The sequence below is a fragment of the Vigna unguiculata genome, chromosome 4 (assembly GCF_037176805.1).
Source record: "Vigna unguiculata cultivar grain cowpea cultivar isolate G323 ecotype 2 chromosome 4, ASM3717680v1, whole genome shotgun sequence".
NCBI lineage: Eukaryota > Viridiplantae > Streptophyta > Magnoliopsida > Fabales > Fabaceae > Vigna > Vigna unguiculata.
The window spans coordinates 18,445,472-18,517,560 of NC_140795.1; the positions used below are offsets into that span (position 1 = coordinate 18,445,472).

The 72,089-nt window shown below is 37.0% G+C and overlaps 4 protein-coding genes and 1 pseudogene across 4 annotated transcripts; 1 reads left to right on the plus strand and 4 right to left on the minus strand.

Annotated features, from left to right (window-relative positions):
* Positions 1 to 24,795: 24,795 nt before the first annotated feature.
* Positions 24,796 to 29,014, minus strand: LOC114172390 (GTP 3',8-cyclase-like; annotated as a pseudogene).
* A 5,377-nt stretch (positions 29,015 to 34,391) lies between these two features.
* LOC146886884 (uncharacterized) lies at positions 34,392 to 35,047 on the plus strand. Its single transcript, XM_085671915.1, has 2 exons — positions 34,392 to 34,549; positions 34,729 to 35,047. Exons 1-2 carry the CDS (start codon positions 34,392 to 34,394, stop codon positions 35,045 to 35,047), a joined length of 477 nt encoding a protein of 158 aa, XP_085528041.1.
* Positions 35,048 to 54,184: 19,137 nt separating this feature from the next.
* On the minus strand, positions 54,185 to 56,788 carry LOC146886885 (uncharacterized). The gene is made up of 5 exons (XM_085671916.1): positions 56,514 to 56,788; positions 55,669 to 55,812; positions 54,948 to 55,407; positions 54,506 to 54,761; positions 54,185 to 54,261 (listed from the first exon to the last, which is right to left on the minus strand). Exons 1-5 carry the CDS (start codon positions 56,786 to 56,788, stop codon positions 54,185 to 54,187), a joined length of 1,212 nt encoding a protein of 403 aa, XP_085528042.1.
* Positions 56,789 to 57,148: 360 nt separating this feature from the next.
* On the minus strand, positions 57,149 to 57,943 carry LOC146886886 (uncharacterized). Its single transcript, XM_085671917.1, has 2 exons — positions 57,488 to 57,943; positions 57,149 to 57,379 (listed from the first exon to the last, which is right to left on the minus strand). The coding sequence occupies exons 1-2, from the start codon at positions 57,941 to 57,943 to the stop codon at positions 57,149 to 57,151; spliced, it is 687 nt and encodes a 228-aa protein (XP_085528043.1).
* Positions 57,944 to 58,141: 198 nt separating this feature from the next.
* Positions 58,142 to 58,749, minus strand: LOC146886887 (uncharacterized). Its single transcript, XM_085671918.1, has 2 exons — positions 58,413 to 58,749; positions 58,142 to 58,347 (listed from the first exon to the last, which is right to left on the minus strand). The coding sequence occupies exons 1-2, from the start codon at positions 58,747 to 58,749 to the stop codon at positions 58,142 to 58,144; spliced, it is 543 nt and encodes a 180-aa protein (XP_085528044.1).
* Positions 58,750 to 72,089: the final 13,340 nt, after the last annotated feature.

A 72,089-nucleotide genomic window follows, 5' to 3' on the forward strand; every position in this document is an offset into this window, starting at 1 on the left:
TAACTAATAAAATGTGGAATGGCGTGATGTAGGTTCTTTTACGACAAATGTTTCTTATTTTGTTTGACATTTTTCAAGAATATTGGACTTGCCCAAAAGGAGGATATTAGAAAATGTATTTGACAAAAAATAGGAAACCAAACAATCACTTGCATGACATGCGAGTTTGTATGATCCTATAACTCGAAGTTGCAATTTTATGAGTTTTGGAATATCTCAAGTTATGGGGTTGTTGAGTCTTGCTGGAATTGTTGACAGGAAGGAAACTAATGGATATGTCACAATCAAGTGGACAAGAGAACCTTGTTACTTGGGTTAGATTCACATGAGCTTTGCTTCATTGCTTAAACTTTAAAAATTGAACTCGTGTGCTCTGAATCCTATCTTCAATTAATAATACTTTGTGTACAAGAAAATTATTGCATAATTAAGATATTGGATGCTTTTTTAATAAAAATTCTATATTAGTTTCATTTAATTATTAAATCTTTCAATGTATTTTAATTTAATGCTTCATAAATTCTTTATGCAGGTAAGATAAAAATATATTTAAAAGGTTTTCTTTTGATGAATAAAAAAAGTCAAAGCTTTTACTTTTTATTTGGTATTTAGTAAAAAAAGTACTTTTTTATAGTTTAAAATTATTTATATTTAAATTTATAATGTTGATTATTATAAAGGCAACTGTTGATAACTCTGTAATTTAGTGAATGAAAAATAATTGGCGTAGGTTCAACTATATGGCAATGTCAGATGAAAGGCAAAGAAACATGTCAAGAAAGAGAGATAGAGAACCATGTCAAGTCTTAGCATATCCTGAAGCAATTCTATTAACATTAGTAGTCAACCAAGAATTCATAGGAGAGTCGCTAAACATTTAAGATTAGGATAACATCTTTAGGTGTATAACTGCCTTATATATGTAAATATTATTAATTTGTCCTTATGAATATGGTAAAATAAGGGCTACCATATTTCCGAAATTAACATGTCAATGGGATTTTCTTTGTACAAAAAGTCTGAAAGATGAAGGTCGTTAATGCTGAAGGGAAGTCCAATTACTATTTTTATAATTTTATGGTTAGTTAACGTGCACTCAAATTAAAACTAAGTCAACTGAAAAACTCAATGACATTTTATGTTGGCAGAAAAGCATTATTGGTGTTGCAAAGAAGAATCTCACTTGTAAAGAAGAATCTCTGGATTTTATATTGTATGAAAAGTCTAAAACAAGAAGGCAATTAGTGTTAAAGGTAATTCCATATACGTTTTTACCATTATAGGCTTGTCTAATGTGCATGAAATTTAGAACATGGTTGCAGAAAAACATTAATTTTGCCCCAAACAAGTATGTCACACTGCAATTTATTTTGTACAAAAAGTCTGAAATACGAAAACACTTACTACTAAAGGTAAATTCAGTTAAGGCCACTAACATTCCATGTTGGCAGAAAACCATTATTGTTTCCTAAACAAGTATTTCACTGTGGACTTTATATTTGGTCCAAAAAGTCTGAAAAAGAAAGCTAATTTCTGCTGAACATAAATCCAATGATTTTTGTTATCTTATTGTTTGTTAATAAAGAATTTATTATATTCTACCGAACTTAAAATAACCATATTTCCAATACACTATTAATTTTCATTATTTGGTTGACCAACTCAATGTTGAATCATACCACGAAAGAACATTTCAAATGTCATCTCAATACCATAGTATCAATGTGTTTTTTTGTATACAACTATGTGTCTTTTTCTTTGTAAGATTTTGAACACAAGGACATCCTCATTCAATTAAGTAGTTTCCTTAACACTAAATAATTATTCACATGACACTATTAATTTTCATTATTTGGTTTACCAACTCAACATTGAATCGTAGCACAAATTGTTAGTTTTGAAATGGTTGAAAAGCCAAGAAGGGGGGGTTGAATTGGCTAGTTAAAAAAATTTAGGCCATCTTTGCAAGCTAAAAACCACCTTTAATTGAATCAAATAGATTACTAAGTTAAGATGCAAACAATACTTAACTGTACACTTTCAATTGATCAAAAATAGAGTTAATTGATTGATTTTACTAAACAGATTCTGTTCTAGTATAATCGATCGATTGAAACAAGAAAACAGTCGACTGAAATACTGGGAAAAATGCAAAAATGCGAATTTGAATTTTAAACCAAGAACAATGCACAAGAATGATCAAGATAGGTTCCAAATGATTATGTAAACATGCTCAATGCTGCAAATGCTATGAAAACATGCAAGAACATGAAAAAGATTATTAAAGCACAAGTTCTTTAAACTTTAAAATGAAAATGCAAGGAGAAAGGTTAGAGAAGAGAGGACACCACAAAATTTTATACTGGTTCACTCAAACCTGAGCTACATCCAGTTTGTCAAAGCAACCTGAGCTTGACTTTGAACTATTTCAAAAGATTTACAAAGTATCCACCCTTACACTTCCAAAATATGCAAAAACACCACAAAAGACTATTGAATCACACAAGAATCACACCAGCACAGCAAGAACCCTGTTGCAGACCTGGAAAACCACCAGGCACACACAAAAAGCTTGAGAAAGATCAAACCTCAGTGGTAGCACAACCTATCCTACCACAAACCACTTTCTTAAAGCTTTAAACCAAGCTAAAAGCTCCAAGAATTGATCCAAGATCAATCTTCAACAACTGCAACACATATGATCACGAAGGAGAGAGTTTCCACAAGTTTCCAGAACAAATTCGTGCTTTAAAATGATCAACAAACCTCTCTTCCGAAAATGGCAGGTTTTATAGTCAAATCAATCGGTTGATTTCACTTGACTTAAGTGAAATCAGTCGATTAAAAACTAAATCAACTGATTGAATTTGTTGCAGTTTAAAACTACTACAGCCAACCTTTTAACCTATTGAAAAACCATTCAACAGACTAAAAGAGACATTTTAACCTGTTGAAAAACCATTCAACAGATTGAAAGACACACCTAAGACCAAAAACATCTAAAGATCTATTTTTCCTTTCTACAACTCCATTTTTTTGAGGAGTTCTAGGTGCAGAAAAATTATGCATAATTATGTTTTCTTCACAAAAGTTTTCAAATAATTCATTTTAAAATTCTCCACCATCATCACTTCTCAAAACTTTAATTTTCAAATCTTTTTCATTTTGAATTACTTTTGCAAATTTCTTAAAAGCTTTAAAGGCCTCACTTTTTAATGTGAGAAAGAAGGTCCATGTATATCTTGAGTAATCATCAACAATAACAAGAGCATAATAATTTCCCCCAACACTTTTTGTCCTTGAAGGACTAAACAAATCCATATGCAAAAGTTCTAAAGGCTTTGATGTAGAAATCACATTTTTTGAATGAAATGAAGATTTTACTTGTTTTCCTTTTTTACATGCATCACATAGTTTATCTTTTTCAAACTTTATTTTTGACAATCCGATTACTAATTCTTTAGAAATTAGTTTGTTTAATTGTTGCATGTGAATATGAGCAGCTCGTTTATGCCACAACCAAGGATTTTCTTCTTTAACAACCAAACAAGTTATATCACTAGATGATGCAGTATCAAGATCAATCAAGTAAATGTTATTGTGTCTCATACCTTTTAAGGTTACTTATTTGGAGTCCTTTTGATGAATAGTGCAGTAGCCACTCTCAAATATTACTTTGAGTCCTTTATCACATAATTGGCTTATACTGATAAGGTTGTGCTTTAGTCCTTCCACATACAGTACATCCTTGATCTCAAAAGTATTTCTTCCACCTACATCACATGTTCCAAGTATTTTTCCCTTGTTGTTATCCCCATAAGTGACAAATCCTTGTTCCTTTCTTTTAAAGTTCTTAAACTTCTTTTTGTCTCCAGTCATGTATCTTGAACAACCACTGTCAAGATACCACATTGATCTTCTGGATTTAGAAGTCATCTGCAAAATAAGGAAACAATTCATTTAGGTCCCCAACAACTTGTTTGGGTCCTTAGGGTTAGAAGAAAAATATCTACTTATGAACAGGCACCCAATCATACTTCCTATTTGGAACACCAAAATGTTTAATATTGCATTTGTTTGAAGTATGGCCCTTTTTCATGCAATAAAAACATGTAGCAGTACATGCATATGTATTCATAGAATGAGATGTTCCTTTTTCTACCCAAACTCTACGAGTTCTTTTAGTATTATTTTTTAAATCATGATTATGAGCATGCTTGGACTTATTTGGATTTTTCTTGAGATCAAACTTTTCACAATTTTTATTTTCTAAGGCATCTTCAAGATGTTTCTCCAAAATACATATATCAAACATGTAACTTTTACATGAAGCACATTCAACCGTTTCTTTTTCTTTATTTTCTAGTATTGAAATTTTATTTTTTAGAAATTCTTCTTCTTCAAGAGATTTTTCAAATTTACTTTGCAAATCTTTAAAATCAGATTTTAACTTTTTATGAGCATTATCCAATTTACTAGATTTAAGAAGTAATTGTTGAAAAGCATCATACAAATCATCATACTCATTTTCATTACAAGTAGAATTTACCTCACTGTCAGAATCATCGTGATTAGCCATCAAACATAGATTTGCTTCTCCATTATCAGAATCGCTAGAATTTGATGAGCTTGAGGCATTGTCTTCCCATGCTTTGTATGCCTTCTTTTTAAAGAATTTTCTGCCCTTCTTCTCTTCACTTTTCTTTGAATTTGGGCAATCAGCCTTGACATGTCCAGATTCTCCACATCCGTAGCATTTAAAATTTGAGGATGATCCTTGATTATCCTTCTTGTTGTTCTTGAATTGATTTTTACCTTTGGCCTTCATGAATTTTGTAAACTTCTTAATCATAAGACTAAGAGTTTCATCGTCATCTGAATCATCTTCTTCCTTTTGCTTTTTGCCTTTAACCACTTCAGTTTTGAAGGCAATGTTCTTCTTTCTTCCAATATCTTCTTCTTCATTTAGTCTGCCCAGTTCAAGCTCATGCTCTCTCAACTTTCCAAATAGGGCCGCCATCGTCATTGTCGCAAGATTTTGTGACTCTGTGATGGTTGTCACCTTCGGCTGCCAAGTTCTGTTCAAAGATTTAAGAATTTTTATATTTAATTCATCAGTATCAAGAGTTTTACCTAGACCTGTGAGATGATTGACAATGTGTGTGAATCGTTTCTGCACATCGTAGATAGTTTCTCCGTGTTGCATCCGAAACATTTCGTATTCTTGAATCAAGGAGTTCTTGCGTGTCCTTTTCACATTGTTTGTTCCTTCATGAGTTACACGCAATATTTCCCACATATCTTGTGCACTGGTGCAGACTGAGATCTTGTAAAACTCATCTAGGGTTAAGGCTGATGAAATTATATTTCTAGCTTTTACATCATACTGAGCGCGTCTATTTTCGTTTATTGTCCATTGCGAGAATGGCTTTGGTTCCTGCACATCATTTACAATATTAACAGGAACAAATGGACCATTTAACACAGCATCCCAAATACCTCTATCAACAGATTCCAAAAAAATTTGCATCCTAACTTTCCAGAAAGGATAATTTTCACCAGTAAATAGAGGAGGTTTGTTGATAGACGCACCCTCAACAAAAGTTTGATTTTGTCCAACCATTTTCGAAAAATTTGAACAACTATCAAAGCAAGCTCTGATACCAATTGTTGGTATCGCGCAGCGAAATGTTTAAGCGTTTGAACAAAAACCAAGAGGGGGGTGAATTGGTTTTAAGTGGTAAAATTAATACTTTAAAATTTTTCCAAAATTTTATCAATTAAATCAAATATTAATTCCTTTAAAAATAATAGTAGATGAAACAAAGAGATAGAGAAGAAGATTGAACACAAGTATTTATACTGGTTCGGATCAAAAGACCCTACGTCCAGTTGTTAATCTCTCAAAAACAAGATTAACTAAATCACTAACAAATATCAGATTTACAATCAGATAATAAAAAGAGTAAGGAAAGAAAACACCTCTCTTGAACACACAAGCAATGAACACCTTTCTCTGAATCACACAGAGAACCTTGACCTTAGCTTTCCTAGCAACAGCAGCAGCACTCAATCTCCTAGAAAACCTCTCAGGAAAAGTTATCGCTCTACCCACACTAGGTTTTTCAAAGCTTCTTTTAAGAACACTAAGAGAACTCTCTTGCAGTCACAGCATTAGCACTCTACCTTCTCAAAAAGGTAAGTTAGAAGTAACTCTAATGTTCCTTAAATAAAGGTTCTGAAAATTAGGTCAAAAGCTGAATAGTCGCGCCCAACTGACCAAGATAATCGATTATCACAATTGATAATCGATTATTCTAGTGTGTTTTTTGAAAACAAATTTTTGAACAAATAATCATTTATCAGAGGTGATAATCGATTATTCCAGTGCTTTTCGTGAAAAAATTAACTCAGCTCAGGATAATCGATTATCCTAAGTGATAACCGATTATCACTTTGATTTTTCGAGAAATACCAGAATTTTCTTTTTGCGTATTGATTATAACTATTCTAATTACACTTTACAAGATAGCTTTATACATAACAACACATGTTCTTCATATTGACTTCCAGATGGCTTTTAGGCTTCTTTTATCATCATCAAAATCTTGCTTCAGCATTTAGACTTGTATTTGCTTTTGCCAACATATAGTAATTTTACTTAATTTTTTTTTGGCAGTTTGAACACGTCCAGTGTAGTGGATTTGTTTCCCTCTTGACTTCAATTCAAAATACTACACATCAAACACAAAATGTGTCACAAGGAACAAATTTTTAGGTATAGTAAAATAACTTATGCATGGCGTTCTTATTTGTGGTATTAAGAGAAAATTTAGTATCCAGATTCACCCAACACTCATTAAATAATTTTTTTGCAGGAATGACGATGGTTTGGTCTTTTATTTTGATGACATGGGCACTTGAAAATGAAATGGCATCAACAAACATCGTTACATGAAACATGTGTCTATAAATGACATCTCTGAGTTGTCCACAAATTTATTATTTTGTACGGAGTATTTAGAACATGTGGCCATGGGTTGGTCCTCTTTTGGATTAAACATGATTGTAATTTTTGTTGTGCCATAGGTATGGTGAATGAGTCTTTCGTATTAAACATTTAACACTTGAATGGATGATTTCTTCATTGTACATTGACCAACTGATTTTATAATCAATGCATGATCCACTTCGAGGATATTTTTTATTCAATACATTTCAATAAAAACTTATCATCATTGATTTCATTGAAAGGGAGCCACACCAACATGTGTATGAACTTAAGTGGATTTTGGAAGACGTTTCATATAATCATTTTTACCATTCCATTATTTCTTGAATTAACATTCATATGTATACTAACCTGGATCAGTCTCAAGACTACATTGTAATTCGAAGCGAATTAAGTTGTAACCCACGTACGAGTTAATGCACGAGATAAAAAGTAACATATTTGACAAGTGATGGACCAACTTTTCAGCCCTCGATAAAAGGGAAAACGCCACCTATGCACAATAGGGACAGTCCACATTCCACTTATTTTAAACCTTATCTTAGGGCATTCCTGGGAAAACAACCCTGCTACATTTTTTAAGTGAAGTTGCATGTACAGAACAATTAATATGAAACCCACATATTTTTTTCGTAAAATTAATTTGCAAAAAAGAAAAGGAACTTTATTCCAATTACCATTTTATTCTTACAAAATTAATTGTAATTGAATTTGGGATACAATTTTCCTTTAACGTTTTCCAAAGTAAGATGAAAGTTTACAAACATTAATTAGTAACCACCACTGAATTTTGGAACCAAATTAATGTGGACGGCTATGGAAAGCACAGGAGGATAAATATTTCCCTCCCTAATACATATATAATCAAAAGTGAAATGTTTGAATGACAATTGTCATATTCGAATCATATTTTACAATTGTTTTCAACAAAAACTATTTAGGTTTATATACATCTAAAACTTGGAGCAAGTAATTCCGATGAATATTTTCGGGATCCATAAACCAATCACATATGTAATGTTGCCTGAGTGCTTGAAGTTGTTCCTGCGGTATGGAATAAAGTAAATGAAATTATAACGAGTGAATACCATGAGAGCAAAACGAAATTCAATAAAAGGCACTTATAGAAGTGTATGCGGGGAAGTTTTTTTCATCAAAGATTGTTTCACCATCCCACAACTCAATATATCTCAACACTATCATGCCACAATCATATCTCTAAATATGTGAACATAAATTAAATCACAGTATCATATGAAGATAGTAATATTGGATAAAATGTAAGACAAAAATTGGTGCTTACAAATTGGGTTGAAGGGGAAGGTCTTGGGTAAGGACTTCAAATTTAGGTTTATCAGCATCAGAATCATTTCAAAGCAAACCAAATAAAATCTCCATGTTACAGGCCTTAAAAAAAGCCAGTACAAAATATCAATGTAAGACCCGAGAAAATTAAATAGTTATTTAAATAATTATTTAATTATGGCGGGTAATAGAAACATTTAAAGCAGTTAATGTGAGGAACTATGACATGGAAAAGTACTAGCTCAAGTGGTTGAGAGTATTTTATTGTGTGTGAGGACTTGGGTTCGAGTCCTATGTGTGCCACTTGGGTGTTATTTAAATTATGCGTTTTTGTGTGTTTATATATTGAATGCATGGGGTGATGATAAATTCCTAGAATTGTAAGAGTTATCATGAAATCTGGATTGGTTGAATGGTTTGGCCTTGGTTTGGTATGTGCATGGGTGTGGGTTCAAACCTTGTTGAGAACTAAATAATTTCTTTTTGCCAATTTTTCCTTTGGCATGAATGTGAAAAGGTTTGGAAAACCTAGTAGCCAAGAAGGCAGCCATGAGTGCTGGAAAAATACATTGTGAGGGATATTGAGTAGACATTAACACACACTTTTATTGTAATTTTCGTTTTAAAAGGTTAAGTGAAATTAAGGGTGGAATGAATTAGAGTGAGAGAGGATAATTAAGGGATTAAGAGTTTGAGACAGGGGAGTGCATACGAAATCACAAACTTCTGGGCGATTGGCACGAATTGTAGAGGAGAATTGGAGTGGGAAACCATTGTGGAAGAGTGAGGCAAGAGCAAGGGTGAGTTTGAATTAAAAGTCACGTGCAATCCGTGTTTGGAGCGAGGATCAGAGGTTAGGGGAGCTGGAATTGTACCTTTAATTGTGTACTGCTTAATTTCATGAACTGTATGATTAAATTGATGCATGTACAATACCCTGCTGTGTATAATTCGTGTTTCTGGAATTTTCCAGAAACCGCCTGGCGGATGATGAACTACCGCCAGGCGACTCATCCAATTTTTACTTGTTTCCTGGGTTCCAGAGAGGAACCGCCTGGCGGTGAGCGTTGTGTCGCCAGGCGACGTGTGACGACCAACCCAGATTCTGGGTTTTGCTTGAACTACCTAGCGGTGATGAACACCCGCCAGGCGACGTGGACCAATTTTGGTTCGGTTTTGGTGTTTTGAGTGTTCTGATTGGATTCTAAATGGAAGGAAAGGGATCCTTAACTTTTAATTGAATACTTGACTAAAGAAATTGGGGAATTTCACTATCAATTAGAGTTAATTTGAGAGAACTGTTAAGAACACCCTTTTTAGGTTGATGAATTGGGGATTTCGAAAACGACACACATCTAAATGGAAAAATATGAATGGATTCGCGTATGGAAAGTGTTAGAGATGAATTGTAATCCTAAAAGATATAATCGGATCTTATAGAGTCAGAAATTGATGGAAATTAGAGTTGTTGTGAAGGAGGTAAGGTTCGCAGGTGCAGGAACTGCCTGACGGCACCCATTTGGTCGCCAGGCGCCATACCAGTGAGACATGGTGCTCTGATTCACAAAAAACGCTATTTTTCGTACTTTTCGTGGAACAGGAATCGCCCGGCGGTAGTTTCATGCCGCCAGGCGCCACCGATTTTTCTGGTCTGCGCAGTTTTCGTGAAACTGCATTTCCCGCTTCGTTAACCGTCCGATTTAGGTTAAATTTTTTAAGGTGTTTCACAACATGTTGTTCTTCACTTTGAACGGTGGAGATTCATTTTGGATGCCTGAAGAGGGAGATATACGTCACTCATGATTGGTTGTTGAATTCCCTAATAGTATTATTACTAATGGATGATTGAGTGTGATCAAGTGCTGGTATGGCCTTGATTGGTGAATGTATATATATAAATATATTGATGCATGATTGATGAGTATGTTTTTGGTAGTGCTTGTGATAACGCTGTCGTTGACGCGATCAAATTAATACTACTTATTTATAACAACTTCAGTATTGTTAAGAAAGTAGTCAACAAGATAGTAAGGGTAAAGTAACCCAAAGTCGTCTCCCAACGAACACGGAATTGATTTTTAACAAGTTAGTTCTTATAAAATCTATACAAATGAGTTAGTCAAACAAAATAAAAAATATAGGGGATTCAGATAAACAAAGATAGAAATAAAATTTAAAAGATAAAAAGAAATAAAAACAATAGAAAAGAAAATAGATTGATTCCATTGCTTTTTCAAAATAGATTCATCATCGGTTATCTAAAGATTATTGCTCAATTAATTATTGTTATAGATTTACAAATTAATCAATGTAAAGTCTCAATTAATTTGTTGGCATTCTCACTTTTAACCAAAGTACAGTCTCAATCAAAAGTGAGAACTTTTAGATTATCCACAGTAAATTCAACCAAAGTATAGTCTCAATCAAATTTTACTATGCCTAATCATGTCTATTCTTTTATCTCCTCACCAAATAAAAAGCTTAATTAATCAAAGTAAAGTCTCAATTAATTTTCGTTAGAGTAAATACCTTTAATCAAAGTAAAGTCTCAATTATTGGTAAAAACTCATTTAATCATATGAAAGTTTCTAAATAAAATCAAAGTAAAGTCTCAATTAAATTTAAAAACCCTTGACTCATATGATCAATATGCATATAGATCTAAAATCATTACTTTTTATGTGATTCAAAGATAAAAAACATAGATAAATTAAAACCTCAACAATAATAAAAAGAACAAAGAAATTAATTCATTCTAACCTCAGAATCCATAATGAAATTACAATGGAATCACCCCAAGAAGTTTAGCAATCCATGGAATACAAAATAAAAATAGAAGAATGGAGAGAAGAAAGAAATTAGGTCCCCCTAAGGGTTCCTAAATTCCGACGTGCCGAGCTTGTTTTCTACTTCTCCCTTGGTCTCTTTATATAGGAATTGGACTGAGCTTTTCTGTTGCTAAAATCTCTCAAATATCTTTTGAAATAAAGATAAATATAAATATTTAAAAATACTTGGAGAGATATAGACTATTTGACAAATATAATTGGTTGATAATATCAATATCTAATATAATTAAATTAATTAATTACTTAAAGATATATGATAAATTATCACCAATTAATATTTGTATTAATATTCCAAATCAACCCTTTGCAATCTCCTTAAATTATCTTCTAAATAATCCAATATCTTCAAGATATATTTGTTTGTTGTGGAACTAAAAAGATTCAAGAAGATCTTGTCATATTTAAAAATATTTGGTAGTTATTATCTTTTAATATTTTATGATATAATTAAATAAGATAATTATTTAAAAATATCAAATAAAATATCTAAAGATATATTTTCCCAAATTATCTTCTATCACAAAAATAAAGAAAACCGCAAGGTCCAATTTTTCTTTCCTCTCTTCTTGGTTTAGCCAAACTTCTTCACTTTTTCAAGCTTTTCTTGCCGTCTTCATGTAATGCTTGGCCTGAATTTTTGTGCTTTTGATAATTTCTTATTCTTTGATTTATCTTTAAGGTGTCATGAAGCTTTAATCAATTTATTTCCACACCTCTAAATGAGCTTAAAACTTAACTTCAGCTGCATCAACAAACGTTAAAATATCCAAAAATAATTTATGCAACTAAAAATCACTTTTTAAGACATTTTTATCACACAAGCTCAAACAACCTAATTATCAAAATTATCAATTAAATCACTCTTTAGGCACATAAATTCAATTAAATACCCAGAATTAAACATTAAATGAGGGCAAAAGTACGTACTCATCAGCTTGCTGAGACATGTTGAATATATGAACCTATATATGTTAGCTCGAATGTAAGATGTTATAAGCGTGGGAATAAGGCCACTATTGATGATATCACTATGACCGAGTGTTGCATGATCATGACGGGTTTTGGAAAAGTATGGGAACATGATAATCATACTTTAAATGTAATGGAATTGTAAGCATGCAAAGGGTTGGAAAAATGAGAAGGGGAAAATAAAGTGTGTGTTGGAATTGATTTAAGAGGTAAGTATATATGAATTATAAAAGAGAGGAATGTGTGCTTATACTTGAAAGATGCATATGTGTTGTGATGTTGTAATTTGGAATATATGAATGTGTATGTTGATTTCTGGATGTTTGAGAATTAAATGGTTGAATTCTAGGAAATTAATTAGAGTACCTAAAACCCAGTAGTGTCACATTACTGGTGTAGCGCCTAGCGGTGTAGACTGAACTGCCAAGCGATAGTATGAAACAAGAATGTCTTATAAGTTGTGGCGCCCGACGGTGATGTGGAACCGCTAGGCGGTCTGTACTGCCATTTCGCCTAGCGGCGCTTAGGCTACGCTAGGTGATGGTGTAGTGGTAGGGTGCATTGTGATATGTTTTGCATGGTTTGTGGTGTGGGTCCTGGTCTGGGATATGCTTGATGTTGTCATGAGCGGGTAGGTTCATGACTGGTGATGAACACGTGATGATATGAGCAGGGAGGTTCATATTCTATTACTCTCGTGTGGGGATACGAGCGAGGTAGGTTCGTATGTTCCGTGCTCACACTTGAGAGATGCTGCGTGCGGGGAGGTACGTAGCTGGTGGATCACGTGTGTTGGACTACGAGCGGGGAGGTTCGTAGAGTTGGACCACGAGCGGGCAGGTTTGTGGAAGCATTGGAATCCCTAAGACCAGCTTGAGTATGTACCTTGTGTATGGTGGTGTGCTTTGGTTGTTTTCGTTATCATGTTGTGTTGTGAAACTTGGATACGCGTGAATGTTATGGACCTTCGCTGCAACTGAAGGAATTGGGCTGGAAGAAGGTTGGGCGAACAAGAACCCTAACGGCGCTCCAACACAAAACAAAGGTGGAAAAGTTTTGGCTGGTTGGAGGCTGAACGAATTAATTCACGTGAAAGGGCTGCCTTAAACATCACTGAATGCGGGTCAGCAGAGACACCTCCTTGCTGCTAGACAATGAATTGGGCTGACTGAAGACGAAGCCCAATTGCCGGCTTCTCACTCCAACATTATGCAGATGCTCTTCTTTCCACAACCCCATCATGCATAATGTGCTGCACGAGATACCATTGTGGTTGAAGGAAAACGTGCTGACGAGGTATGGTGAAATGCGTGGGCTGCAGAAGCTCTGAAAGTAATTGGGCGCAGGCCCAATAAAAGGAAATTATGCAACATGCTTCCAATAATTGGCTTGGCTGCAATTAACAAAACAAGCCCAATTAGAACATCCTTTATTTAATTAAAAATAAAAGAAAATAAAAGAAATTAAAAAGATTGGGCCCAGGCGTTGGCCCATTGCTATAAGCCTTATTAGGGTCACATCAGGTGTGCTTTGGTTGTTTTCGTTATCATGTTGTGTTGTGAAACTTGGATCAGGGGATGCTGTGCCATGAGCGGGTAGGTTCATGGATGGTGGTGAACACGTGATGATATGAGCGGGGAGGTTCATATCATGTTACTCTCGTGTGAGGATACGAGCGAGGTAGGTTCGTATGTTCCGTGCTCACACTTGAGAGATGCTGCGTGCGGGAAGGTACGTAGCTGGTGGATCACGTGTGTTGGACTACGGGCGGGTAGGTCCGTAGAGCAGGACTACGAGCGGGGAGGTTCGTAGAGGCAGGACCACGAGCGGGCAGGTTCGTGTGAGCATCATAAACTCTGAATCCGAGGCTAATTATTTATGTGTTGTGAAGGTTGAAAAGCCTTGGGGATTAAGGTTTGGGCCAAGAATTAACTAGAATAAAATAGATGGGTGTATCTTAAATTTTTTTTATTAACTTATATGTTAATTGTTTATGAGCTCACCCTATCTGCTTGTGTTTGGCGATGATCGTGTAATGCGTTACACGGGAGCAGATGATGTTGCAGGTGGTGCTGATGAAGCATAGCATCGGAGAGAGGGTTAACTGGGAAAATCTTTTACTGGAGTTTTATCATTATTGTTTTTATGAAATTTGTAAATAGTGTTTTACTGATTTGTGAATTTGGATACTGTATTGGAGTTTCATAAATTATGGATTTTTGGATAACATCCGATTAATAAATGTTATAAAATTTTCCACGTTTTTGGGAAGCGAAGTATAATAAATGAGGTTTTCATCATATTTCTTAATTTTTATTACTTAAATTAGTAATATCCGACCGGGATGTTACAATCAACATACATTTTAGTCATGAATAATTGAATTTGCCAACTACAGTAATTATATTAAGAAGTAAACTTACAATTGCATTGTCTATTATTTTTCTTCCATGTCGTGTCCTCCCAAGAGAGTCAAGGACAAAAAATTGGTGTGTGCGACAGTTGATTGCATATAACCACCAATGCTGCTCATGGATTATAGAAGCAAATACCTTCCAAAAAAAACAATCACTAAACATCCACAATTACTATTTAATAAATAAAATTACAAATCTTCATTCTTACAAAATCTGCTGTCAATATATCGTGTACTGAAACCAGCCCACGCGTCCCCTAAGATCCATTGGCGTCTCTTTGCCTTTACCTTTCTACTATCTTCTACAACTGCGGTCTACATTCAACATTTCACAATTAAATTTTGATAAATCATCATCAACAACATCCATCAAATATAAAAACTTAAAAAACAATAAGAATTATAATACCTTATACAGAGGACCAAACACAACTCTCTTGATCAACCCATTCAATTTTCTTTGTCTATACATGAAGGTATTGCAAGCAAACAAAATGGCCTGACAAAATTTGAAAGCAACAATGTAATTTGAGTAGACAAAATAACAAATTTATAAATATACATGACTTAAGGACATTACCATGTTGCAAAGCTTTCCACGAGGATGAAATCCCCAACACTCAATTGTGGTTAGTATTTGTTGATTTATGTCAACCACAACTTTCCTGAAAAGTGTAAATTTAGAATTAACACTATATAACCGTGAAAATACAATCATGAAATTTATATCCACAACAGTAACTTACTTGTCATTTTCTGAGACAAGAATCCGATACAATTGAGTTAAGTCTACATCTAATGAACATTTTTCTAGTTCAATAATGGGAATAATTTCCATTCCATGATGATTGTATTCAGAAGTACATTGCTCTAATTGATCAAAATTACATGATTGAGGTTCTTCAACATCAAAGGCATCACCTTTATGAAATGAAAAGGCTAGAGGTTGATGAAAGAAAGATGCATCAAGTTCCTCACCTCCACGGGCATACTCTTCTTCCATACTGCTCAGTTGGTCCTAATTGACGAATGACCCAATAATTTCTTTTCAACTTCCTTTTGCACCATTGCTTGAATTCAGTAAAGGACATGTCATCTATTCCTTTCTTTGGATGTCATATTCACCAATATTTAAGGCATCATGAACAACATCAATGTTTTTTTCCTCTTTAGTTAATTCCAACCAAGAATAACCTGCATAATGATGTCCAAACTTTATACCTTATTGGTACACGGAATAGAACTTAATCAACTAAAGTAAAACGAATGCAATACAATACCTTGTTATATTCAAATGCGGATTTGATTCCATGAGTCCTAATCATCAAGGACGACCAACTCAAAATTCTCGGGAAAATAACATCACCTTCATAAGACCTTAACGAAAGTAGTCGACAAACCAAAAGCTAAAAAAATTAAGGAACTAATTAATCATCAACTTCACAAACACAAGGCTAACAAAATACAACTTGGCTAAAATAATAAATACCTGCAAAACAGCCACTGACCCAGCTACAATTATGGTAGACGTGTTTTGATCTTGCCTTAAAGTGTGGTAACCACGATTGAAACCTTCAACCAAAAACCTATGGACAGACCTTGACCAGTTGTATTGATTCAAGTTGTCAAGGTTATCCAACAATCTAAATGGCATGTTTGTCACAGTCCTAGAAGTCCTGGAAAAATACAAAAGAGCAAAACATAGCAACAAATATAAATGACAAACATTGTCTACATTGTCATTGTCATCGTCATCGTCACTCTGTAAATAAAAGTATATCCTATTAACAATGTCATCTATTGTTATTGGTTGATATTCTAATAATGACTCGATCACCCCGCACACAACACTATTGAATTCTACATCAACCCCAATAGCATTCAAACCCAAACAAACACAAACATCTAAAACAAACAACTGTACCAAATGTTGCCTGATACATATACTTTCATGTTCAAGGACATACCGACTAAGAGTATGTTTTAACAACACTCCATTGATATCCAATGGTTTCACCATCTCAACACACCACCTAAATGGAGTGACTCTAATTCGAGAGCGATGTCTTGATCTCAATAAACCATTAACTTGAACAATGTAGTCTGTTTTACAACGGTTACAAACCACAAGCTAAAATACCAATCAAATAGTTAAAAAACATGTTAAAAAACATCAAGATATGAACTTAATTAACTATAATAAATAAATGGATCATAATCACAAACATTTACCTTCCTTGACTCACCCTCTTCTTCTGCCATAGGTATCTAAAATCTCCTACTCGGGTAAACACTTTATATAGGTAAGGTATTCTAATAAATAAACAACAAACACGACACCCAAATAATAGTTCGCGATTAACCAAAAATACTAAAATTTTAAATCTATTATAAAAGTTATATAAATGTTAATAATTACACCATACAATAATTTATTAGAATTGTGAATAACAATCTTATCATTTTTATAATAAAATCTTGGCTTCATGGTAACTTTTTGTAAACCAATCCTGATTTTAACTTTTTACAAAAAAGGTTGATGAATTTAAAAAATATATAAAATACCAAGTATGGATACATGTTTTTAACAACAAGCCACTATAATAAGCACAGATAACTAGGTTGAATTACTCATCATTAATTAAAGAGACACACTATGATCAATTAGCATTGTACAAACTATCCAAAATATTACCAAGGTCACTAAATAATAAAGAAACACCATATATTTAGGGAAGAACATCTTTCCAAAAATTTTCAATCCATCTTTTTGTCCTGGTTTGGGACTTCAATTTTTGAAACGAATATGCTCATGCACTATTGTGTACTGAACATTGAACGAAATCGACAAAATAAATGGTAGGGACACAATGTATTCATCAATTTTGTAAACATCTTTTCAATTCACACAGTTAACACAAAAATCAAATTCAAAAACTTCTTAAATCCACAAAATCAACAACTTCTTTGCAATCATCACTAAATGGTGGGGTCAAATTGGAATGTCATTTATAAAAATCAATAAACAACTACACAAAATAATGAAAAACCAACAGAAACTAAGTGTGCACAAAAACTAGTTAAAAAGGCAGAAACATTCAACCTTCTCACCAACGACAGCAAAATCAGGGTAACCCATTTCGTAGTAGGTTCCAAAATCGTCCTTCTTGCAGCTCAGATTCGCCCTGAGGTTCGACAATTTCGCAATTCCTGTATGGTGAAAGGAGATAACGGTGTGGAGGGGATGGGAAAGGAGATAACGGGTTTTGTTTCGTGTCTGTGTGCATAGCAAATGTGGGTGGGGGTTCGTAATTGTAGATTCAGGGTTTGGGAGATTTTGAAAATTAAAAGGAGAAAGGGGTTTGGGGAAAGGGTTTTTCTAATGAAGTGAAAGGGGTTTGGGGTTTGAACATTAAAAGGAGAAAGGGTTTTTCCGTTGAAGTGAAAGGGGTTTGGGTTTGAACATTAAAAGGAGAAAGGGGGTTTTGATTTTTCACGATGGAGGAGAGCAGAGCGGGTTTTGTTTCGTGTGTGTGCGGGTTGGGTTTTGTGAAACGTGGTTGGGGAGGTAATGAAGGTTCAGAGTAAAGAGATTTTTGAAAACTAAAAATGAAAAGAGGGGTTTGGGGAAAGCGTTGTGTGATGAAGGGTGAGTTTCAAACACGCACGCATCAAAACATTCAGCTTCAGTATTGTGATTTCAAATTTTAATTAAATTATAAAAAATTTGAAAATTAAATATGTCAGACCACATCAAGTTGGTAAGAGAAGTGGTAAAAAAATGAGTCATTTGATCATTACTCATCTAGTTATATCTATTTATACTTTATTTATTTTTTATTATTATTTTATATTACTTTATTTTATTTTAGTTATTTTATTTATTTTATATGATTTTGTTTCATTTTCGTTTAAGTTTATGTTATTTTATTTTATCTTATTTTATTTCATTTCAGTCTATAGTAATTTTTTATATTTTATTTTATTTTATATTATTCTATTTTTAATTTTACTTTTATTTGATTTTTAAAAGAAAATTGAAGGAAAAAAAAAACAAAGTGGAACGGATGATTGAAACGAGATGCATAGAAAGATTCATGTTCCTGCACACTACCTATTCTCTTTTGGTGACAATCTCCACCTTTTCCTCATTGGTGACTCCCTCCCATGCACCAGTTACTGAGTTAGGCAGTGGTGTACAAAATAGAAAAAACTGGCATTTTGGGTGATTGAAAAGAAATAGATTTTTTTCCAAAAATGGGTGCCTTTGATCCGTTTATTACAAAAATCAGTTAATTTACTAATTAATTATATGGTAGAGTTAGTTTCTTAATGATTTGACTAGTTTTTTTACAAAATTAGATTATTTTGATTTATTTATTATAAAGATGGATCAGTTTACTATCACAGATTTGATTTGATTAATGATATGATCTTTTTCTATCTTTTTTTAAACTTTTATAATAATTTCTAAAGTTATATATATATATATATATATAAATAAATAAATAATTTTTTAATAATTTGATTAAAAATATTTTAAATAAAATTTTATGATTGTAAATTTTATAATAAAATAAAATAATAAAATTTAAAATATAAGTTTTAAAATATCAAAATTTTTATAAAATTTTATTTAAAATAATTTTAATCAAATTTTATTATTGTAAATTTTATAATAAAATGTAATAATAAAATCTAAAATATTAAGTTTTAAAATATCAAAATTTTAATAATTTTTTTACAATATTTTTAATCAAATTTTATAATAAAATGTAATAATAAAATTTAAAATACAAAGTATTAAAATATCAAAATTTTAATAAAATTTTATTTAAAATATTTTTAATCAAATTATTAAAAATTTATTTTTTTAAAAATATATAAAATTTTAGAAATTATATAAAAGTTAAAAATAAATAGAAAAAAGTCAAATTATCGTTAAACTGATTTTGTTATGTAATTTATTAATAAACTGACCTATTTTTATAATAAAAAAAGAAAAATGACCTTTTTTGTAAAAAAAAAAAAGCAAAGAAATAAGGTGGCAGAAAACAATGGGAGGAACTAACCACCCCTTCCCATTTACGTAACCTAATGTTGAGGTATCAAGGACCTTCAGTTTTGAATCCTGAGGGATCCCTTGGTTAATATTCATGAGCTTTCTCAAAGGCCCCCGTAATTCTGTCACTCAGTGTTTGATCACATAAATCTTGTATGAAATGGTTGATGCCGCATGGTTGTTCGCCTACTGTTACTACTTCCCATTCTTCCATCATCATGCCTTCATGATTAACCACGTTGAGACCGACGCACACTACCCATACCCGAACCACATTTTTCTTCCTCCCGCTAAACCGGTAGACGCTAACTTTCCTCATAATCCTACAACTCAGACCCACATTTTTCATCTATCATCATTCTCCATAACCAACAAATACCATCACATAAAAACAACAACTCCCTCTAGATTCTCTCCCCATTCACGCGCACACAAGCACTCATCCTTTCGCATTTCCAACTACACATTGTCGCCACCCATTCCCTCACCATCTTCCTCACCTCCCTTTTTCATCCATCTTTCATCTTCTTTCATTTTCTTCACCAAATAGAGGACTCGCTCACGCTTATCGCCTTATCACTCACATCTTCCACTTGCACAATAGAAAACAGAATACCAAAACAATTTCCATCACTCCCAAGACTATTCCATCATCCAAGTAACAGAGAACAACCATCACCCAATCGAACAGATAAAGGGAAGAAAAATTCGTCGGCCGCATTGCCGGAGGCGTGTCAAAGTTCGATTGGAGAAGAGCGATTCCGGTTGAGGGTGCGACAGTAGGGCTCAGCGGCGTGGCTCCCAGACCTGGTGTGACCGGCGCAAGAAGAAGAATGAGGGAGTTGGAGCGCCGTGGATGACGACGACGCTTCTGGTATCAATGAGTGGAAGGAGTGTCTCGTGTTTGTGAGTAAAAATGAGATCAAAGGAGCACTCGGACGCGAAAGGGAATGAAAGAGAAACAGTGACGTTAACGCTGGCAGCTCCTTCGGCGGTGATCGGCGTCGGCAACATTGGCCCTGGCCAGCCATGAGTGGGTGAGGATTGGTGTTGCTCACGCAGAGGAAGAAGAAACCCTTAAGGGATTTTTATGTTTTGATAGTTATTTTGGGGTTGGGCTTAAATTGGGTTATTTTGCTTTCCGTACCCCACTTTTAATATTCTCAACCTCTTGTCTATTGGGTCTTGGGTCTTGGGTCTAGCCTTGTTTTGTTTCCTACGCGCATCCCCATTTTAATATTTACACCTTCATCATTTGTATGTTTGTGTTTTCTTTTCCTATTCCTATTTACTCGTTACACCCGTATTATTTAAGTCCTGCACCCCTTTTTCCATTGGTTCTCGTCTACTTACTGTACCCTGCTTTTCACAATTCGCAGCCTCAATCTATTTTAATTTTATTTTCAGCCTTTACTCCTTGCATGCACCCTTCCATGCATCTTATCCCATTTTTCACCTTTGTTTTTTTATTAAACCCCATCTTTTTTACACACATGTTATTTTTTTAAAAAAGTTAAAAATATTTGACAATTAGAAAAAATTACCAAAATAGAAAAATTTTACAAAAATGAAAATTGTTTTCTTTTAGTGTTTATTCAGCCTTTACGTCGTGTGATACTAATTTTCAAATAATTTAAAAATATCAAAAAAGATATAAAATTTCAAAAATTAAAAACATCAACACTTTCTAACAAACAATTTCTCTAAGAACTACGTGAATCTTGATTTTCACTACGCGTAACGGACTTCCGGACCTAAAATCTAGTTCTTGTATAGCATGTCTTATTTTACTGTTTTCCATACTTTTTCTATAATAAACTATGGTGACAACTTCAAAATCTCTTTTTAAGCTCGTCTCTTTTTTGTTCGTCGTCTAGTCGAGATTTTGGTTGTAATAGATGGCAACTCCACTAGAGATTCAAGCCATCCTTTTTTCATGAGTTGCTCTACTTGCTTTTGTATTTCTTTAGTCTCTTGTGGATTGCTCCTATAGGTTGGCATGTTATGAAGGATGTCCTTGGAATGAGATCCATATTATGTTCAATACATCTTTTAGGAGGTAAACCTTGAGGAATGTCTTTGGGAAATACATCTGCATTTTCCTTGAGAATGTGCTCCACACCTAAAGATAAAGAAACTTTTACAGAAGACAAATAAATATTGTTAGGCATAAGCATATATAGGGGGTGTTTTTGTCATTAACACTCTTTTTACCTCTTTTTCTCTCAAAAAAGGACTTTTACCACTATTTGATTTTTCAACTTTACTCCCCTTTTCTTGCCTTTTTTGGTTTTTCTCTCCCACTCTTATTTTCTCTCTTTCTTCTTCTCTCTCTTTCTTTTTCTCTCTCTTTCTTCTTTTCCCTCTCGCTCTCTCTTTACCCTCATTTTTATTTGGTCCTCACAAACCTCTATAGTTGATAAAGGTGTTACGGGCACCTTTTGCCCTTTAAGCAAGAAAAAATACTTGTTGGATAGACCATAATGTCACCTTTCTATCATATTGTCAAGGCCTTCCTAATAACAATTGACTTGTTTCCATAGGAACCACATCACATACCACTTAATCTACATACTTACCTATAGAAAAAGTAATATCCACCTGCTTATCTAGCACCAACTCTCCATCCTCACTTAGCCATTGCAAAAGCATAAAGACTAGGGTGTATAGATGTCTCCCAAACCAAGCTTTTCCACCAGCCTTTTACTTGCTACATTGGTACAACTCTTTCCATCAATGATGATTGAGCTCACCTTTTCCATAATTTAACATCTAAAATAGATAATATTTCTTCTTTGTGTCTCATCCTCCTCCTTGTTTATATTACCCAACAACCTCCTAACCATTTAAAGATCTCCCTCCAAAAGTGGTACTTCGCATTAGGGGTGGCAATGTCGGTTGGCCCGGCCCGTTTAGGCATGCCCCGCACTTAGCCACACATGGATAGACTCAACATAACGTTGGAAACTTATAATCTAAATCTCATATTGAGTCTAAGTCTTACAAGTAGAAATGAAAAAGTTGGACAACTTAGGTCTATAAACTCATTATCTTAAAATTTTATATTGAAGGTGGTGTTAATCAACTCTTATATGGATTGAACTCAGATCTGCTTGATGTTACCCCTGAATATAGTCGTTGTATTGAAAGTCTTCTTAACAAAGAGTTTAAGTAATTGTGGGGTACTCAATTTCAAGTGAGTAAATAAAATTTCGTATTAAATATTATAGATACATATAAAATTTTGTGGAAAGTCGGAATGGCGAAACTTGGACAAAAACTTTAAGAGTGTCAAATTAGATTTTTTATATATAAATTATTTTTTCTAATTAAATAAAAAAATTCATTTTCTTTGTTTCAATCATTTTCATAAAGTGATTCTTGTATGCATTTTTCAATTTATAATCTTTCTAATTCATTAAATTAACATTATAAGGATATTCTAATTTTTAATCCAATTCAAAGTTATTCAACTAATTCATTATGTGCAACGAAATTCGTAGTTCAACCCAAGATACATCCATAAAATCTTACAAAATTTACCATATGTAATGGAAAACACAAAATTTCTAAATTTCATAATCTATGATATACTAATTTCAGGACAAATATAATTAGGGTTAGTGCCAATTTTAGAAAAGAATCCTTACCATCATAATTAGGCAAACTAATTCAGAAAAAAAAAACTTAATTTAAGAAAATCATCGTAATATGAGAATCATAAACACATCAAATTGATTTTTATTTTACTTTTTATACAATAAATATATATAAATTTTAATATATAAATAAGATAGATGATAAAATAAAATATTTTATTAAATTTAATATAAATAAAATAATAATCTATAAATATAATTTTAAAATATATATAACATATATAAAAAATAGAATTAAAATTTTTTTGGGGAGCCATGGCTCCCCTTGTCACAACAATGGTCCGCCATTGAAAAGTCGTATGTGTGGCTATGAATGAGATTTTTTCTATCTTTCAAGATCCACCCAACAATATAGTGCCAGAGCCAAAATAAGTGATTTTAGTTCTTATACAAGTTCTAAAAAGACATATTCCACCTTTTATACTCATGTCATGATGATCCAATCTATGTAATCAACTTAACATGTTGGTTAATTGTATTATCAATGTGGAAAGGATTCATTCTTGAAAAATATATTTTTGAAAATCCAAGTGAGTTTAAATTACTTTAAGGTTGTGCGTTGAAGATGGTGATAATCCATGTGAATTGAGCTTAGATTTCATTGTTGTTATACCTCCCTAATGAATCTTCCCCTAAAAAAACCTATCACAAAACTCTTATTGTTGGTTTTTAGGTTTTTAATGTTTAGAAAATATATTTTAAATGGGTAAAAAATGTATAATATTCCACATTATTTCATACATAAAGCAAATGTAACAAACGTTTAGTAATATCTCAATCTAACTCTCTAAGTCTAAACAATAGCCTAATTTTTTTTTCTTCATCCACTAAATAATATCTAATAATTAAAACATAAAACACTCCTAAAATCTAATTCAAATTATATATATCTAGACATATATTTAACTCTAATTAACACCTTTGGTCTCTTAAATTTCCATACATTTTGCGTTCCTAGAAAGTTGAGATATTAGAAAGGGTCTAAATGACAAAAGCAATGGTAGGGAGCATGAAGTGATCCCAAGAGTAGAACTTGGTAACATCTAGATTAGAGTTGTTCCTTCAATTTCCGGGTAAGAGTATAAACTAAGGAAAGAAAATTGGGAATGCCGTATGAAGTCTGAGAAGCAGCACTATGAAGACCTGGTCAACAACCTCACTGCATACATAGTACAAATTCAATGATGTAACAGGGCATAACCAACCTTTTCAAAATTTCATTGTCATGTCTACAACAAAACAAATAAATACAGTGCCATGCTGAAACTAAAGTTGACTGGTAAACAAACAACCAATGAAGAAAGATTAACACACGACCCAAAAGTCATAAACCAATGAAGAAAGAGTCACACATGATCAGAAAATTTAAGCCCAAATTTGCATTATTACTCGATACAACAACAATGGGTTCTATCCAAAGGAACAACATTTAACAGTATATGTGGCTAGGTATAGTTGAAAAATCTATCACCCTTCATGTAGTGAGATTGTATCAATGAAGATCTCAGATAATACTCAATTCAGGGGTACTTCTCACTAGGACTACTCTGGTTGCCTGCTATGTAAGTAACTTTATCACTGTGTGATACCTGAAATAGAGAAAAATCATGATGTGCCTCAGTAAATTGTAAAATAAATATTTTAGAGATTGAATGGATAACCTTTATAGGAAAAATGAAAGAAAGGAAGAAGAAGAGACCTTATCCACCAATATGTATCATGGGCCTATTTGCAGTCTTTGCTATATCAAACATGCCAGCATGTGAAGCTTTCTTCTTCTTCACCTAGAACAAAGGAAAGATAACATTAAGAAATAGGATAGTACAAGACCACTCATAATATTGCTTAGCTAAAGTTGGACACACAATTTCAAGTAGTCTATGATCCACTATTGACTATGTTGTTCAAAAGCAATCAAAGAGCTTACTAGGACAAGAGCAAACAGATGGAAAATCATAGGAAAGAAGTGAGTCAGTAACATATTATTCAATGGAAATGCTCACGTTAGTCTAGAGGTTGAAGGTGATAAGTTATGATGCACTGATACCTCAATCTGTGTCATGTATTCATGTTTGACACGTATCAATATCTGATACTTTACCGATATTTATCAATAAAGTATCTAATCTATAAACTTGTAATACTTTTTGTGATAAAAATAATTTATAACTTTTTATTTTGACAGTTTTTAAGATATTTGATTTTAATTTGAATTCACACAATAACAATATATATTTATCATGTTTTAAGGTTTTTGTAAAATTTTTCAATATGCATATATAACGTATCATACCTTATTGTTTTCAAAATAAGTGTATTGATATATCCGATACGTACCATATCCGATACACGCATCATATCCATGCATCATTATAAGAATAGTTACATTATAAGGGTCTACCGATTGCCAAATGAGGCTAAACTTCACCTAACTCTATCACCCCCACCCACTTTTTTCTCCATATATACATAATCTCTAACTAACTCCTTTTCAGTTAGGTTGTGGGGTGTGTTGTCCCTTCTTGCTATGCTCCTCTTATTCCTAAAGTATATCTTTTTTAATAAAGGTTCACTACCATGTTAAATTAAAATAGCAGTGAGTGAAATTCTATTGCAGCAGCATCATTATATTAAAAGGATGATAAATCCTGGTAAAGAAATAAAAACATTATAAATCATTACAACACAATTGAGATTTAGCAATAATAATCAGAAGAAGTGCATACCGCTGCTCCTATTATCTCCCTAAGTTCATGATCCTCTGCACCACATCTCAAAGGATCTCTTAAACTAACCTGAAACACGATCCATATAAGAAAATCACAAAAATCTTTTAATGAAGCTCTCATTAAAGATGCTATATGTATGCCATGACACGTTTTATTGTCCCGACTGATGTCAACATCCATACATACATCAAGCACCTTTAACTTGAACATAAATGGTAGAGATAACATCCATAATGACCGGCATGTCTTGAATAGGGAAAATATTTATCAGTTTCATTGATAAGAAAATTTTCAGAAATGATTAAGAATTCAAAATAATGATGAAAGTATATTAGTGCGCCTAAAAAATCAATTACAAGTAATCAAATAAATAGAATATCAAATGAAATAGCATGTGCAATGGAAAGAAGGGGCAAGACAGTGCATGTTCAATCCAAAATATTGTATGAGGTAGAGCCATATTTTAATATTCGCAAAGACTATGTCCTAATGTGTATCAAATCTTCCATTTACAGACAAATATCAAGATTTACTACAGGAATCCACTTTCTGCAGGGAACTTCAATCTTTGTAAACAAATATTTGAAGTTATGTTTTTCTATTATGAGTTGGCAGATAGTTTCCCTTTTCCCCATTATCGAGTATGTACCATATCAAGAATTCAGAACTGACAGTAGACATCACAGTTTCAAAGTACTAATCCAAAAGTAAACAACTCCCAGAACCATACTCAGCCATTGAAACAACTAACTGCAAGAAATCAGTCACACTCCTTAAAAAACAAGACTGTTAAAAGTTTGCATAGAAAGTCTTGATTTTACTTGCCAAAAAATTTATAGGCCTTAAATACCAATTTCTTAATCCCGAGTCCTTCACCCTCATCACCAAACTATCCAATTCATTTACCGGTACATTTAGAAGGCCTGCAATTAATATGATCTACGATGCCCTGATACTCAAAATGGAAACATCAAGGTGTTTGTTCCCATGTCAAATACTGATACTTCTCCATTCATATCAATTCTTTAAATTAAATTGCGATCATCATAATCATGAATTAATGAGAAATTACCCCCACTCTCTCTTTCTTCACCGATATTATGCATCTATAATGTTTTGCTAAGAATCCAAAACATAGCATATCCTAAATTTCAAAAAGATCATCGTATTCCTGTAGTTGTACGTACTCATGTCGTACTAAGCATCCAGACTTCATATACTATCATCAAGTTTAGCGTTACAGATTCACCAAAAACATTAAGTATTCAAATAGAAGTGACATCACAGATTTTAGCCTAATTACCATCACCAGGTTTAGGGGACAAGCATAGTACACTGAGCTTTAATGATTTGAATATAACTTACCTCCGAAGGACCAATAAACAGACTTTGAAGTTTCCATCAACAAGTAGCCGCAATCTATTGCAACCAGCACAGAAATGCTCAGTCATTGATGTGATAAACGAAACTCTACCTTCATGCCCATCTATTGTGAAATTTTTGGCCGTATCTGTAGGGTGATCCTGATCTCTTTTTAAGCTTGGAAACTGTTTCATCTGTTTGGTAATGATGGTTATAAAGGGTCTCTATCTGCTATAAGAGAACAACAAAATGTAGTATAAAAGTTAGGCCTCCAGTCTGAATTCTACCTTACCACTGTATCCAACATTTCTGAGTAGGGTACAAGTTTCTTGACATTCCAAACATTCCCATCAAAAGGCATGAACTCTATAAAGCGAATATCAATTGGCTTGTCCCGGGTCAGCTCAACAAAATCACAGATCTCATCATCATTGAATCCTCGCATTACAACACAATTGACCTGAAATGCAGAGAAACATCAAAGATACCTTAAAATTCATCCATCAGTGACATGAAATTTACCTGAGGTTATGCACCCTTGTTGAAAAATTCATTTGATTAACTTAATGAATTTGAGCAAAAGGGTAGCTGCTCATGGGAAGGTGATCAATAAGAAACACTAGCAAAAAGTAATGATATGTAACCAAGAAATACCTTAACTGGATTAAATCCAAGGTCTATGGCAGCATTAATTGAATTCATAACTTTTTCATGCCCTCTGCGTCTGGTCATAAACTCAAACTTTGCAGGTACCAAAGTGTCTACACTAATGTTGAGGGAAGTAAGCCCACAATCTTTCAGCCTTGGAAGTTTTCTCGTTAAAGCAATACCATTGGTAGTCATGGACAATGTTCTCAGTCCCTTCAAGTTTGATAATTCCAAACATATGTCTTCAATATCCTTTCTAACAGTTGGTTCCCCACCCGTCAAACGTATTTTAGTTACCCCGGAGCTTACAAACAGATTTGCCAATCGTAGAATCTTAGTTTTTGTCAAAATTTGAGGGCTAGGAGTGAGTTCCACACCTTCTGCTGGCATACAATACTGACACCTTAAATTGCACCTCTCTGTTACAGATATTCTGAAGTATGTGTGAAGCCTTCCAAATGAATCTACCAACATATCAGAGACGGAATTATCCTTTGGCAGATCTTCAGACACCGAAGCACAAGATGTAGTGGCCAAAGCTCTTGTGGCACATTCATTCAAGTGTCCACCGAACAAACCTTGACGAATACTATTGGCAGCACAGAACGAACTCACATCACATTTCAACTGCTTCAAGAAAATTAGTGTCACATGCCAGCCACATTTTCATAAACAAAATTTGAACACATATAAACTCCACCAAAACCCCAGATTAATAAATTCTTAAACAACAAAAAATAATCATCTGGGTATCAATATTTAATCCTTCAAGTACGCATACGGTAAAAACTTAATTTATATTAAAATGGAACAACTAAGTGATTGATTTTTGCATTTTCTAGGTTGGTAGAACCAGAGGAGGAGTACAAGTTTATTACTGAATTTGCACATATATTAGTACCACCACACCCCAGATTAACACACAAAGCATGAATCTAGCACAGGCTAACCAGTACTCTTAGGACAAGAAATAAAATAACAGTTCTCATCTGCATGTAAATGGGTATCACTATAACTTATCATTGAAGTGAGCATTCGATAAAAAAAGAAACTGAATTGAAGTACAATGAGGGGGTTTTCCATGATCCTGGTAGAACAGGGAAATTATAAGTTTATACCCGAAATTTGACATGGCATGAACGATTCAGTTAACTTCATAGATGTGTTCCAAAACGTCAATTTTCAATCCATTACAACCAACTTGATTGACCAGTTACATCACCAAAAGAATAAGCTAAACAAACTGAGAGAGAGAGAGAGAGGGGTCTCACCAGAAAGGAATTTGATAGGTTAAACCCAATTGGGTAGTGAAAGAATTTTGATAAGTGTCGCCTCATGGTTGACGCTGAAACAATGAATTTGGACAAAATATTGAGTTGGGGTTGGAAAAGTTTTTCTCTTTTTTAATAATTTTTGTCTGGGACACCAGAGACTCATAACATATGTATCTATATATACAAGGTAAGAGGAAGTTCTGAGATGTTGTCGTGTTTGTTCTGAAGGGTAAGGTGACAGACACTGTGGCAAAGAGACCCGAAAGTGCAAAGTGCCGACTCCATTGTAATATATTATATTCTATCCACACTATTAAAAAATTATTTTTCTTAAGGGCCATATGACCCCAAACATTTTTTTTTCCTAAGGGATTAGTTGGTTCCAGTTTTAGATATCCACCACAGATTATCTTTTCGAGATTTTTTAAGATGTAGAAGTATATGGTAGTTTTCAACTAAGGATGTAATTGTTGATTTAATTGGATTTTGAAACTTAATTATTTGAATTAGTTTTTCAATTAACTATTATCATAGAAAATTAATTATGAATTGATTTTCATTTAACTATTGTCATAAAATATTAATTGTGTAATTATGTAAATTTATTGAAAGGTTGTTGTAAATAGAGGTTAGAATGTATTCACAATCCTAAATCAATCCAACTTATCGCAAATTCGAATCGAACTCACCAACTATAGAGAAATTTTAATTTTACATTTAAATTTAGAATTATAAATATATTTAATCTAAAAAATTAAATTTATTTTAATTATAATATAATAAATATATAAAATAAATTAAAAAATATTTTTTAAGTAAGTCAATCCATTTAATTGTTGGGTTAAATCAAGTTACAAAATTTTTAATTTATCAAAAAATAAGAATTGAGTTAACTTATTTCTGACTCAACTTGTTGTGACTTATCCCATTCACTCTTTACAAGTGCTTAAATTGAATTGTGAATTGAAAAATTATTTATAAAAAGGTATTTGAATTTAGTGAACTTGTAGGGGAGAAAAAAAAATCTGAAATAACGATTGCAAATTAAGGAAAATATATGAATTATAATGGTGATCGAAGCTTTAATCATATCTCCCCACGATGGGAAAGTTAATCGCATCCACTGGCTTTGATAAAGGTAAACTTAACGGATGAGAATTTTTGTTATTTTATTTTGTTTGGTATATTATAAAAAAATCCGTAATTTTGGTTATTAAATATTTTTGTCATAATTTTAATAGTTTAATTTTTCATTATATATAACCTTAGTTCCAAATCTTTGTTTTAATTTTATATTATAATTTTGTTTAATTTTTAACTTTAAAAATTACTAAATCACTATCAATGCACATTTATTTAACAAGTCTTTGTGCTACTATTTCAATTTTTCAAATACAATATGTTTTTTTTTAATTTTATTATCTTATATTTTACAAATTTCGTATATAGATCTTGTTAGACCGATGAAAATAATATGTCTTGGTCTTGAGAAGTCTCACATCGCCTAATATAAATTAGGGAGTGGGTGTTAGTGGTTATACAATGGGCTTTAAGTCCATGATGTTCTTTGTCTTAGTTAAAGACATTTTAAGTTTGTATTTGACTTTTCTTATACTCTTGTAGTAAAATGTTGTGAGGTTTTGTTAAATTCTTGTTTTGGAGAGTGTGTGTGTGTACTTGGAATCAAAAGGCATAAGAGAGTAGTCTATGTGTTGTACAAATTTTCACATAGTGTTATTCTCTAGTTGTCATTAGACAATGGTTGTGTTTTTTCTCCGATTTTAGGTTTCCATGTTATATTTGTGTATAATATTTTTTTTATCTTATTTCTCTATTAGTAAAGTGATTCTCATGGATAAATACAGTAATATTCTTAATTGATAATGCATTTTTCCCAACAAGTGGTATCATGGCTATGGTTTGGTAGAATTTTTTCTTAGTATGCTTTGTGGTTGCAGCTTAGATCCATATTCCACATCAGAAAAAAATTAATTCCTTATTGTTGGAGAATCATTCTTATTTGTTGAAGTTGTTGTAAGGCCCAATTTTTCCTGCCCTAGCATTTTAAGGGTTGCCTTGCGTCTGTTGGGCCTGAGGGTTGGCCCAAAGGTTAAAAACCATTCCTAGTTGCCCTAATCTGCACTTTTCACTCTTGCAGAAGAATCAGTCATCACCTTTGTGCCTCTCATACAGAACGCTCCGCTAGGGTTTACTCTGAACCTTCTTCGAGCCAACTCAAACCCAGCTCCTGCTTCACCTCTTTAGCCATCCTTAGGACCGCCGTGTTCACTGTGTTCGTATCGGAGTGTCCCGCTAGCTTGTTTTCCAGGTAAGGGAAGCTAGGACCTTCTGTTATTTGTGTTTTTCCGCTGTTTTGGACATCTTTTCGTGTCTGTATGGATTGGTTGGTGTTGTGTCCGTTTTGGATCGAGTTAAAGCATGATTTGGTTCGTGGTCTTGGCTGCTGTATGAGAAAACAGTGGCGAGTACTGGTTTTTTCGCCCAAGCGAGGTAGTCTCGCCTAGGCGAGATTATCAGAGGCTCGCCCAGGTTTATGTTACGTGATTTGTCGCCTAGGCGACGCGCGTTCTTTTTGAGCGAGGAGTGCTCTCGCCTAGGTAAGAAGGGACTCGCCTGAGCGAGACCTCGCAGGGTTCCCTGTTCCCTCGTTGTGCCCTCGCCTAGGCGAGATGGGACTCGCTTGAGCGAGAGGGTCCCTCTCGCTTGAGCGAGCCCTGTTGGCTTGAGCGAGACAGCGGGCAGGTTTTGATGTTGTTATTGAGTGGTTCACCGATATGTGGCTTGTTTATCTGACTCAAATGCCTTACTGGAAGGGTTGTGTGATGATAGCATGATTAATATGTACATTTGAAATGGAAATGGCATGTTATTTGATTGGGTATGAATTGGAAAGCATGAATTGTATGAATTGTTAATTGTACATGATATTTGTGTTATGGGAAATTCTTGATTGGTGGGTGGAACATGTTTAAAGTATGGGTAGGGCATAATTCCATGACTCTTGTAGTGAGAGATCTTAGTGGCGTCTCATCGATTGGACGTAATTCCATGGACCCTCTTAAGGGGAGTCCCTGGTGGTGCCTCGACAAAAGGACGTAATTCCACGGGGGGTCGTGGTGTTGCCTAAGGGCCAGGGCGTAATTCCACGAAGGTCACGTGGTGGTGCCTCCTGTAAGGGTATAATTTCGTGAAGGCCTCGCGGTGACGCCTCATTGCTAGGTCATAATTTCATTACCATGTGGTGGTGCCTCAGTTACGTATCCGGATAGCTAAATCTTAGGGTTTTATATGAATGGGTACTGCATATGTGGGTGTCTGCTATGTGTGTTTGAATGTGGAATGGTATGTTGAGTGCCTGATATAATGACTTCTTCGCTAGCTTACCCTTTCATTTGCTTGTGTGTTATGCGTGGTCTCTTCCTTTGCAATGATCATCAACCTTGTTGATGTGAGCAGATGTGAGAACCCCTGGCAGTAGTGATGGTAATAAGAATGCTGCAGCTTAATGGATTGGACAGGTGTTGGGCCCACTGTGGGGCCCATTACTGGAGGATTTTATTATTTATGTTTTCTTGTCCGAACAAGACCTAGTATCTTTAATTGTGTTCTTTTAAGTACATTTCTGGTTGGGCCATGGGGCCCTTTCTTGTAATCCGGGTATATTTGACGTATTGTATACTTTCTACCCTAAACCTCGTACCCTCTGAATATTCATGTATGTGATGTTTTATCAATTGAGGTTATTCAGTTTTTGGGATGTTACATTTATGGTAACAGAGCGGTCAACCCTTAGGTCTGTGGACTTGGGTGTCCACTTAGTTTTCTCTGTGTCGTTCTGGGTATTTTTCGCTAATTCCTGTCTTATCAAGTCTAATCAAGTGTTTTCCTGTGTGCCAGTGAACTATGACACCATCCCGTAGAACTCCGCAATCTTCCTAGGGCGATGTGCCAGATATCGCCAGAGCGATTGAAGCAATGGTAGCTACTATGATGCAGCAAAGTACGGCAATGATGCAACAACATGAAGCATCAATGCAACGACAAGCGGCAGCGCTTGAACAGCAGCAGCTGATGATGCAACAAATGGAGGCTGTCAGGGCGGCTGCTGAAGATGCTCACAGGCAACATATGGAGGCCTTCCGCCAGTTGGAGGAGAACAGGGTAGTTGCCCCTACTTTTGGCCCGGAGCCACGACCTACGGCCAGGGAGTGGAGTCTGGAGGACTTTCTGAAACACCACTCAGTGAAGTTTGGAGGCAAGACCAGTCCAGACGCAGCAGACCAGTGGCTGAAAGACCTGGAGAGGATATTTGATGCCAAGATGTGCCCAAAGGAGAGTAGACTGGCGTTCGCAGTGTACATGCTCAAGGGTGAGGCTGAGCACTGGTGGGTCAGCATGAAGTCTATTATGGAGGAGAGACAGGAGCCAGTTACTTGGGACGTCTTCAGGAGGAAGTTCCTCTCCGAGTACTTCCCTGACAACGTCAAATACGCTAAAGAGGTAGAATTTTTACAATTGACCCAGGGAAGCAAGTCGGTGACTGAGTATGCAGAAAAGTTCAAGTACCTCAGCCGTTTCTACACCATGCCACTAGATGAAGAGTGGCGATGCCCGAAGTTCGAGAACGGCCTCCGTGGAGACCTTCGTTTGATGGTGACCCCGCTATCCATCAAGGATTTTGCCGCCTTGGTGGAGAAGGCAAGGGTCATGTAGAAGATGAAGGTAGAGGTGGAAACTCAACACTCATCCCAGCAGAGAGTGGGAGGACCATCTGGGTCCAGGCACAGGCACGAGTAGAGGAGGAAGCCCTACACTAGGCCCTATTTCCAGTCTCAGGGGTCTAGGGAGTCTTTTTCCCAGTAGAACAGGATTCAGTGCTACCAGTGTGGGGGACCGCACAAGAGGAATGTCTGCCCCCAGCTTGCAGGCTTCAAGAAGTGCAACAATTGTGGCAAGGAGGGCCACTTTGGGAGGGACTGCCCCACCCTTGCTAGAACAGTGATGCGACCTCCAGTACAGGCTCCTACACAGAACCAGCAAAGGCACAGAGGCAACAAACCTCAAGCTACCGACAGAGTGTACGCCATGACCGGAGCGGAGGCTGCAGGCTCAGGTAACCTTGTTATAGGCCATTGTTTGATAGTTGGGAAAGCTTGTTGTGTGCTATATGATTCTGGAGTGACACACTATTTTGTGTCAAATGCATGTGTGGAACGGTTGGGTCTGCCGGTGTGCGAGCTACAGTGTGAGCTTGCGGTGTCTACCCCGGCGTCGGGTTTGGTCAGGACGTCATCCTTGTGTGCGAGGTGTCCAGTGGAGGTAGAGGGACGCAGGTACAAAGTGAACCTAATCTGCCTACCTCTACAGGAGTTGGAGGTAATCCTAGGGATGGATTGGCTCTCTGCCAATCGCATTCTTATAGATTGCCGAGAGAAGAGATTGTTATTCCCAAACTGCGAGGTGGTGCACAATGCTTTGTGATCTTCACGCATCTAGAGGTGGAAAGAGGAAAGATGGAGTCTGCCAAACCAGTAGTGCAGGAGTTCGGGGATGTATTCCCAGAGGAAGTGTCGGGGCTACCTCCTCACAGAGAGGTGGAGTTCTCTATTGATCTAGTATCGGGGACGGGTCCGGTGTCGATGACTCCATACCGCATGGCTCCAGCAGAGTTGGTTGAACTTAAGAAACAGATAGAGGAACTGATGGTGAAGCAGTTTATCCGACCCAGCACTTCGCCTTAGGGAGCACCAGTATTGTTGGTGAAGAAGAAAGACGGAAGTTCACGTATGTGTGTGGACTACTGGCAGTTGAACAAAATGACGATCAAGAATAAGTACTCCCTTCCGAGGATAGATGACTTGATGGATCAACTACATGGGTCATCAGTGTTCTCGAAGATTGATCTGCGGTCGGGATACCATCAGATTTTGGTAAAGGCCGATGATGTACAGAAGACGGCCTTCAGGTCCAGGTATGGCCACTACGAGTATGTGGTTATGCCTTTTGGGGTGACCAACGCTCTGGCGGTGTTCATCGACTACATGAACATGATCTTCTGGCATTTCCTAGATAAGTTTGTTGTAGTCTTCATAGACGACATCCTTATCTATTCCAGAACTCAGGAGGAACATGCAGAACACCTGAGGTTGGTGCTTGGTGTTTTGAGAGAGAAGCAATTGTACGCCAAGTTGTCCAAGTGTGAATTCTGGATGGGTGAAGTTCAGTTTTTGGCATGTGATATCCGCCCAGGGGATTGCAGTGGACCTAGCGAAGGTCGAAGCAGTGGTAAAGTAGGAAAGCCCTAAGTCTGCCATAGAGATCAGGAGTTTTGTGGGGTTGGCGGGCTACTATAAGAGATTCATAGAGGGATTCTCCAAGATAGTGGCACCCCTGACACTTCTTACTCGGAAGGACCAACCCTTCACTTGGACGGACAAGTGTGAGGAGAGTTTCCAGGAGCTTAAGAGAAGGTTGACCAGCGCACCGATACTAGTAATCCCAGACGTGGGGAAACCTTTTGAGGTCTATTGTGATGCCTCTCACCTTGGGCTCGGCTGTGTGTTAATGCAAGAGAATAAGGCAGTAGCGTATGCTTCGAGACAACTTAAGGTGCATGAGCGTAACTATCCCACTTATGACTTGGAGTTGGTCGCTATAGTTTTTGCCTTAAAGATTTGGAGGCATTATCTTTATGGTGCACAGTTCCAGGTGTTCAGCGATCATAAGAGCCTCAAGTACCTATTCGATCAGAAATAGCTGAATATGAGGCAAAGGAGGTGGATGGAGTTCCTTAAAGACTATGACTTCGAACTATTGTATCATCTGGGGAAGGAAAACGTGGTAGCAAATGCCCTGAGTAGGAAGACTGCACATCTCATGATTAAGGAGGTGGAACTACTGGAGAAATTCAGAGACATGAGGCTACAGGTAGAGTTGGGGTCCGAGGCCATTAGGTGTAGTACCTTTACTATATGTAGTGACTTCTTGGACTCAGTCAGGGAGAGGCAGTTATTGGATGCCAATTTGAACAAGGTTAGAGAACAACTTGGATCAGATGAAACCAAAGACTTTGCTTTGGGTGATGATGGCATACTGAGGTTCCAGGGCAGAGTATGTATACCTGATGATACGGGGGTAAAACGGTTAATTCTTAAGGAAGGACATAAGAGTCATCTTAGTCTGCATCCTGGCATAACTAAGATGTACCAGGATCTCAAGGAAACCTTTTGGTAGCAAGGGATGAAGAAAGATGTGGCTCAGTTCGTGTCAGCATGTTTAACGTGCCAGAAGGCGAAGGTGGAGCATCAGAGGCTCGGTGGGATTCTACAGCCTTTGGAGATACCAGTATGGAAATGGGACAGCATCTCCATGGACTTCGTGACTCATCTTCCACGGACTTTTAGAGGACATGACACCATCTGGGTGATAGTGGATCGATTGACCAAGAGTGCCCACTTCTTGGCGATGAACTTGAGGATGTCCATGGCCAAGTTGGCCCAACTGTACGTCAAGGAGATCGTGAGGTTGCATGGTGTACCTTCGAGCATAGTTTCCGACAGAGACCCACGATTTACATCCCGGTTTTGACAGACCTTACAAGAGGCTTTGGGGACCAAGTTGACTATGAGCTCAGCCTACCATCCCCAGACTGATGGCCAATCGGAGAGGATCATTCAGTCACTTGAAGACTTACTGCAGACGTGTATATTGGATCATTTGGGGGCTTGGGATGAGGTGTTACCCTTGATAGAGTTCACCTACAACAACAATTTTCATGCGAGCATTGACATGGCACCATATGAGGCTCTCTATGTATCAGGATGGAGAAGCGGTGTTGGTTGGACCAGAATTCTTGGAGCAGACCACCAAAAAAGTGAGAATGGTGAGGAACAGAATGCAGGCATCTTAGAGTAGGCAGAAGGCCTATGCAGACCGTAGGAGGAGGCCTTTGGAGTTCGCAGCTGGCAATCATGTGTTCTTGAGGGTGACCCGAACCACTGGTGTGGGAAGGACTCTCCGCTCAAGGAAACTTTCTCCTAAGTTCCTTGGCCCATATCAGATCACGAGGAGGATTGGGTCAGTGGCTTATGAGATAACTTTACCCCCTCAGTTGGTAAACCTTTACCTAGTATTTCACGTCTCACAGTTAAGGAAGTACGTATTTGACCTGACTCATGTGTTGGAAGCCGAGGATATACATATCAGGGAAGACCTCACAGTGGAAGTACCACCCATCGCTCTAGAGGATAGCAAAGTTGAGGAACGCCGAGGAAAGGAGGTCTGCCTAGTTAAAGCATCTGGGATCAGAGGGCGGGTGACTCGACTTGGGAGTTAGAGGAGGACATGAGAAAATCACATCCACATCTGTTCACCTGGTGAGTCTTTATTTTTGAGGACGAAAATTTTCTTGTTGGGGAGAATATAAGGCCAAATATTTCTTGCCCTAGTATTTTAAGGGTTGCCTTGCGTCTGTTGGGCCTGAGGGTTGGCCCAAAGGTTAAAAACCATTCCTAGTTTCCCTAATTTGCACTTTTCACTCTTGTAGAAGAATCAGCCATCACCTTTGCGCCTCTCGTACGGAATGCTCCGCTAGGGTTTACTCTGAACCTTCTTCGAGCCAACTCAAACCCAGCTCCTGCTCCACCTCATTGGCCATCATTAGGGCCGTCGTGTTCACTATGTTCGTGTCGGAGTGTCCCGCTAGCTTGTTTTCCAGGTATGGGAAGCTAGGACCTTCTGTTATTTGTGTTTTTCCGCTGTTTTGGACGTCTTTTCGTGTCTGTATGGATTGGTTGGTGTTGTGTCCGTTTTGGATCGAGTTAAAGCATGATTTGATTCGTGGTCTTGGCTGCTGTATGAGAAAACAGTGGTGAGTACTGGTTTTCTCGCCCAAGCGAGCTACTCTCGCCTAGGCGAGAATATCAGAGGCTCGCCCAGGTTTTTGTTGCGTGATTTGTCACCTAGGCGACGCGCGTTCTTTTTGAGCGAGGAGTGCTCTCACCTAGGCGAGAAGGGACTCGCCTGAGCGAGACCTCGCATGGTTCCCTGTTCCCTCGTCGCGCCCTCGCCTGAGCGAGAGGGTCCCTCTCGCCTGAGCGAGCCCTGTTGGCTTGAGCGAGACAGCGGGCGAGTTTTGATGTTGTTATTGAGTGGTTCACCGATATGTGGCTTCTTTATTTGACTCAAATGCCTTACTGGAAGGGTTGTGTGATGATAGCATGATTAATATGTACATTTGAAATGGAAATGACATTTTATTGGATTGGGTATGAATTGGAAAGCATGAATTATATGAATTGTTAATTATACATGATATTTGTGTTATGGGAAATTCTTGATTGGTGGGTGGAACATGTTTGAAGTATGGGTAGGGCATAATTCCATGACTCTTGTAGTGAGAGATCTTGGTGGCGCCTCATCGATTGGACGTAATTCCATGGACCCTCTTAAGGGGAGTCCCTGGTGGTGCCTCGATAAAAGGACGTAATTCCACGAGGGGTCGTGGTGGTGCCTCGGGGCCAGGGCGTAATTCCACGAAGGTCACGTGGTGGTGCCTCCTGTAAGGGTATAATTTCGTGAAGGCCTCGCGGTGACGCCTCATTGCTAGGACATAATTTCATTACCATGTGGTGGTACCTCAGTTACGTATCCGGATAGCTAAATCTTAGGGTTTTATATGAATGGGTACTGCATATGTGGGTGTCTGCTATGTGTGTTTGAATGTGGAATGGTATGTTGAGTGTTTGATATAATGACTTCTTCGCTAGCTTACCCTTTCACTTGCTTGTGTGTTATGTGTGGTCTCTTCCTTTGCAATGATCATCAACCTTGTTGATGTGAGCAGATGTGAGAACCCCTAGCAGTGGTGATGGTAATAGAAATGCTGCAGCTTGATGGATTGGACAGGTGTTGGGCCCACTGTAGGGCCCTTTACTGGAGGATTTTATTATTTATGTTTTCTTGTCTGAACAAGACCTACTATCTTTAATTGTGTTCTTTTCAGTACATTTCTAGTTGGGCCATGGGGCCCTTTTCTTGTAATCCGGGTATATTTTTGTATACTTTATACCCTAAACCTCGTACCCTTTGAATATTCATGTATGTGATGTTTTATCAATTGAGGTTATTCAGTTTTTGGGATGTTACATTTATGGTATCAGAGCGGTCGACCCTTAGGTGTGTGGACTTGGGTGTCCGCTTAGTTTTCTCTGTGTCATTCTGGGTATTTTTCGTTGGTGGTGCTTGTGTGGCTTAATGAGTGATGCACGATGGAGATCTGATATGTGTGAGTCGCGGTTTACGGCATGTGCGTAGAGGAAGTGCTCTACCGGTTATAGGTATTGTTCGTGTGGTGTAGCTTACATATCCGAGCTTACATGGAGTGCACTTGGAGGTCTAGTGGTTACTATTGTCGTGAAGCACGATCTGGTCTAACGAGTGGTGTAGTGGCTCATGCATGGTGCGATAGAAGTCCATATAGTGACGACATTTCGTGGCTTGTGCGACAGTGGTACGTGGTTGGCGATTGTTGCATCTTGGTGTTATGACAGTGCAGTGAAGGCTGGTTCTTTAGCAAAGGCTGCTAGGGCAGGGTCCGGTGTTATTCCCATGGTGGTGGTGTTGTGAAGAATGTTGGTTTTGCTATGTAAGACCCGAGAAATTTAAATAATTAATTAAATAATTATTTAATAAATGCGGGTAGTATGAGCCTTTAAGGCATTTAATGCGGATTGCTATGATATGGAAAAGTATTAGCTCAAGTGGTTTAGAGTACTTTAATTGTGTGAAAGGACTTGAGTTCAAGTCCTATGTATGCCAATTGTGTGTTACTTATTTGTTTTCATTTTTAAATATATGTTGAGCATGAATATGAAATGATATAATCATTTAATTATATTAGTCATCACAAAACATGAATTGGTTAAATGGTTGAACATTGATTTGGTATTTGTATGGTTATGGGTTGAACCCTTGGAGAACCCAAATTAAACTTTATTTTTATTTTTGCTATTTTGGGTTTTGGCTTGAATTTGAAGGGTTAAGGGAAACCCTAGATGCATGGGCAGCCAAGGGAGGCTGAAAAACGGACCATAAAGAATCAATGAATGATAATAAACATTGCCATTAAACCTTAAATTCGTTTTTGGTTGTTATCTAGCTTTAAGGCACCTTTAAAAGGCCAATGTGAGGTAAGAAGAAGGGTTTTGGCAAGTTGTGAGTGTACTCAGAAAACAAAACACGAATTTTGAGAGTAGTAAGGTTGGAGTGAAGCTTTGAAGCTGAATTGGGAGAGAAAGCCAAAGGGAGATCATTGAGGATCAAGAGAGAATTCACAACAATTCCAAAATTTAAGCCAAGGGAATCAGGTTAGGGGAGTTATACTGCGTTTAATTGTAGTTCTATGAATAATTGCATGATTTATAACTCATTATGTATGATTTATCCCTTGCATTGCTTGAGAATCGTGTTTCTAGAATTTTTCCAGAAACCGCCTGGTGGGTGATGAATTTTCGCCAGGCGACTCATACCATTTCAACTGCATTTCTGGGTTGCGAAGGGAAACCGCCTAGCGGCACGAACGAGACCGCCAGAATTCAACCCAATTCTGGGTTTTTTTTTTTTATGAAGGGCCTGGCGGTATTGATTGAACCGCCAGGCGACGCGAGCCATGAGGCTTGGTTTTGATGTTTTTTTCTAGATTTTGGGCAGATTTGGACTAGTAGGAAGTGTAATAAGATTATTAATTAACCAAATCGAATTGAAAACTTGTGAAATTTGGGGCGTGATAAGAATAAAAATTGGGGGAATGAGACATACTCACATTTTAGGGTTTCATAATTGGGAGTTTCTATAGTGGTAGCAATCTAAGGGGAAATGTGAATGAATACGTGAATGGGAAGTGTTAGGAATGAACTGGAGTCCCAATAACTGGGTTCATATCCTATGGACTTAGAAATTGAGGGAAATTAGAGTTGTTGTGAAGGGGGTAAGGTTCGCAGGTGCAGGAACCGCCTGGCGGCACCCCTTTAGCCGCCAGGCGCCATACCAGGCGATGCACGTGGTGTTTTGTTCACGAAAAACGCTGTTTTTCGTACTTTTCGCGCACAGAAACTGCCGGGCGGTATTTAAGTCCCGCTAGGCGCCACATCCTCACTTCTGGGCGCTAGGTGCCACTATGTTCTTCTAGTTCGCGCAGTTTTCGTAAAACTGCATAACCTAGTTCGTTAACCGTCCGATTTAGATGAAATTTTGACAGGTGGTCCATAACATGTGGTTCTTCACTTTGAACGGTGGAGATTGGATTTCGAGGTCAATTGCTAGAGATATACGTTACTCAATATTGATGATTTTGGAGTCGTTAAAATGCATGAATAACCTCTTGATAAGTTCTAGTAACTTCTAATGAAGCACGATTGGGTTATGTGGTATGTCTCTATCAATTTGAATGTTCCTTTGGGTTAGTCACATGTAGAGAATTGGTTTGGTGAAGGCATGGGTGTCAATATTAAATTGCATTGGTGCATAAGATCATGTGCTTAAAATTGTTAGAATGCTCCTGCTTATATTTTGTTTGAGCACGCTTGGGATTGTCTATATGACTACGGGATGAATGCACATGTGAGGTGCTATAAGGCCTGGAACATTATAGATGGCAATGCCTTTCATTAGGGGTACTCTAGAATGAGAGCAAATGAGAGCAACCTGTGTGAAGTGTGCTTGAACCTAAACTAAAACCAGTATTGTGCAAGTACTGGTGTAGCGCCTAACGGTGGTGATCGACCCGCCAAGCGACAACGTAGAAACAGGGGGTTCAAGATCACGGTGGCGCCTGGCGGTAAGGAGAGGTGCGCCAGGCGGAGTCTGTAGTTTAGTAAATACTAAGGCACGGGGCGCCTGGCGGCATAGGAAGTCCTGCCAGGCGATAGTTGCAGTGGTAGTGAAGATTAAGGCGCTTGGCGGTACGTGTCCCCTGCCAGGCGATCTGGAAGTGGCAACGCTTGGCGGTACGTGTCCCCCACCAGGCGATTTTGCTGTAGCAGATTGGTGTTATACTTGTTATGATGTGCGTGATCTATAAGGCTTCTAGGATATTTTAAAGGTCAGCTTGCTGGTGTTCCTTGAGTTGAGCTCAGAACGTATCCCTTCTCGGGTAGGGGTTAAGCACGTGACATTCCTCGAGTTGAGCTCGGAATGACATCCCTCGAGTTGAGCTCGGAATGGCGGATGAACACGAAGTACCCTTGAGTTGAGCTTGGGTTGGCGAGTGTTGCTGGTGTGGGTGTGCTGGTTGTGGCCAATACGGATGGGTCTAGATAGATTGCCCTCCATAGTAGTTAGCTGACGAGTTGGTAGTCTTAGGACGTTACAAACTATGTTCGTATTTGGGAACTCCACCTGGCGTTACGGTGTATGATCCGTAACAATGGTTTCCCGCACGTGTTCTATCGGTTGTGGCCGATAGGTATGGCACCAAGACACCTTGGGGTACTCATTAGAAGACGTAGAACACGATTAACATGGTGGTGGCCATGTGATGGAATATCAAAGGATGAATTTCCTTTGGTGTGATTGTATGATTGTATATTTGTGCCATAGATATATATATATGTTTATTTCGTTAGCTCACCCTATCTGCTTCTGTTTGGCAATGATCGTATACGCGGTACACGGGAGCAGATTATGTTGCAGGTGGATCTGGTGAGGCATAGAACCGGAGCGGGGCTAGACTGGGATAAAGAGTTTTCTAAGAGTTTTATTGTTTTATGATTTGGAATAATTTTGTAAACACTTTGCGATACTTATGATTTAATCAAGTTTATGATTTGGATTTAGTTTATTTGACTATGTAATGAAGTTTTTAAATTTTCCCGCGTTTTGGGAAATGAGATTTAATAAATGACGCTGACGTATTATTTCTATTTTATTTAATTTAAAATCCTAATATCCGGATGGGATGTTACATGTTACATATCTCCTTGAGGAAGAAGGACATGACATGGCAGCTCCTGGTTGGTCAGGGATGGTTTAATTCCAAGTGAAAATTCTTTGGATGGTATAATTACAAGTGAAAATTCTTTGGATAGTTTAATTCCAAGTAAGTATGCTCTTTATGGTGGAGTATGATTGTTGGTATCGGCAACGAAGATGTATTTATTTTAATCAGGATGGAGAATGTTGGGCAAATACGTCTTAAAAAGTTCTATATTGACTAGTATAAGTTGGGGAGTGGGCGTTAGTGACTATATAATGGGTTCTAAGTCTATGATGTTCCTTGTTCCAGTCAAAGACACTTTAAGCTTGTATTTTACTTTTCTTATACTCTTGTAGTAGAGTTTTGTGAGGTTTGGTTAAATTCTTGCTTTGAAGAGTGTGAGTGTACTTGGGGACAAAGGGATGGGAAGGTAGTCTATGTGTTGTATAAATTTTCATATAGTGTTATTCTTTAGTTGTCATTTGAGAACGGTTGTGGTTTTTCTCCGATTTTGGGGTTTCCTTGTTATATTTGTGTGTATCCTTATTTTTATCTTATTTCTGTGTTAGTAAGGTAAGGATGATAATGTTCTTAATTGATGTATTTTTGCCAACAAAACTAAACTCACACAAAATTCTCATGTGTAATTAAACTCGAAAATTTGAGTCACGTTGGCACTCAATCTTAACTTAATTTTAGTCTAATTTTAACTTGATGGAAATAGTTTTAGTCTATTATTTAGCATTATTTTTAATTAAGATTAATTATATAATATATTATTTCAATCTTAGTCTTGTTTATGTTTATTCATTTTTATTCTTCTTATTGAATATATTATATGTTTAAGGAATCCGTAAATTAACCGATAACATAATGAGCTTAATTCAACATTGATGTCATGAGAGCAACTTCAATTCAAGTAGAAAAATATTTATGTATCAAAAATGAATGTAGGATACTTCTAAGTTAATTCTCTCTTAATAAGAATCAAAATAGCATAGATAAAGAGGCAAAATGGAAAAGAAATTTTGGTTTACAATTCATGAAATATGATCTTCAATGTAAAGGGGAAATAAATTGTACAAAGAAAGAAAACATAGAATTGAAGAGGTGAAAATATTATTATTTTTCATTATTACATATATACGAGTACATAATATTATATATATATATATATATATATATATATATATATATATATATATATATATATATATATATATATATATATATATAAAGAAGGAAGAGAGAGAAAATACATAAGAGAAATAGCAGAGTTTACGTAACAAAATAATAGAATGCAAAACATAATAAAATATCAAAACAGAAATATATATTGTCACTAGACACGTTCAAAGTCCCCCTCAACTCAAGGTTCATGAAAATAATCAAGAACATTGAGTTTGTAACACAAGTGACACAACCAGATTTGAGAAAAGGGTTTAGTGAAAATATTTGTTACTTGATCACTTGTAGGAATGTGAGTGATATTTAATGATCGGTCAAGGAATTTTTCCCGCACATAGAAGATGTTTGGTCTGGGAGTGTAAAACAAGGTTTGACTTAAAATAGTAGTGCTTTGATTACCACAATAGAGGATAAGTGTAGCATAATTCATGTTTAGCTCTTTAAGAAGAGACTACAACCACAAGATTTTTGACCAGTGACAATAAGACTACAATATTTTGACTTTTTGTCTTGACCATGCAACCAAAGTTTGTTTTTTAGACCACCAAGAAACAAGATTATTGCCAAAGAATATACAAGCACCAAAACTGGATCTTTTGTCATCAATATCGGATGGATCACATTTGTTGTGAACAAACCCAAAACCAATCAAAGTAGAAGTGAGTCTTTCATACCATGCTCATGAGGCATGTTTTAATCCATATATAAACCTGTGAAGTTTATAAACCATAGTACAATCTACATATTCAAAGCCAGGAGGTTAAGCCATGTATACATCTTCATGGAGAATTCCATTTATGAAAACATTGTTTACATCAATCTGTTGAATGGACAAGTTGTTAGTAAGAACTAAGGTGAGAAAAACCAAATATTAACCGACTTGACAATTGGAGAAAAGGTCTCAAGATAATCACACCCAAATTTCTGATGAAACCCATTTGCCACTAAATGAGCTTTGTACTTATTAGTTGTGTCATTCATATTTTCTTTAATACGAAAGACCCACTTACAACCTATTGTAGTCCACGCAAGAGGAAGAATAATGAGGGGCCATGCATGATTAGCCATTAAAGCATCATATCCATGTTGCATTGCTTGGCATCAATGAGGAGAAATTAAAGCTTGTTAGATAATGTTTGGTTCTGCAATAATGAGAAGGTAGGAAAACGACGTGGTTTGACAATACTTGACTTTGAATGTGTTTGCAATAGATGAGTAGGTTTATAAGATGAAGAAACACCAGGGACCAGAGGAATTAATTGAGTGGATGGATTATAAATAGTGGAAGAATTGACATATTGAATGAATTAGAAATTGTGGGAGAAATAAACACATCATGAGGTTCATGCTAAGTGATAGGAAACTAAGAATTGGATGAGACTCATCGGAAAGATTAACGATAAGAGATTCTTAATATCATTCATTAAATATAAAAATATTTTAGTTACTTATATATTCGAAATAGTTCATTTTTAACATAAAAAAACAACTGCTGAGATTTTAATTTAGTATGATTGAGTTAAACCTAAACATATTTCCTAAAAAAGAATATTGTAATCAATTAATATGAAATCGGAAAAAAAATAATCTATTGAAATTTCAACTCATTTATTTAAGTTTTTAAAATTAAATATTTAATATTAATTTAATACCTTTATAAATTAATAACATTACTCAAGTAACACATTGCACAACATATTTTGAGGTAACGTAGTTCACAAATTGAATTTTCACTTTTTTTTTAGTTTTTTCTTTTTTTTGTTTAGTTTTAAGATCTAACTAGTAGAAGACCCGTGCATATGCACGGCTCGTGTTTTTTGTTTTTAAAATTTGGTTATTTTGAAAAAAAAAAGATTTTTATATTTTTATGTATAAATAAATTATTAGAAAAAAAATATTTTCAAGACTTCAATAGTTAATTTAATTATATGTACCGATTAGATTGATTTAAGAGATATATTATTGATATAATTAGGTTGAATTAATTATTATTTTATGTTATGTTTTTTTAGTATATTTCATGATGAATTGGTGATAAGGTAGGATTTAATTATATCTGTAATATGTATTTTTATTTTTTTGTAATATATATTGTTATTTAATGTTATGTATATAAATCAATTATTTCTATTTAAATGATTTTAAAGGATTGATTTGGTAATTTGAGTATATGTAATTATTACATTTATTAAGTAAATATAATTTTGATATAATAACGTAAAATTAATTAGTTTGATATATTATATTTAATTTTGGTTATATTTGTAATGTTATTGGTTTACAAGTTTATTAGTTACTGCTAAATTTTAATTTAATGTCATTATTATTAAATTTGATATATAATGTCATTAAGATTTTAATTGTTGATTGAACTTATTACTAGATAATTTAAATTGTATCACAAATGTAATTTTTTGGTTTAAATTAATATCATTAAATTCCAAATAAAATATTAATGGGAATATGAAGAGATGGTGGCAAAAGGAATTATTGTATGTCTTATCTATGTGTATAGACTGATATTCTGGAGCATTTTAATCTAAATGGTCAGGACGTTTGGATTTGGTGGAGACATTTCCTTTAGTTTGCTTAAAAGGAAGTTTGATGACTGTAGGTTTTTTTGTTCAGAAACGAAGAAAGAAAACAGTCTTCCTCATGAGTTACAGAAGGGTCTGACGATCGAATATCTAACTCCAAAGCTTCTAGACTCAACATATGTGGCTTTCTCAACTACTAAGGCTGAATACATTGTTGTTGGCAATTGTTGTGCTCAGATCCTATGGATGAAACAACAATTAGAGGATTATAATATTTATCAAAATCACATACCTCTAAAGTGTGATAATACAAGTGCCATAAACTTAACCAAAAATCCCATAATGGACTATAGAACAAAGCACATAGAAATTAGACATCATTTTTTAAGGGATCACATAAGTAAAGGAAATTGTGTTATAGAATATGTAAACACAAAGCATCAATTAGTTGAAATTTTTACAAAACCTTTAGCTGAAGATGGATTTTATGAACTTAGGAGAGATTTGGAAATACTAGAAATATCTTGAAAGTGCAACAACTTAAAGTTTTCCAAATTTTGGTAAAGCATCGCTCAATAATCGATTATCATTAAGGATAATCGATTATCCATTCTCTGAATAAAGTTCAAATTCTTAAGGATAATCGATTATCAGAGAGAATAATCGATTATCAAGACCCCTATCCAAATTACTAAAATCTGTTCTGTAATGACTGATTATAACTTACAATAATCAATTATTTGCTCATCCAATTCTTTTTAGGATTCAAACCTTGAAATAATAATCGATTATCACCAAGGATAATCAATTATCGCGCAACGTTGGGCAAAAAAATTTCAAAAACTAGTCGTTGTAACGGCTAGATTTGCCTCGATTTCTTCAATATATTCGTTGGCAAACATCTTCCTATAAATTCTCGCCGCCAATTTCAACTATTCACCCAGAAAAATCGACATCTCTCAATTTGCCCCCTTTTGAACCCTAAAGTTTCGCACAGCTCTCTCTCTCACTGTCAAATTTCTGTGTTATTCACAATGGCAAAATCATCCCGCAGAAAAATTCCCACTCGTCGACGTACTACTCCACGTTCAACTCAGCCTTCTCCACGAACTTCTTCCATTGAAGGTTGGATTTTCGATGAAGAAAGGAGAGATGAATTTATCCAAATCTGGAAACCTAAGGCCATCATCTCTCCCAACTACATTAGTACTCGCAGGTTCACAACTGTAGGTTTTGAATTTCCCTCTCTTTTCAATTTCCAAGGCATCAAGCATTTTGTAGAAATACAGGGATCATACTATCTTGATCTTATGAGAGTATTCTACTACAATCTCAAAATCAGAGATGAAGTTGTTTACACAAAGGTCAAAGGTGTTAGCATCATCATTGATAATTATATTTGGGAAAATGTGGCAAAATTTCCCATAAATGATGATGTTGAGTCTATCCTAAATGGTATTAATGGCTTTAATCAAATTTTGACTTACTAATCCTTCTTATGCAACCTTGCACAGGATGTTGGAAGACAATTATCAGCAATGGGTCTCAAAATGGATGAAAGACTCATCCCCTATTTAATTGTCTGGATTATGTGTCCTAGAGGAACAAATCATGCCATATGCTTAGAGGCTGATTGATCAAGGTCGTACCCAACCAAATAAAACATGTAAATGTAGTACTCAATAGTTCAACCAAGGTCGTCTCTCGGTGACCAAACCTTTCATTGAAAGATATTTTCAGATGCAATTCAACACAAAGGGGGGGTGGCAGATTCCAGAATTATGATAATAAATTAAATAGTTTTGTAAATGTTAATAAAGCAGATTAAAAACAGTATTGACTTCCTTGAATTTGAATGCAATTTCACTCATAATGGGTCACGTAATTAGGGTTCTAGTCATACCCAATCCACTCGTTCAAACCTACTAAGCGAGGATTGAAAGCGTGTTTCAATACGCAATTAAGAAATACAAACGTCTATTCATCTATGGCAGCCAACCTAATTCATTAAGCATGAACGAAATCAACCAAGAACACATTACCCAATCTGTAATTAAGAGGCAAAACACAAATACAAAATAGAACCTCAAAGCTTAATTGTATGTCCTTCAAGTAGTCAATACACTAAGTCAGAAAGCGGTGGAATTTGAATTACAAAGCAAAGGTAAAGAAAAATACATCACCAATATGAAGAAAACAGACTGAAATAGTGTGCAAAATGCTCAAAAACACTCCAAAACGTGTGGAAAATGCGTGAAAACGAAAACCCCCAAATGGGTGTTCTCTCAAAAAAGTAAAAATTGAGAATGAGGGAGAAAAAGAGAGGGATTGTCACTCTAAGGAAACCCTCCAAAAATGTGGTCACATTACCATAGGAACTTATAATTACAAATCGCCAATCTACCACTCAGAATTACAACAATGCCACTATAGGTTCAAAATGGTGGACAAGTGACGTGGACAAGCTGATTGGCATGGTGCTTACATGGCAATGATATGGAAACTCTCTCTTCATCTTAAGATTATTGTCCAAGCTCAAAAATTTGCTCCACAAAATACCTAAAAATAATTGGTAACAAAAAATAGACCAATTAATGTCAAATTACTCAAAATTCGAAATAATGGCCCATTGAAGCCCAATTGAGGAAAATGCTCTAGCAAGAGACAATTAAGCACTAAACAAGCATCAAGATGGGTACAAAAAGGGGAATGGGATAAGGGAAAATAATGACTCATCATTGATCTTCTTATAATGTATGGGATTTTAAATCGTGTGCCCATCAAATGGTCAAGCTTAATCCTTGATACTATGCTAAAAGCCAAAAGGTATCCACAATATCCTCTACCATATTCTCTCCTAATCTTAAGGATTTATGAATACAAAGGAGTCGACACAATTGGGGAGCTTTGTAAAAGTACAATTCGTGCACATGAAATTGCTGACAACTCTCTCAAGTAGTTAAAACTTATTCCTCTTGGTGATGTATATGTCCATAGAGATGATAAGCCAAATTATGAAGCTGAAAATGAAGAACTCCTCCTTCTGATCTTATAGCCTCTACTTCACAAAATGTTGGATCTTCTAGTGGTGCTGGATCATTTTTTCTTAGAAGACAACATATTGAGCATGAATAAAAGGCTAGAAGAATTATTTCTTCTTTCTAACTCGCATCACGAAGAAGTTTTTGGACTAATTAGGGGGATAGATACTAGAATTTCAAATCTAGAAAATAGGTTTGATGAGGAATTCACTCATGCAAAAGAAGATGATGACATGAGTGCAAAATTTTAGGGGGAGGATTTCTATTTCTTATTTTATGATTTACCACTATTTGTACTTTCCCTTTTAAATATAATTATGAATGATTAAGCACATCTTTTTCTTCTTGTGGTATGATGATTATCTGATATAATGGGAGTTTTAGCCTTTTCTCTAATGATAAAAAAAGGGGAGAAAAGTTTAAAGAAAACATTAACTTATTTTAACCATTCTCTTTGTAAGACTCTCAACTATAGGAATCATCATAAAAAGGGGGAGATTGTAAAATAAGTTAATTGCTTTTGTAAAGTATTTTTAATTAACTTAGAATCAGCAACATAAACTTCATCTCTTTGGGTTCCCTCATTTTTGGAAAATCCGTAGTGATAATCGATTATGTTCAAATTTTGTTTTCATAAAACCTACTGGAATAATCAAATATCATAAGTGATAATCGATTATCCTTTGTGGTTAGAACATGTTTGTTCAGTTTTTAACCTAATTTTTTGAAATCACTATTTAAAGAACTGCAATTCTACTTCGAAATTACCTTTTTGAGAGCCAAAGTCTTAGTGTTGTGTTTGCAAAGAAGTTCTCTAGGTGTTCTTAATAGTGCTTTCAAAAGCCTAGTGTGAGTAGAGCGAGAACTTTTCCTAAAAGGGTTTCAAAGAGATTGAGTGTTGTTGTTGTTGCTAGGAAAGCTAGGTCAAGGTCTCTGTGTGATTCAAAGAAAGTTACTTTCATCTCTTGTGTCTTCAAGATAGGTGTTTTCTTTTCCCTATTATCTTGATTATCTGATTGTAATCTGTTATTATTAGTCATTGAGTTAATCTCTCTGTATAAAGTGATTAACAACTGGACGTAGGATCTTTTGAGCTGAACCAGTATAAATACTTGTGTCCAATTCAGCCTCTCTTGGTTTTTGTCCAAACACTAACCATTCTGCTGCACATTTTCTATAGGGTGCAAAGAGTAGGGTTGCCTAGCACTTGTAGTAAACAATAGAGACGTGAATTGTGAATTTGGAGGGTGCAAAAAGAAAAATAGTAAACCCAAAAATTTGAAAACAAAGCAAGAGTAATGGAACTAACATGTAGTGGTGCACGAAAAAAGGAAGGGGAACGCATGACAAAGATACAGAAAGGAGAGTGTGAGAAAGGAGAAAAGTATGAAAGAAAAATTCTTCAAAACTAGAGTTTCTTTCCTTCGAAGCTAGCATGGTAAATTTTATCAAAATTAAAAAAATGAAAACATGTGATACATAAAGCCACCTCAGCTTTATCAAACTTTGTTTGTCAATTAATCAATTCTGTATAAAAAACTAATGAGAACCAAGGAAGTTGTACCAACACACGTAATATATTAAGTCGAGGACAACTATTCATGGACCACCCCATGCATCAAGAAAAAGAAACGCAACCTCCAATAATAAACCACCACAGAAACGCATGCACTGCACCCTCAAACAAATGAGTTTTAGGAACGTAAAGAAAAGTCAAAACCATAAAATGAAGAACCTTTCTATCCTTTGATAGCACCCACTTGTCTTTACTCAAAGCCCCTCACCTGATCCATGAACGTAAGAAAACTCCGAACTAACCACTTCCAAAAGAAAACAATCCTAGAACCAATCGTGAAAAGTACTACACTATCCATCCACTACACACGCTATAACTCACACGAATTGGAACCCAAATGGTAGCACCCATACCACATATCCAACCCAAAACCCACAACATAAAAAGTCCCGCAACCACCTGCACCAACATGGAACAACCACGATTTCCTCGCACTCATTGTGAAACTACCACGAACCAGGCTCCAAGTTTAGAGAAATGATACAAGGGTTGCGCCTATTTGCTTGCGCTGAAAACTTCAAAAAACCCAACTATAGCACCAGGAAAAGAAGAGAAGACCTTCTATGTGTTAAAGGGAGACTAACCCCAAAAAGAAATGCATGGCTGCACCGTAAAAAAGAAAGAACCCTGAAACTATCCACTTCTAATGCAGGCCATGGGTTCCTCAGATTAAAGAAGCATGTGGTGTGTAACGTCCCATTTAATTAATAAGCGTAATTTAAAGAAATGTCACGCACAAATAGTATAGCAGCGTAGTCCTGGGGTATTAAACACAACCCCTACAAGATCCTAGGCACACCACGATGCCAAAGCAAACTAGTTACAACATCCAACTGAAAACCCCAAAGGGAATTAAAACAGTAAACTAATACATGGGCCATAGCCCAGAAAGAAAACCCATCAAGATACAGATCTAGTCCAAGCGAACTATGCAGCAGAACCTCCATCACCCTGATTATTTCGGGGAGTTCTCACCTCTGCTCACATCAACAAGTTGATGATCATTGCAAAAGAAAAGACCACACCACAGAACATACAACACCAAATAGTAGGGTAAGCTAGAGTAGAAATCAATTATCATGCAGTCACATACTATCATCCAATTCAAGCAGTATTTATAAATCACCCCACATGTTATGACTTTCTCAAGCAATACACTAGACCCTGACTCGACTCATCTGGATACATATAGTCTGGTCGGATTCAGCGGATGCTTGCACTTGTGGTTGATACCTCTGCTCACCCCCGAGCTATGTGTTTCAAGTGTTACGATGAATCAATCCCTCACGCACAAGGTTAGCCCTTAAAGAGTTTTAGGCCTCCGGCTACTCTCACCACAAGAGTCCGTCCGCTCTAAGTGACACTAATTGACTCCTTAGAGTGTCAGGATGCAACCTTACCTTGAATACTTACCAGACGATATAGATGGGGCACCACCATGGACACCCACTAACAGGGGCCATGGAATTACATCCCGACCACTAAAGCACGACCCTTAGATCCCACCTAGAGATCTCAAGGATTTATGCACTGACCATCAACCAATCATGTTCGTTCAATCAAGAAAGACCTATCATGCATATATATATATATATATATATATATATATATATATATATATATATACACACACACACACACGACATCAATCTATATAACCAATCCTTTTTACGTTCCAGATCAATTCATACCAATTCATCATACTCCATCCATGAATATACCATTCCAACTCATCTCGTTACCATGCCACTTTAATACCGACCTCATCATTAAGATCACATGCTAAGTTCATGTCAAACACATTATTCACAATTCATGAATCACATCACTCATGCATATTTATTTGTCTCATGCATTTAACACAATACTCAAATTAAAGCAAGGATTAACCATTCAAGATTCAAGGAAACAATCACACATCACACTGCCTCTTCCAGCTCCTCACTTAGGCTGAAGGGTCTCGCTCAAGCGAGAGGCTCTCGGTCAGGCGAGCCCCCTTCGCCTAGGTGAGGGCTCGAAAAAGGGAACAGTAGCTTCACGCGGGATCTCGCTTAGGCGAGACCCCTCTCGGTTGGGCGAGATGCTCACTCGCTCAAGAGCAACGTGGGTCGCCTGAGCGACCACTCGCGTGAAGTAGCTTGGGTGAGCCTTTATTGATCTCGCCTAGGCGAGACTTGCTCATTTAGACGAGAAAACACGTGCTCACCACTATCCTCTCGTGCACAACCACTCAACAGGTCACAAATGGCTCAATACTACCATACACAAGTTCGCATCAACACACCAAGCATATTAAAATGATGAAATAGTAGCACAATCAGCACAACACAAAAGAAAGGGCGAACCCTAGCCTCCAGTACCTGGAAAACAAGCTAGCGGAACACTCCGACACGCACATAGTGAGCACGACTGTCCTAAGGATGGCCAAAGAGCTAGAATAAACGGTAAAACAGAAAAAAGGAACGAGTTACTACCAAACCCTAATGGTAAAAATGGAAATAGGCCCAGAAAAGGGGAATCATGAGCTGAGGAATGACTTAGGTGGAGCGGAAACCTGACTTGAGCTAGCTTGAAGAAGGTTGACGGCTAACCCTAACAGAGAGCTGCGGCTGCTCAAAGGAGGCAAGGAGGAACATGTTTTCTGAAAATTGAATGAAAGAATGGAATTAGGGCAGATTAGGGTCCGAATCCCCATTGGGCCAACCCTTAGGCCCATTATATTAGGGCAACCCTTTTAATTTAGGGCAGAAAAGGAAAACGGAATTTAGTGGGCCTTACATTCTCCCCAACAAGAAAATTTTCAACCTCGAAAATGAAAACTTACCAGGTAAAAAGATGCGGGTGTGATTTCCTCATATCCTCCTCTAACTCCCAAGTAGAGTCACCAGTCCTCCGATCCCAGATAACTTTGACAAGATTGACCGGTTTTCCTCTACGTTCCTTAACTCGACTCTCCTCCAAGGCAATGGGTGGCACTTCCACACTAAGATCCTCTCTGATCTGTATATCCTCAGATTCCAACACATGAGCCAGATCAAACACATACCTCCTCAGTTGTGACACATGGAACATCAGATGAAGGTTTGCCAATTGAGGAGGCAAAGCTATCTCATATGTCACTGGTCCAATCCTCCTAGAGATCTAATAAGGACCAAGAAACTTGGGCGAAAGCTTTCTTGAGCAGAGGGCCCTTCCCACGCTAGTGGTTCGGGTCACTCTCAAGAACACATGATCCCCAGCTGCAAACTCTAAAGGTCTCCTTCTACGGTCAACGTAAGCCTTCTGTCTACTCTGAGAAGCCTATATTTTGCTCCTCACCATTCTCACCTTCTCGATGGTTTGTTCTAATAACTCTGGTCCAACAAGCACTGCCTCCCCATCTTGATACCAACAGAGAGGGGTCCTACACTTTCTGCCATAAAGAGCCTCATATGGCGTCATGCCAATGCTCACATGAAAATTGTTGTTGTAGGTAAACTCAATCAACGGTAACACTTCATCCCAAGCTCCCAAGTGATCCAGTATACATGTCTGTAATAAGTCCTCAAGTGACTGGATCGTCCTCATGGTCAACTTGGTTCCAAAAGCATCTTGTAAGGTTTGCCAAAATCGTGATGTAAACCGAGGATCCTTGTCTGATACAATGCTCGAATGTACTCCATGCAGTCTTACAATTTCCTTGATGTACAGTTGGGCCAACTTTGCCATGGACATCCTCAAGTTCATCACCAAGAAGTGAGCACTCTTAGTCAATCGGTCCACTATAACCCATATTGTATCATGCCCCCTAAAAGTCCGTGGCAAATGGGTCACAAAATCCATGGAGATACTGTCCCATTTCCACACTGGTATCTCCAAGGGTTGTAGATTCGCACCGGGTCTTTGATGCTCCACCTTCGTCTTCTGACATGTCAAACAAGCGGATACAAATTGTGCAACATCCTTCTTCATTCCCTGCCACCAGAAGGATTCCTTGAGATCCTGGTACATCTTAGTCATGCCAGGATGCAAGCTAAGACGACTCTTATGCCCTTCCTCAAGGATTAACCTTTTTACCTCAGCATCATCAGGTATACACACTCTGCTCTGTAACCGCAGTATGCCATCATTACCCAAAGCAAAATCCTTTGCCTCATCTATCCCAAGTTGTTCTCGTACTCGGTTTAAGCTGACATCCAATAGTTGCCTCTCCCTAATTGAATCCAAGAAATCATTAGATATAGTTAAGGTACTACACCTAATGGACTCGGACCCAACTTCACCTGCAACTTCATATCTCTAAACTGCTCTAGTAGTTCCACCTCCTTAATCATAAGGTGTGCAGCATGTACAGTCTTCCTACTCAATGCATCAGCCACTACATTCACCTTCCCCGAATGATATAGCAGTTCAAAATCATAGTCCTTCAGGAATTCCATCCACCTCCTCTGCCTCATGTTCAGCTCCTTCTGATCAAACAAATAGTTAAGGCTTTTGTGGTCGCTGAACACCCGAAACTGTGCACCATAAAGGTAGTGCCTCCAGATCTTCAAGGCAAATACTATGGCCGCCAACTCCAAGTCATGAGTGGGGTAGTTTCTCTCACGCACCTTGAGTTGTCTCGAGGCATATGCCACAGCCTTCTTCTCGTGCATCAACATACAACCAAGTCCGAGATGGGAGGTGTCACAATAGACCTCGAAAGGCTTCCTAACATCCAGGATCACTTGTATCGGAGCGCTGGTCAATCTTTTCTTCAGCTCTTGGAAACTTTCCTCACACTTATCTGTCCAGGTGAAAGGTTGGTCCTTCCGTGTGAGTTGCGTCAGGGGCGCCACTATCTTGGAGAATTCCTCAATGAATCTCCTATAGTAGCTTGCTAAACCCACGAAGCTCCTGATCTCTATTGCTGACTTGGGACTTTCCCACTTAACCACTGTCTTGACCTTTGCCGGATCCACTACAATGTCGTGCGCAAATATTACATGGCCCAAAAACTGAAGTTCATCCATCCAGAACTCGCATTTGGACAACTTGACATACAATTGCTTCTCCCTTAGGACACTAAGCACCAACCTCAGATGTTGAGCATGCTCCTCTTGAGTATTAGAATATATGAGAATGTCGTTTATGAAGACCACGATGAACTTATTTAAGAACGGTCTAAAAATCCAGTTCATGTAGTCCATGAACGCAGCCGGAGCATTGGTCACACCAAAAGGCATAACCACGTACTCATAGTGGCCATATCTGGATCTAAAGGTCGTCTTCTGCACATCATCGGCCTTCACCAATATCTGATAATATCCTGACTGTAGATCTATCTACGAGAACACTGATGACCCATGCAGCTGATCCATCAAGTCATCAATTCTCGAGAGAGGGTACTTATTCTTGATTATCATCTTGTTCAACTGCCTGTAGTCCACACACAGACGTGAACTCCCGTCCTTCTTCTTCACCAACAACATTGGTGCTCCCCAAGGCAAAGTACTGGGTCGGATGAACTGCTTCTTCATCAGCTCCTTAATCAGTTTTTTGAGTTCCACCTACTCCGCTGGAGCCATACGGTATGGAGCCATCGATACTAGGTCGGTTCCTGGTACTAGATCGATAGAGAACTCCACCTCTCTATTGGGAGGCCACCCCGATACCTCGTCCGGGAACACATCCACAAACTCGTGCACCACCGGTATAACTAACATTTCTTCCTTCTCTACCTCCATATGAGCGAAGATTATGAAGCATTGTGCGCCACTCTGAATCTCCTTCACCACTCCCTAAGGAGATACAAACTCAGGCTCCTCTGAGTTAGGAAACAACAATCTTTTCTCTCGACAATCTATAAGAATTCGATTGGCAGAGAGCCAATCCATCCCTAAGATTACCTCCAACTCCTGTAGAGGTAAGCAGATTAGATTCACCTTGTACCTGCGTCCCTCTACCTCCACCGAACACCTAGGACATAACCACGACGTCTTGACAAAACCCGACGCCGAAGTAGACATCGCAAGCTCACACTGCAGCTCGCACACCAGCAGACCCAAACGTTCCATACAAGCATTTGACACAAAGGAGTGTGTCGCTCCATTATCATATAACACACAACAACTAGCACCAGCGATCACACAATAACCAATAACCAAGTTACCTGAGCTTGCCGCCTCCGTCCCTGTCATGGCGAACACCCTGCCCGTCGCCTGAGGCTTGTTGCCTCTGTCCCTCTGCTGATGCTGGTGGGGTGTCTGAACTGGAGGCTGTGTCACTGCCCTAGCAATGGTGGGACAGTCCTTCCCAAAGTGGCCTTCCTTGCCACAATTGTTGCACCGGCAGTAACACTCCATACACGGGCAAGCGTTCCTCAGGTGAGGGCATCCACATATATAACACTGTACTCAGCCCTACTAGGGAGGGAAACTCCTAGAGCCCTAAGACTGAAGGTGGGGTCTATCATATTGCCTCCTCTGCTCCTCATGTCTGGGTTTGGACCCAGATGGTCCACCAATCCTCTGTGGTTCCTGTGGCTGCTGAGGGCGCTGGCCTTATACTTCATGTTTCATCTTCTCCATCGCTCTGGTCTTCTCTACCAAAGCGGCAAAGTCCTTGATGGATAAGGGAGCCACCATCAAGAGAATATCACCGCGGACACCATTCTCAAACTTGCGGCATCTCCATTCCTTGTCGAGCTGTAGAGTGTAGAAGCGTTTGAGGTGTTTGAACTTCTCAGCATACTTAGTCACCGATTTCCCTTCCTGAGTTAACTAGAGGAATTCCACCTCTTTGGCATACCTCACGCTGTTGTTGGGAAAATACTCTGAGAGGAACTTCCCCCTGAAAGCCTCCCATGTGACGACTCCTCCCTCTCCTCCATGATGGACTTCATGCAAATCCACCAATGCTTCGCCTCACCGGTTAGCATGTATACAACAAATGATAATCGGTTCTCTACCGGGCACATCTTCGCATCGAAGATCCTCTCTATATCCTTCAGCCACTGGTCTACTGCATCTGGGCTGACTCTACCGTCAAATTTCACCGGATGATGCTTCAGAAAATCTTCTAGGCTCCACTCCCTAACTATCGATTGTGGCTCGGGACCGAAAACAGGTGCAACTGTCCTGTTCTCTTCCAACTGCCGGAGGGCTTCCATTTGTTACCAATGAGCATCCTCAGTAGCGACCCTAGCAGCCCCCATCTGCTGCATCACTAGCTGTTGTTGCTCGAGCGACGCTATCTGTTGCTGTGTCATAGTAGCTACCATCGCCTCTATTGCCCTACGATATCGGGTATGTCACCATTAGAGGATTGTGGAGTCTTACGAGAAGGTGCCATTGTTCATTGGCACACAGAAAATCACTTCGTTAGGCTTGATAAGACAAGAAATTTAACTGGAACACTCAGAAAGACATAGAGAAAGCTAAGCAGACATCCAAGTCCACAGACCTAAGGAATGACCGCTCCGATACCATAAATGTAACGTCCCATTTAATTAATAAGCGTAATTTAAAGAAACTCACGCACAAATAGTATAGCAGCGCAGTCCTGGGCTATTAAACACAACCCCTACAAGATACTAGGAACACCACGATGCCAAAGCAAACTAGTTACAACATCCAACCGACAACCCAATCAAGATACAGATCTAGTCCAAGCGGACTATGCAGCGGAACCTTCATCACCCTGATTATTTCGGGGAGTTCTCACCTCTACTCACATCAACAAGTTGATGATCATTGTAAAAGAAAATACCACACCACAGAACATACAACACCAATAGTAGGGTAAGCTAGAGTAGAAATCAATTATCATGCAATCACATACTATCACCCAATTCAAGCAGTATTTATAAATCACCCCACATGTTATGACTTTATCAAGCAATACACTAGACCCTGACTCGACTCATCTGGATATATATAATTTGGTCGGATTCAGCGGATGCTTGCACTTGTGGTTGATACCTCTGCTCACCCCCGAGCTATGTTACAAGTGTTACGATGAATCAATACCTCACGCATAAGGTTAGCCCTTAATGAGTTTTAGGCCTCCTGTTACTCTCACCACAAGAGTCAGTCCCTTTATAACCAATCCCTTTCAGGTTCCAGATCAATCCATACCAATTCATCATACTCCATCCATGAATATACCATTCCAACTCATCTCGTTACCATTCCACTTTAATACCAACCTCTTCATTAAGATCACATGCTAAGTTCATGTCAAAACCATTATTCACAATTCATGAATCACATCACTCATGCATATTTATTTGTCTCTTGCATTTAACAAAATAGTCAAATCCAAGCAAGCATTAACAATTCAAGATTCAAGGAAACAATCACACATCACACTACCTCGCTCGGCTCCTCGCTCAGACTGAAGGGTCTCGCTCAGGCGCGAGGCTCTGGCTCAGGCAAGAGGCTCTAGCTTAGGCGAGCCTCCTTCGCCTAGGAGAGGGCTCGAAAAGGGGAACAGTAGCCTCACACGGGATCTCGCTTAGGCGAGACCCCTCTCGCTTGGGCGAGATGCTCGCTCGCTCAACAGCAACGTGAGTCACCTGAGCGACCACTCGCGTGAAGCAGCTTGGGCGAGCCTCTATTGATCTCGCCTAGGCGACACATGCTCGCTTGGGCGAGGAAACCAGTGCTCACCACTGTTCTCTCGTGCATAAACACTCAACAGGTGACAAATGGCTGAATACTACCATTCACAAGTTCGCATCAACACACCAAGCATATTAAAATGATGAAACAGTAGCACAATCAGCATAACACAAAAGAAAGGGCGAACCCTAACCTCCCGTACCTGGAAAACAAGTTAGCGGAACACTCCGACATGCACACAGTGAGCACGATTGTCCTAAGGATGGCCAAAGAGTTGGAATAAATGGTAAAACAGAAAAAAGGAACGAGTTACTACCAAACCCTAACGGTAAAAATGGAAATAAGCCCAAAAAAAGGGAATCATGAGCTAAGGAATGACATACGTGGAGCAGAAACTTGACTTGAGCTAGCTGGAAGAAGGTTGACAGCTAACACTAGCAAAGAGTTGCGACTACTCAAAGGAGGCAAGGTGGAACGTGTTTTCTGAAAAGTGAATGAAAGAATGGAATTAGGGTAGATTAGGGTTTGAATCCCTATTAGGCCAGCCCTTAGGCCCATTACATTAGGGCAACCCTTTTAATTTAGGGCAGAAAAGGAAAAAGGAATTTAGCGGGCCTTACATGGTGTAGGTTATTAAGGAGAATAGAAGTTGCACTACCCAACCCATCCCAAATGGAGAGCATCCCATAAAACCTGGACACCCATATGCGGCCACAGAACGACATTTGGAAGCCCCACCTACACCAACTTCGGACAATCCACTGATTCGTGCATCGCTCGAAGCATACTAAGAAAATGGTGGTACTCAACCTCAAGGATATGGTCACAATTCAGCAACAAAACAACAACATGAACAATACTCATACACTTATGCACACCCTTCAAAGTCTCATTCATTAAATACAAAAGATAAAAGAATCAACATAAAGACAAGGTCAAGCTTCTCTACCTTGATTGGTTCTTCCAACCTGTGTTTCTCTTGCAGCCTCTTCCTTCCCTCCCCCGGGTTATCTCTGCTTTTAAATCTCCCATTTTCTCTCCTCTCCCAAAAACCCTAACCTTAACCAATAAATATTTCTTCCATTTTGTGTTATTTGACATTTGGTTAAGATTCAAAAAATTTAAACCCATTTGTTTTTCCTATTATCATGTGGCAGCAATGAGAGTGAGAGAAAAAAAATAGTGATACAATGATCCTCATCATTTAACCCTTTTCTTACCCCATAACGTGTTCCCATGACGTGGCTTTATGATTTTAAGTTGAAAAATGATATAGTAACAACCAAAAAGTGACAACTTCTCTCACAACTTGACCTTGCAAGGTTTTTTTAATTTTTTTTTTACACAATTTCCACATTGACCATGTTTGTCAAAGACAGCGCGCGAGAAAGGGAGGTTGATTCGTGACAGAAGTGGGTAAAGAGTAAGGAGAGAGAATAGTGGAGCTCGTGAGAGAAGTGGAGAGCAATTTCTTCTTTCTCCATCCCTCAGGTTTGTTCTTCCTCCACCCTCCAAGTTTTTTCTTCCTCCATCCTCCAAGTTTGTTTTTCCTCCCTCCCCCAAGTTTCTTTTCGACGGGGTTGGTGATTTCTCTGTTGGTGGTGCACAAAAAATATTTGGTTTACCCACTGCAACAAAGTCCTGGTATTTCGTGTTGTTTGTGGAAATGAGGCCTTTTTGTTTCGCTTTTTGGAGAATATTTGATAAAGTTTGGATTTTTTTTGTTATAGTGTTGTTGAACAGCGGAAGAGGAAGGTCTATTGTTGAAAAGAATCACTCTGAATCAGAATCTAAAGGATTGGTCTTTTTCGTTGTGTTGTGGCTCTACATTGGTGAAGAGGTAAGCAAAGCCATTGTTGAACCCAACCCATTATGGGAAGTGGGGTAAGGTGTAACACCCCAAATTTGGGATGTCACGGAACATTAGAAAATTTTTGCATTTAGTGGAAAAAAGAATTAACATTGAAAATGTACTAATAAAAACTTTTAACTTAATTTAAATTACATAGTTCAAACCGTCACTTTATCAAAAACATCAAATAACATTTGCGATCAAAAGAAAATTACATAATTTTTAGTATCTGATTTCAAATAACTAAATATATTATAAAAACTCCCGAGTCTACCCCAGCCTCTCGTCCATCTACTCCATGCCAAGATTATCTACAATATCATCTGCTCCTGTATAACACACACGTTAAACGATCATCGCACATACAACAAACACACAAACAAACAAATAGGGGTAAGCTAACCATAAACAATGATATTCATAAAAGAAATTTAGCAAATAAAACATGTCCAATAATACTCATTGTCGCATTCAAGTAACACGAAAACATTATGATCACAATCCATCCTTCGTTTGAACACACAATCCCGAAATCCAAACAATCATACTAAACCAAACATAGCATCACATTCATGTTAAATCTTCAAATATAGTGATCATAATCAAGCTTTATGGTTCGATGCGTCCCACTTAACGCAGTCAGACTGTCTTCCTTATTCCTCAAGGAATTATGAGTAAAAATGTCAATGCATCGCACACCGGCACTATACTCGCAACGAGCCGAAATAAGGTGAAACATCTACCCCCTCCCCACTGCTTCACTCAGGCGAGAGGGTACAACACTCAAACCAATCCTCTACCACTGCTTCACACAAGACAAGATAACCTTTTCCACTTCTTCACACAGGCAAAAGAGTCTTCACTGGGTTCCTAGGTACGGAAAACCTCACACAACATTTAATTCCACCAAGAGTCTCAACAAGGCAAAACACTCCCATAATGCAACCCATGAGAATTACATATTGCCAACAAAATATACACCATCACATGCATGGAAAATAAACCATAACATAAACCCATCAACTTATCAAATAATACATTCATACAATGAACCCAACGAGTGACATTCATTCAAACACAATATAACATCACAATCAAATAAGTATCCTCAAACCAATGTTTAAACTACATAACCATGCAAGCCAAACAAACCAAGAAAAAATCACCAATCACATAACCTCTTTATTCACGTCACTCTCCCACTGTGAATCACAACCTTGCACACCTTCATGCCTCAAAATCCTCACTTACATCTCTCTCTCTTGCAACATAACTAATTCTTATATTTTTTATCCAATCCAACTTAACAACACATTAGGCAAATGATTTGGGATTTTATAAGTAAAACTGCAGCTTGTGTAAAACTCCAAAAATTATGTATTTATATTCAAATTAAAGATGATTGAATCAAGAATCAAATGCAACAAAAACCAGCTTAATTGAATAACTATAGAGAAAGTTATGCATCAAACAAACAACAAAGGTCAATGTTGTCAACAACCAAACTACAAGGACCTTGTGATAAAAACTGCTCTCACTATAGAGCTTTGATTCAAGATCCGACCGGTCAAAGTCAATAACTATGTGTTAAGGATAAACTGCTAAACTTTCAGCTCGATCCAACGGTTAACGAAGTAGAAATCGCCATTTATGAAAAGTGTGCAGTGTAGAAAAATGGGTAGTGCCTCAAAACGAGATAAAGAAAAGGAAAGGTGGCTGCAACAAAATAAATAGCTCATGTACAAGCAAGTGTTCAATCAATCCTTGGCCTCATTGAAATATAAAATCTTGTACTGCACCCACATCAATACACATGATATCAAAAAAAAGAAAGAGGAAAGCTAATAACTCGTCACCACATTCACGTAAATAAAAAAGGAGAGGTAGAAGAGTTAATCTCATGAAAAAAACTTGCTGCAACAGTGTGAATGAAGAGAAAACAATCACACATGCAGGCCATCAAAAAGAAGAAGGATATATCAAGTATATTCATTAAATCCTCATGCACCAATCAACAAAATAAAGAGAAGAAATAAGGTAAAGCTTCAAACAACACATAACATGCATTATAAGTATTAAAACACTTATACTCCATAAACCATAATTCCATAAATTAGATAAATAGCAACTTTAATAACTCATTTAATTAAATAAAATACAACCATCACTTAAATAATAATTATTCCATATTTAATAAATTTATAACCTAATTAAATTAAATAATTCAACAATATTAATCAAACTATAATTTTTTTTCCATGTGTTTTCTTTTAGTCTAATTTTTCCCGGGTCTTACATAAGGTAAATAGACTTGATGTAATATAAATTTATTTTTGTTATTGGAAGTGATTAATTAGGATATTGGTTTGCAAGGTTAATTTGTTATAGGAAGTCAGATTGGTTTGCAACGCATTGGTTTGAATGTATGTAATGTGGGAATGAAAATATATGCTAACCTGTTAGTATTTAAGTGCTAAGGCAGGGTATTACTTTTGCACACATGTTGTTTTGTTTGCACTAATGAGTTGAGATTGAATATGTATAGTTTTCGCACATCAAAGTTGGTAATCACTTTCATTTGATTGAGGTTAGGTAGGTTGGAAAACAAAAAATTTTGTAACCTATCAGTTGTTAAGTGGTAAGCCAATGTATTGTTTTTGCACATATGATGTCTAGTGAGCTTGCATTGTATATGTATAGTGTTCGTACATCACAATTGTTATTGAGTTTATTACTTTGATTGGTTTGAATTTATGTTAGGTGGGAAAAAATATTTCCTGTAAGAACTGTGAAAATTAATTAATTAAATAAATAAATAATTATAAATACGGGTAGTGAGAGCCTTTATGGCATTAAATTCTGATAGTTATGGTGTGGAAAAGTACTAGCTTAAGTGGTTGAGAGTACTTGATTGTATGAGAGGACTTGGGTTCGAGTCCTATGTTTGCCAATTATGTGTTGTTGTTTTATGATTTATTTTTAATAATATGTAAAAGTGTGGAATTTGAAATGTAAACTTATGTTGATTGTGTATATCATCAAATGTGAATTGGCATAATGGTTGTGCTTTGGCCTTATGAGTGGAAGGTCATGGGTTCAAACCTTGGTGGGCAAAGAATAAGCTTTATTTTTGCTAACTAATCATTGTGGTATGAATGTGAAGGGGTAAAGAAAAGTCTAGCAGAATGGGGCACCCAAGGGGGTTGGGAAATTACCAAATAAGTAACATTGAAGAGGAATTAAAACCCACAAAACCTAAAACTCGTTTTATTTTTAAAAAACCTCTTAAAGGCACCTATAAAACCCAAAACTTAAGGGAAGGGGTTTAGCATCTGTGGTGACCTATTGTAGAGAGAGCACGAAATTGAGGTTGAGAGGTGAGGTTTGGGTGCGAAAAAGGGGTTGAACTGAGAGGGAGTCGGTGGCACTTCATTGGCAAACCAAGGAAAACCAATCTTCTTCCCAATTTCAATCAAATTTTCAAGTTAAGGGAGTTGTCTTTGTGTGTTTTGTATTAATTGATGTTTGTCTTATGATTATGGATTATTGCTTCTTAATTGAATTCTGAATGGTGTCAATTTCGCATTCTATGTGTTGTGATTGTGAAATGGAGATATGTGGAATTTGGATGTTTGATTATGTATGTGGAATAGGTTGTGGGATGAGAGTTTTGGATACTTTTAGTCTTATATTCGCAATTGGTGGTATAGTGGGTTGGAATGGATGATTCTGAATGGCATTTGCCATTATAATTATATTGGTATCGATTGACTGGTTTGTGGTACAATTTTGGGCATGAATTAACATTGTTTTCGGTAAAATGCGTGTCTGACAGTGAGGGAACTCTGCAAGTCTTGCCCAAGCGAGTTTATTTCGTCTAGGCGAGAGTTGTAGAACCTCACGTCTGGTTTGGGTCGCGCTGCTCGCCCAGGCGACCTTGGTTTGGTGTTGAGCGACTTAGTCTCTCTCAGGCGAGGGACAGTTCGCCTAAGCGAGATTGCGAGAAAATTTGGGCGCTTTTGAGCGCGATATCTCGCCCAGGCGAGAAGTATTGGTGTTTTGAGTGACTCAGTCTCGCTCAGGCGAGAGACATTCGCCTGAGTGAGGTCGCGATGAGAAATGACGTTGTTTAAGTGGTTCCTCGTCTAGGCGAGGTCTGTATGTTGTTTTGGGGGAAGGTGTGACTCGCACAGGCGAGAGGATCTCGCCTAAGCTAGATAACTTGATGTTGTTGTTGTTTTAAGCTCGCTCAGGCAAGGTGAGCTAGCCTAGGCAAGGCTGAGGGCTTAGCTTGGGCGAGAGGTCCTTAGCCTAAGCGAGTTTATGCGAACTTTTATGTTTCTATGTGCTTGTGAGTGTGTTTTAGTTGTATCTCATAAGGATAGATTGTATATGCATGTGGTGTGATGTTTGGGCTTGAAGGACTAAGTCTAATAGGGGTCTGGGATGTGCTCGGTGGTTGGACACATGATGGGCATGGAACTGGTTGAGTTCCCGTCGGCTACTAATGGGTGAGGAGTCCTTAGTATGGTGATTGCATGTGTCGGGCGCACGATGGGCAAGGAACTGTGATGTTCCCGTCGGCTACTATTGGGCGAGGAGTCCATAGTATGGTGATTGTGTGCGTGCCAGGGTTCAAGTTATGAGACTTGGATGTTTATACTACATGCGAGGAGTCTGTAGGGCAGGACTATGAGCGGGATAGGCTCATAGGGTTGGACCACGAATGAGTTATTTTCGTGGGAGCACAGGGAAGTCCCAAAACCTAGTTCATGCATATGACTCATGAAGGACTATGAGGTCATGGTTGGGTGATTTGAAAAGTATGAGGATTTTAATTATGTATTTTTGGGATTGGGGAAAACATATTTATTTCATATATCTGTTTACATTTTTATTGTGCATAGCTCACCCTATCTCTGTGTGTGTGTGGCAATGATCGGATAATTTGTTATCCGGGAGCAGATGATGTGATAGGTGAGCTAGGAGCTGCTTAGAGACGGAAAGCATGGGCTACTTGGGATTTTGAAAGAAACTCTACTGTTTTGTTTTTGATGTAAATATTTTTATGTTGAATTTTAATATCATTTGTATATAACGATATGGTACATTCGAATTATGTATGGTACCAGTTATGTTCTTTTAAAATTTTCCCGCGTTTTTGGGAAATAGTTTATGTTCAATGCAATATTTATTGTGATTCGAATTTTATTTAATTAAAATAAGTAATATTCCTTAGGGATGTTACAGCAACGACGCCAAATTTGATAGAGGCCGTACCCCACCAAATTAAAACACTTAAAATGCAGTATGTGACAGTTGAACCAAGTCGTCTCCCAACGACCAATGTTCTTGTTCAAAGCTTCAATTTCCAGATGAACACAATAATAACACAGGGAGGGGGGTTTGGCAGATTCTGATTCACAACAAACTTTAATTCGCAGATAATTTTAACAATTATATGAACACGTAATGATTCCTTGATTCAATTGAAAGTCCACCAATCACAGATTACCAAATTAATTGTTCTATTCGAATTTGCTCTCATGAATCCTAAGTAATCAACTAAGCAAAAATTACCATGGATTCATTATCATTAAGCGTAACAAATTTTAGACAGTTAATACCCACAAATTTAAGCAAGTTGTGACAAATCTCATAAACATTAAGCATGAATACGAGCCATTAATGTGCACACACGAATTTGAGATTAAGCATGCATCAAATATGTGTTTATCATCTAAACACAACCTGAAATAGAGGCAATTTCGAATCAAACCCCAAAAACGACCAACAATCTCATGGTTTCATTTCAATTTCGTCAAGGAATCAATGCAATAGGGTTAGCTAGACATCAAAATGGAAGAATCAAGCACTTCAAATCTGAACCAGAACATCAAAAATCAAAAACCCTAACTTATTAATTTTGAAAACGCAATTTAAGAGCAAAAAGAGAGATTGCAAAGCTTCAATGAAATGCAAAACGGTGCTATCATATATAAATGCGAAACCGCATTAATGGTGTTGTTCCATGTCTATAAAACCCACAAAACGAACTGCCCAAGCAAGAAAATGAATTTAAAACGTAAAACCCTCAATGGGTGCTATCAAATGTGCATAAAAACGGTAAAAATAAGCCAAACACGTGAAAAACCGCAAGGGGCTCTTGTATGGAAGCTTGGAGAGCGAAAATGGAGTTTGGAGAAAGGTAGAAGATGAAGTGTGTGGCTCTTGCATCAAGGAGAAACCTAATTCTTGTGGTCCCATCATTCTGCCACTCATTATTTACAAAACTGCCATTATGAGCTGCAAAATTACAAAAATGCCACTCTAGGCCTCAAATGTTGGCACATTCACTCTGATGACGTGGAAATGATGTGGAAATGATGTGGCAATGATTTGGCGACTCTCTTGAACTGAATATTAATGTCCAAGCTCCAAAATTTGCTTCACCCAAATATCTAAAAATAATTAAAAACGAAAATTAGGCCAAATAATGCGAAATTAACCCAAATTTGGAAGAGTGGCCCAATAAAGCCCAACAGATGAAAACACACTAAAGATAACAATTAAGTACTGAACAACTGTCAAATGGGTACACAAGGGCTAGTGGAATGAAGGAAAATAATGACTTATCACTGACCTCTTAATTTTCAAGTGCTAAGCCTAGGTATTATTTTTCCACATATGACAAGATGTGACATTGTTGGCAAAAGCAGAAGACAAGTTAAAATGCTGAAGCAAGATTTTGATGATGATAAAGAAACCTAAAAGCCATTTGGAAGACATTATGAAGACAAGTGTTTTATGTTTAAAGTTATCTTGTAAAATGTTTAAAGTACTTACAATAGCCTAGAATCAACAGCCAGATCATAACTCTTCCTTTTGTAAAAATTACTGGAATAATCAATTATCACCTCTATCTTTGTTTATCTTAATCCCCTATATTTTTTATTTTATTTGACTAACTCATTTGTATAGTTTTATAAGAACTAATTTGTTAAAAATTAATTCCATGTTCGTTGGGAGACGACTTAGGGTTACTTTACCCTTTCTATTTTCTTGACTACTATCTTAGCAATACTGAAGTTGTTATAGTTTAGTAGTATTAATTTGATCGCGTCAACGACAGCGTTATCAGGGTTTAATTATTTTTACTTATTTTGTGCAACCTGAAAAGTAAGACAATGACCTTCCATGCAATGAATGCAATTTAATGTTGATGGTTGACAGGACAACTGTGAGAGAGTGGCTTGTAGAAAATGTAGAAAAGCAATGTAACAAGATGGACTATAAAGACGGAAAAGTCACGTCAATTAAATTATCACTTTTAAAGGGTAGTTTTGTCAACACTTCAAATAAGACCCATTGAATGGGTCTCCTTCCTCATAATTTTATTCTTGTGGGTATCTACAGTAGAGAAAATGGAACCATGGCAGGCTCTGGAAGTAGATGTATTCAACTTGCACACATTCATGCGACGGTGCAATGAAACTATGTCTTTTATCCTTGGTCCAGTAGGAAATTTTCATGCTGTGATGATGAACCGTGAGGCAGAGTGAGGGTAGTCAACACAACAATTTATGGAGGACATCGCTGCAACAACATTTGCTCATGATTTGGGAACAAATGCTTGGAAATGGGCCACCATGTACATAAAACACCATGATAAAATATTAGTGGATGAACTTGTTGTAGATATATATATAATGAACCTCTTTTTTTTCATCAGTGCAAAGAACTGAATGGCGTAACTAATACCAAATGCAAATTTGGTGGAAGAGGGTCACATGAAAAAGGTTACTCTTTTTGACAGATTGCCCTTTGTGGCCTGTGTTGTGAAGGAGTGTAAGCCAAATGGGTTGGGTAATCTGCTTATGATTGTTAAGATTGTTGATCTTATATTATGTTGTTAATGTCCTCAATTTGTCCCCAAATAACATGCTAAATACAGATTATAATGCTCGTAAAATTTTATATCAGGACCAAAAACATAATGCCCAGGCCAACGTCCACAAAAAAGCAGTTTCACATCCTTAATGTGGTCCACTAATTGGTGTTGGGGTTGTCATATAACTGAAAGAAGTGGTCATATTCAAGCCCAAGCCAGATAAGTTGTACACAAAAATCACACAAAGGAATATTGTTAAGATCTGATATTTTATAATTTATTCATTATTTTGTGTGCTGTCCAAAAACATATTTAATGTGATAAGTTATCATGAAATGCATAGGTCGTCAACCATGACATCAGTAGTCCAAAAATTGAAGAGGTACAACCTTGACATACTATGAAGGGACAAAAGGAACAAACCCAAGACTGTGTTCAAGCCAATTTGAACCCCAATGAACAAGTACTTGTAGACAGTGATGTACACATGAATGTTCAAACAAATCTGGAAAAGAATGTGGATGCAAATGGGGAGCACCTAGATGAAATCCTTCTAGAGACAATAGAGGATATCAGTGATGATGAGCAATTGACCTACATTAGCATTGATGACAAAATTACTTATGACATGATTAAATCAAATCATTAGTTTCCTCTTTGCAAAATGTACTTATGCCACTATAAACAAGCATACTTTTGCCATTGTACTTTTTGTCAGTTTCCTAATGCTCCAGATATTTAAGTACCCTAATACCATAGTCAAATTGTACATCAAAACCAAATTTAATGAAATGAAATATGACAATAGTCATCATGTCTTACATGCCTTACTACTTTCAATTGACACCGACAAAAGCTTACAAGTTAGGTTGTTGTGGCAAGTCTTCAATGATTAATTCGAAACTTGGTTTCTCTTTGGATAGGGGAGACATAGCATAGAAAACAAATGCTCCAAATTATGGGCCTTTAAACAAACCAAGTAACATGTCATATTACTTTATAGCCAAAAGAAATAAAAAATCATTTCTGCATATTAAAGAACATCACACTACTTCTAATATGATTATCAATTTGTTTTCTCCTAGGACATTGTGTCCTAGGGAGTCAAGAACATACAATTTTCTTGTTTCCCAATTAAGGGCATAACACCACTAATGGTTATCATGAAGCACATATGCCATTAACTGAAACAAGTTAAGTAAAATAATTGAAACACATAAACTGACTATAGCCACAACAGACAACATTGACAATACTAACAAATTTTGTCGTGAAGACATCATTTATAGAAAGAAGTCTATGCACAAATAACTCATTGTAGTTTGTTAAAGACCAAACGCATTTGTTAACCTTCCGCTTTGAACAATCACGAATGACCTTATCATGCATAAAATATGAATACAATTAACTTTGGCAAACAAATTAAAATTGTTTATAAATAAAGCAGTACATGTTTCACTACTGGTCAGTATCTGCTCATTTATCTCAACAAATACACATCTTTCATGTGAAAAAGATGATATTAAAGTCATCAAAATAACACCGACAATAATGAAAAAAGACAATTCCCATTACCTTTTCACTTTTGAAGTTATAACTTGGTACAAAAATAACTTCTCCATGTAAGGACCAACTACTTCAGTAGGAGGATTATTTAGTTTGACGTAAGGAACAATGGCTAGGCGATCAGTTTGTCATCACCTACTTCACTGTCCATTACCTATTCTTCCTTCAAGATGGCATCTGTAACTTCAGAAAGGGATGCATGGGCTTTTTGATGACAAATATGCACCAAAATTCATGTGTTACAACCTTCCTACTAAAATACAAAATGTTGAAATGACCATTTCAAGATCGCCTAACTGCTGGGAAATAAAGGCTAGTGCCTAACTACTGGGAAACAAAGGCTAGTGCCTCAACAATTATCGCAAAATCGTCACTTAAAGTGGCATCATCACCGACCTTATGCTCTTTGTAAATTTCTTCTTCTTCAGTAGTTTGGGTAGCTTTAGGGGTAATTCGAGGTTTAGCGCTCAAGGCTGCTTCAGCAGATCTGCCATCTTCGCCATTGATGCTTGTTGCAGTAGTTCTGGCAAGCCCAACACTAGTTGCACCTACAACACTGATTGAGGCTCTAACACTAG

Excerpts from the sequence above, each read along its gene's own strand:
- LOC146886884 (XM_085671915.1), top strand. The coding sequence starts at position 34,392 with ATGACCGGAGCGGAGGCTGCAGGCTCAGGTAACCTTGTTATAGGCCAT. Across the intron at positions 34,550-34,728 it reads CTGCCGGTGTGCGAGCTACA|ATTGCCGAGAGAAGAGATTG; the intron begins GTGTGAGCTTGC and ends GCATTCTTATAG.
- LOC146886887 (XM_085671918.1), bottom strand. The coding sequence starts at position 58,749 with ATGGAAGCCCTCCGGCAGTTGGAAGAGAACAGGACAGTTGCACCTGTT. Across the intron at positions 58,348-58,412 it reads AGGGGGAAGTTCCTCTCAGA|GGAAATCGGTGACTAAGTAT; the intron begins GTATTTTCCCAA and ends TAACTCAGGAAG.
- LOC146886886 (XM_085671917.1), bottom strand. The coding sequence starts at position 57,943 with ATGGAGTGTTACTGCCGGTGCAACAATTGTGGCAAGGAAGGCCACTTT. Across the intron at positions 57,380-57,487 it reads TACCTCTACAGGAGTTGGAG|GGAGTGGTGAAGGAGATTCA; the intron begins GTAATCTTAGGG and ends GTATCTCCTTAG.
- LOC146886885 (XM_085671916.1), bottom strand. The coding sequence starts at position 56,788 with ATGGACTACATGAACTGGATTTTTAGACCGTTCTTAAATAAGTTCATC. Across the intron at positions 55,408-55,668 it reads GATGATGCTGAGGTAAAAAG|GGGGCATGATACAATATGGG; the intron begins GTTAATCCTTGA and ends ACGGACTTTTAG. Across the intron at positions 54,262-54,505 it reads TATCTGGGATCGGAGGACTG|AAAACATGTTCCTCCTTGCC; the intron begins GTGACTCTACTT and ends TTCAATTTTCAG.